At 44.2% G+C, this 63,998-nt stretch overlaps 2 protein-coding genes across 3 annotated transcripts; both read left to right on the top strand.

The window, feature by feature from the left end:
- The first annotated feature begins 7,566 nt into the window (after positions 1–7,566).
- On the top strand, positions 7,567–25,903 carry PIGT (phosphatidylinositol glycan anchor biosynthesis class T). Its single transcript, XM_053245612.1, has 12 exons — positions 7,567–7,810; positions 9,031–9,208; positions 11,780–11,907; positions 13,284–13,384; positions 14,984–15,070; positions 15,268–15,355; positions 15,445–15,542; positions 17,166–17,331; positions 18,096–18,296; positions 19,466–19,631; positions 19,767–19,850; positions 24,335–25,903. Exons 1-12 carry the CDS (start codon positions 7,627–7,629, stop codon positions 24,585–24,587), a joined length of 1,734 nt encoding a protein of 577 aa, XP_053101587.1. The 5' UTR covers positions 7,567–7,626; the 3' UTR covers positions 24,588–25,903.
- A 4,018-nt stretch (positions 25,904–29,921) lies between these two features.
- On the top strand, positions 29,922–49,756 carry BLCAP (BLCAP apoptosis inducing factor). Of its 2 annotated transcripts, none has more exons than XM_053245614.1 (2): positions 29,922–30,495; positions 47,924–49,756. In XM_053245614.1, exon 2 carries the CDS (start codon positions 48,061–48,063, stop codon positions 48,322–48,324), a length of 264 nt encoding a protein of 87 aa, XP_053101589.1. In that variant the 5' UTR covers positions 29,922–30,495; positions 47,924–48,060; the 3' UTR covers positions 48,325–49,756. The 2 variants fall into 2 exon arrangements, with proteins under 2 accessions (XP_053101589.1, XP_053101588.1); XM_053245613.1 differs by having other exon boundaries at positions 29,924–30,393.
- The last annotated feature ends 14,242 nt before the right edge of the window (positions 49,757–63,998 follow it).

Below are 63,998 nucleotides of genomic sequence, written 5' to 3' on the forward strand. Positions count from 1 at the left end.
TAAGCTTTCTTTAGAGGGTGCCAACCCTCCTGATATCTTATAAGGCAGTCACTCCACAGAGGTAAACACAGGGTGAGGCAGTTAACCTATTGTGCTGTCTGCGCTGAACATGTGACTTCCCAGCATGAGCATGTGAAATCACTCTGCCTAACTTCACTTGATTGATTATATGTTTGCTCCCCTGCAAGCGATACACCATTTATCCTCTTTTAAACCCCCTGGCCACAGGGTACCAGTGGTTCAGCACCTCCCCCAGCTCAGTAGTCAGCCTGCTAGTACAGAACTAGAGTTCTGCTCCTCTGGTTCTGCTTCTCTGGTTCGCACAGAAATTAATTCAACTAACACAGAGGGCCGCTTCAGACGCTACCCATTTTCTACACAGAAAACCAAAAAACCCACGTAGATAGGGCAGGCAGAAAGTCAATTGGGATCTACTGGTGGATCGGGGTAGTTTGCACTGAATCAAGACAGGTTTCTGAATCCCATAGGTTAGCAGTAGCTAGTGAACAAGCAAGTGCAGCGTTGCTGGTCAGTTTTAGAGCTTTTGTATTAGAGACTCTTTGATCTGTAGCAACCCAGTTGTAGCATTGTACTTGTACATGCCTATTATGTAACACTGTATGTGCATGTTATCCCCATGAGGGGATGTTGTGGGATGCTGTGGGTTTCATACCCTTAGCCACAAGGGTATGTGGGTTTCATACCCTTGCGTCTGGCTCCATTCCCCTGAGCCACTAGGGGAGGACAGCTGGTCTTATGGCAGCAAGCATGAATTATCCCCTTAGCTAAGCAGGACCTGCATTTAAGATATTTTCCTTGGGGGATGGGGCCACAGCTCAGTGGAAGAGCATCATCAAACTTGCATGCAGAAGCCAGGTCCCGGGTTCACTCCCTGGCATCTCCAAGTAGAACTGGGAGAGGTACCTGCCTCTTCAAGGGAGGAGAGCTGGTCTTGTGGTAGCAAGCATTAATTGGCCGCTTTGCTAAGCAGGGTGTGCCCTGATTGGCATTTGAACGGGAGACTGTATGCGAGCACTACAAGATATGGGGCCGCTCTGGGAAGAATATTTGCAGAAGGTCCCAGATTCCTTCCCTGGCATCTCCAAGATAGGGCTGAGAGAGACTCCTACCTGCAACCTTGGAAAAACCGCTGCCAGTCTGTGTAGACAATACTGAGCTAGATGGACCTATGGCCTGACTCGGTAGAAGGCAGCTTCCTAAGGGGTTCCAGTAGAAAATAAAGTAGACTGTGCAAGTCTGAAGTCTGCCTACCTTTAATGTGGAGAATCGTATGTGGTGTCCACACACCTATCTTGCTGTGTTGGCATGCAGTGGGAAGCTGTGGCCAACGACAACTTCCTTGCGTGTCTGCATGCAGCAAAAATAGATGTGTATGCAAGTCACACATGTATTTTTTAACATTTTATATCCTGCTCTTCCACATGATAACAATATTGTTTGAATACTTTCTCCTACATGAAATCAACATGGGGAAATTAACAGGGAAAACAGTAATGTTGGAAGCAGTCCCCGAGGTGTTTGAAAACCTCTGTTTGCATTAACACAGGCAAGTGGCAGCCCTCATATAAAGAGAAAATAAAATCACCCATCCACTTGTGAAAGTGGAAGCGCCCCAGGGCGAAAAGGGTCTGCTGTATAAATAACCTGAGGCCAAGCCAGTTCCTGGGAAGCTCCCAGTAGCTGCTTGGCAGAGGCTGGGACTCATAACCTCAGCCAACCCTGTTGCTTCTTGGCTGCAAGATTTAGCACTAGAACTTCCATCCAGGTGCAAATGAGTCATGCAACTCTAGCTCTGCCTTTCCAGAGGCAGGCTGAATAGAGAAGGGAGGTCTGAAAGGAGGAAGTGACTCAGGGAACGAACAGGTGGGTGGGGAGGGAGCCCGATGATATAGATCTGGCAGCCAAAGACAACCCATCCTAAGCAATGGTGGTGGTGGTGGTGGGGAACAGTGGAAAAATACAAGCAGTAAAAGGCTCAGTCAAACTAGAGCTGCTTCCACAGAAACAGCTTTTCAAAAAAGCTGTGACAGGAACAAAGGAACCTGCCTTCTACAGAGTCAAACCATTGGCCCACTGAGCTCAGTATTGTCTGCACAGACTGGCAGCGGCTCCTGCTCCTCCAAGGTTGCAGGCAGGAATCTCTCTCAGCCACATCTTGGAGATGCCAGGGAGGGAACTGGGAACATTCTGCATGCAGACAGATGCTCTTCTCAGAGTGGCCCCCATCCCCTAAGAGCCTTACAGCGCTCACATGGTAGTCTCTCATTTGAATGCAAACCAGGATGGACCCTGCTTAGCCAAGAGGACAATTGATGCTTGCTACCACAAGACCAGCTCTCTCTTGCTACTCACAAGACCAGGAGCCTTGTTGAAGCATCTAGCATACAGACAGAAAGCAGTACAACAGAGCCCTAGTTACCCAATGGCCCACATCTTCATAGGCTCGGGCAAAGAGGTTCCACAGGTGAAGTCCCTGTTCCCTTCTATGTACATAAACTTTGTGATCATTTTCAGGAGCCCCAGAAATGTCCAATGCTTTGGAATGTGAGTGGTGACGTAGTCACAGTGACGTAGCCATAGGGCCAGGGCTGCAACCGCTGCTGACTGCACTTTATGAGAAAAGACCCAGAATCTTGTAACGTAGTACCTTGCAGGCTACCCATTTTATTGTAGGATGAGCTCTCAGAGAGATCAAGAGCCTACTTTTGAGTTGCATAAAATGGACTAGAGATGTGATGGATACATATACACCTTGGCTGAATGGAGGGGAAAAGTGGGAGGACAGCCAAACTGATAAGGCAAGACAAAGGGTTAAACAAGTCTTTATCCTAAACAAATAGTTCCCATCAAAAAAGGCAGCTGCTCCTCTGTTCTTCTCTCCTCTTCTCCATAATATCTAGCAGAACTTATGTGCATTCTGACAGCACAACATTCTGCATTTCTGCACCTTATGCCCACTATCAAAAATCAACTATGTAGAGTATCATCATGCAAAACGTGATGATATAAGAACATGGTTAAATTTTACTGGGGGTGGGAGGATTAGATGAACGGCTGTTTTTGCTGGTAAATTCAGGGTAAACTCTAGTTTGGTCCAAAGGCAAGAATGCAAGGACCACCTCCTGACAGCTGAGAGAAAATAATCTAAGCAATCTGCATTTGCAAAACCGGTGAAGTATTAATATTGAACACAAGCTGTTTTGTTTATTTATTTTTGCATCTATATCCTTCCTCCAAGGAGCCAAGAGTGGTGTACATAGTTATGTTTCTCCTCACAACAACCTTGTGAGGTAGGTTAGGCTGATAGAGAAGTGACTGGCCCAGAGTCACCTAGCGAGTTTCATGGCTGAACAGTGATTTGAACTCAGTTCTCCCTGGTCCTAATCCAAACACTATACCACGCTGGCTCTTAACACATGGGAGAAAATTACTATTTGTTGTGATATGACCACCATAATCCTTATTTAAACCAAGAACTACAATATCAGATTTGTGAACAGAAACTTATTTATCAGCTTCTAGTTCTGTCTTGTATGTGTTTTTTAATTTATGTATAGCAATCTTATGGTCAGAGTTAGAATGTCCAGAGATATTATAGCATAACACCTAGATATCTGGAGAAACAACTAGTAATGAGTCAATATGGCAACATAAATATTTCCTAGTGCTGTATATCGTGCTTCCTAATCCATCAGGCATTTTTCGGCATTTAGAGTTCTGTTACCGCCAAATACTTAGACTCTCTGGGTGAAAGTCTCCAACTGATGGGCTATGATTCCAAACCATCCTGATTTTATTGCTGCAGAATCCTTCAAGTCCTTTATTTATTCATCAGGCCTCCAAGCAGGGCCTGACCCAAACTGGTCTGTTAACAGTTCACATTGTTTATGGAGCAAGTCTTTGGTTCTGCAAGGTGGAGGCAACTAATGCAAATCAGTGGGACTATTTGGACATTTTAAGTGGCTGTGCTTAAGTTAAGCATGTGATTTAATCATGAGTTAAAAGGATGGAGGGTGAGGATGGAACCTGTATTAAGAAGTTTCAAGAAGATGACTGAGATTTTAAAAAGATCCTGCTTGCCCTCTAGTGGGGAAACCTATTTAATCATGAGAAACAGGTTCTAGTAGTAACTACAGTCTCACGTGCATTCTTTGGTTCTCCATTGACTTTGTACCTAGAGTGCTTACTTCTTAGTAGTTAACTCTGTCCTTCATATCTAAAAATGACAATTTTCTTGGACCATTCCATAAAAACAGCCATAGCATTTGTCTTTTCTGCCTTCCAAGGGATCGAGTTCCAAATGTAGCTAATTACAGGTATGTCTTCTTATCTGGTTTATTAAAATAATAATAATAATTGAAAGAGAGTGTTGCCATTCCTGCCTTCTCTTAGGAAACCTCTATGTAACTTCAAATCTCAGCACATCATGGAGCTTTGACCTAATTAAGCTTGCAATCTTAAGAGATCCCACCAAAATCAACGGGATTGGAGAAAACATAATAAAGACTGGGGTGTGAGTCATTTTTATCTAGCCATTTAGACGGGGGGGGGGATAAAATCTGCAGACAAGGATAATCTGGACATAACATCATAAATATGTCCAGAAACATGTTTCTTTTAAAAAATATTATTTTTAATCACGCAGCTGGAGTAAATGGTCTGTGTAACTCAAAAATTTGTATATTGCATTTTGAACACTTCTTGGTTTAATAAAAGCTATTATTTCACTAACACTGCCATTGTATATTGATCTGCTGGAATAGCCTAGGTACCCAACTTCCCTCAATCACCTGGAACACTCACCTATTTTATTTCCCATATTATTTCTACTTCTTTCAGTCATTCACTTGCCAGCCTGGTTCCATCAGAGAACCATTTTCATCGTCATAAAAAATACCAATTGCAAAACTACTGACTACCATATAAATTTGAGCCTGGAAATATTTGAGAAGTTTAGGCAGGAACTACAGATGAATTGTTCAGAAACCGCCTGTTGCTCTCAAGCCACTGCAGGCACTCTAAGAGTTAATGCATTTTCTTGGCAGATCTGCTGAGATGCTATTTCATGCTGGCACAGAAATGCCTCTGACACCAAAATAAAGTGCTGATGAAGAAGCACTTCCAACTTGGCCCAGACACAGATGCCAAGATTGCAAAGCCTTTTCTTCAAGTCAAGAAATATTTGCCAGGGTCAAAGTTGGCTTTAGGCACCAGCTAGGTGCCTAAAGGAAACTCTTTTACAAAGAGAACTGCTTCTCAGCTACATTGTTATCACCATGAAAATATCCACAGACCTCCAATTCTTTTGTCATTTTGGCTATACATATCTAACTTCTCCCTTGTTCCACTGACATCTTGTGCTAGTTTGTCTCTGGACAGATTGTCAGGCATTACAAAAAGCCTGCCAATGTCACTGGAGAGACTTGAGCCAAATGCAGTCTCCAGCTTACAATGAATATGCTTTTTTGTTTGTGGTTTGATTAAATTACACGTTGTGCATATATGCAAGACAGCAGTTGATCAGGAAGGTCTGTCATCTTTGCAGTATATGATCTTCCAGTGAAGTCAAACCTTAGATGGTTGACTAACATTTTGTCTGCTGAACTCTTTCACTGCATATGCAGTCATTCTCTTTGCCATCCCCAGCACTTTCCCTGATTCCTGTTTGTTTTGGCCTTTGTCTGATGTAAACCTTATAGGAAGATCTGTGGCAGTATGCTTCAGTAGCAACTCTTTCACGTGCAGTAAGGGCTAAAATTCATTTAAACAACCGTAATCTGTTTTGCAGTCAACTTGCTTAACAACATTCTAGCAGCTGCATCAGACAGTGTCATTTGCACACATTCACACACTGGATGAGTTCTGCAGAAATGTGGGCTTCTTTCACATATTCACTGTATGTGTCACAGAATATGCACTTCACAGGAGGCAAATTTAGATGTCATTCCAATGAGATGATGCACCCAGATACCATGTCTCAAATGGGGTTAAAAGTCCCGCCCAGGCCCTGTCACACAAACCCATACCTGCCACTCACTCTTACCAGTGACATGTGCCTGAACAGCCCTGCTGGATCAGGCCCAAGGCCCATCTAGTCCAGCATCCTGTTTCACACAGTGGCCCACCAGATTCCTCTGGGGAGCCCAAAGGCAAGAGGTATGTGCATGACCTCTCTCCTGCTATTGCTCCCCTGCAACTGGTATTGAGAGGCATTGTGCCTCTGAGGCTGGAGGTGGCCCACAGCCACCAGACTAGTAGCCATTGACAGACCCGTCCTCCATGAATCTAAGTCCTTTTTAAAGCCATCCAAGCTGGTGGCCATCACCACATCTCATGGCAAGGAATTCCATAGATTAATTATGCTCTGTGTGAAAAAGTACTTCCTCTTGTTAGTCCTAAATTTCCCGACCTTGTTTCCTGGGGTGATCCCTGGTTCTAGTGTGAGAGAGGGAGAAAAATTTCTCTGTGTCCACCCTCTCCACTCCATGCATAATTTTATACACATTGATCATGCCTCCCCTTAGTTGCTTCTTTTGCAAGGTAAAGAGCCCTAGATGCTGTAGCTTAGCCCCATAAGGAAGGTGCTCCAGGCCCCTGATCATTTTGGTTGCCATCTTCTGCACCTTTTCCAGTTCTGCAATATCTTTTTTAAGATACAGTGGCCAAAGCTGTACGCAGTACTCCAGATGTGGCCGCACCATAGATTTGGATAAGGGCATTATAATATTAGCATTTTTATTGTCAACCCCCCTCCAAATGATTCCTAGCATGGAATTAGCTTTTTTCACAGCTACTGAGACAACACTTTCAATGAGCTGTCCACCACGACCCCAAGATCTCTCTCCTGGTCAGTCACCGACAGCTCAGATTTCATCAGCCTATATGTGAAGGTGGTGTTTTTTGCCCCAGTGTGCATCACTTGACACTGCATGCAGGTGTACACTGGTGAAGCTACTCCTCTGGGATGTCCAGCATCAGACACAATCCTAATTCAGAGGCATAGCCAGCTTCCCCATTTTACTACCACCGACCTTACTGGCCCAGGGACAACATGATCCTCAGCCAAACGTACCCCAACCTTTCCCGACAGACCTTGCGCGGCCTGGGCTGCTGTGTTTGACTGCCCCAGAGATCATATACCAGAGTGACAGAGTGATAGAGCTTCATCTTCTCTATTTCCGAGTTCAAACCGACAAACGTGTATCGGTATTTCCTGGGGTAGCAGAGTCGCCTCTGGAATCCAGGCTTTTCGCGTAGCTCTGAGCGAGCAGCAGCGCCGTGTACACTCAACAATAAAAGTCAGCAGAAACTCTTGCTGTTATTTATTTTTAACTCATAGCTGAGTACGTGTGTGTGGGGGGGGGGGACGAACTAGGAGCCCACGCGAGGTCTTCAAGGTTTAACCGGAAAGTCTGTGTGCCACTCCCTCAGATTTCTAGGTCTATGGACTCTCATTGCTTAAGCCGGAGCTGTCACCTGCGTCTCAGGAAAGGCTCCCATTGGCTAGCGGGAGAATGAAGGCGGTACCAGAAGTGTTCCCCGTTTCCCATTGGTTAGGAAGAGCGGAGCAAGGGGTAGAGCTTCCCCTGAAGGAACGCGATAAGAATGGAGCTCGTCGAGGCGCTGCTGGGGCTCCTGGTCCTGATCCCTGGGCTTGCGGAGAGCACAACCGAGCCCCCGCGGGATTCCATGCGCGAGGAGCTGCTGCTGAGCCCCCTCCCTTCCGGCGATGTGGCCGCTACCTTCCAGTTCCGGACGCGCTGGGACTCGGACCTGCAACGGGAAGGCGGTAAGGGGCGGGGCTGGTCTCCACGGTCCTGGAGCGGGCGCAGCCATTGGACGGCAGCCGTATTGGGGGCGGGGCATCTTGGCCAGTTCGCCTTGCATTGGACGGGGGTCTCTAGTCTATGGCAAGAGTGGCCCACCTGAGGCTCGCGAGCTTTTGTTGGACTACAACTCCCATAGGAATATAGGAAGCTGCCATATACTGAGTCAGGACTAAGTCCATCTGGCTCAGTATTGTCTACACAGGCTGGCAGCGGCTTCTCCAAGGTTGCAGGCAGGACTCTCTCAGGGCCCCATCTGTTGGGGAGGGAACTTGGAACCTAGATGCTCTTCCCAGAGCAGCTCCATTCCTTGAGGGGAATATCTTACTGTGCTTACACATCAGGTCTCCCATTCATATGCAATCAGGGTGGACCCTGCTTAGCTAAGGAGACAAGTCATGTTTGCTACCACAAGACTAGCTCTCTTCTCCAGCCCATCATCCCCCAGCTCCCAATCATCCCCCTGCTGCATTTCCCCCCCTTAAATTTCAGGAATATGAACATGCCCCATACATGGGGCACCCCACCAAACATGCCCCAAACAAGACACCACCTGTGGGCAGCTCCTCAAATCGGAGGCCCTTGACACACAGCTCTTGTTCCCTCCTCAATATTCTATGAGCTCTCCCTGGAGCAAATGATGGGAATGACTCTGCCACGCCTGGACAGTTCATAAAATGTAGGCCCAGGAGAGCAATAAACAGGCCTGTGTGCCCCAGGAAGAGCATGTCTCCAAGATACCAGGGATACATGCCAGTCTTTCTGAGGAATGTAACATAGCGGGGAGAGGAAGCAAATTGAGAATGAAGCCTGGATCAGTGTTGAGAAATCATGCACAGATTGAAAGAGAAGATGGAATCTAGCTGGGTTGGAAAGTCAGATTGATATATGTGTACAAGCAGAAATGCAGCAGTGGTCATCTTAGCTGGAGCACAGGATTGCTCTGCAAGGTTAGAATGGGTTAGGGCAGGGATTCCCAACCATGGGCTTCCAGATATAGACAGAATACACCGTCTCCAGTCTGGCTCGCCATTGTGACTGAAGATGATGGAGAGTTGTGGTCCAGCAACATCTGGGGACCATGGTTGGGAACCTGGGGTTGGAATATAGGGAAGGCGAAGTCAAAGAGAAAGTGTGTTGTCCTGACTTTGCCTCTGTTCTCCTCTTTTTCTGCTCCCTACAGTTTCTCACTACCGCCTGTTCCCTAAAGCTCTGGGGCAGCTCATTTCCAAATATTCGGTGCGTGAGTTGCACCTCTCCTTCACTCAGGGCTTCTGGCGAACGCGGAGCTGGGGACAGCCTTACTTGCAGGCTCCTGCTGGTGCTGAGCTCTGGGTCTGGTTCCAGGACTCTGTCATTGAGTAAGTGTTTGACCTGGTGCTTTTTAGTTGGCTGATTAACTCCCTAACAAAAAGGCATATATAGGCTGTTGTGTTATTCCTTCCTCTTCTGCTCTCCAATAATATACAGTTTAATAGATTTGACATACTTTCCCCCAAACAATTAACTTGTGCATTACCCTTTGCATGTCTGTCTTACATTACACAGTGTTGCTTGTGATAGGATCAGAGCCACCATAAAATCATGCCCCCAAGTCCCAACCCAAAGAAATATAGGAACATGTAGGGACATCATCATGACTAACTTAGTTTGGATCCAGCTTGATATATTTATTTTATGAACAGCCTGCTAGTTTTCTCCTTCCTCCCTGTTGCCATCGCCTACATCAGCAGCAAGTTTTATCCATCCTCCTGCCATCCAGCTTATTTGCATGACAAGATGCCATTCAAAAGCCTGTTACATAAAGATGGTGTAGTGACCAGCCACTCCTCCCCCTAAAGAGTTAACTGGAAGTGAACCATGTCCTGACTGACAGGCTGGTGAACTCCAGGGCTCAGCCAATCAGCACACCAGCTGGGTGGGACCTAGAGAGCTGTTGGCAGGAAGAAAGGAGTTATTTGTTAGAGGAGAGCGAGGCTGGAGTTGCTCAGAGCAGGACATGTGGCTATGGAGGCTGGCTGCAGCTCTTGGAAGACAGAAGTACAGGGGCTGGATTCTCAACCAGAGTTTGGTGAGTTTCAAGGAAAAGGGAAGTTTGGTCTAGGGAAAAGTTTTAGTCAGACTTTGCATTAGAATTTCTATTTCTCTGGTGTGTGTTTTTGCATCTTCCTGATACAGTTTTTACTGTTCACTGGCAACATAATTAAACTAAGAAACAGTAGCCTACGCCCAACCACAACTAGGGTGTTGTAAAAGACTTTATAAACATGTAAAAGACTTTATAAACATATAAGTGTGCCTAAGACAACCTATTTTTCTAATCTACTAAGTATTTTTTAGAGTAACTAACAAAGCTAAAAAGCCTCAGATGGAAGCAGTTTGTGTAACTGAAAAAGGCGGGGGGGTGGGGTGGGGAAGGGTTTTTTCCCCTCTGGTGCAAACACGTCCTCAGGCATTCAGCAGCTATCAGTTTTCTCACTATGTGTTGGCTTTCACGTGGAAGATTGTTGTACTTGTCCAAGAGTCAAATTAAGAGAATTTCTGTTCTTTCTGGGTTATTCCAGACAGTTTCTGTAGACCCGGGGTGGTGGCAGCCTTTGAACCTACCAACAATACAGAAGAGTTTTAGGAGAAGCCTAGGCAGGCTAGTGATGTGCATGGATCCGCAGAGGCACAGTTTGATGCCGGCAGGGGTCTCCCTTTAAGGGTGGGGGGTTGCACTTATTCCTCCTGCCGCTTTCCCCCCGCCGGCGCTCCATTTAAAAAAAAGGTTTTTGGGGAGGCAGTGTTCCTCCCTGCCGCCCCTGCCCTCGTTGTTGCCTGGAACTACAGGAACTACGGGCTGTTCGTGTGTATGCTGCTATGCACATTGTATGTTGCATGCACATGTAATATGCGGTGGGCGCACGCAGGCGGCAGCAAACACACAGCTCATACTTCCTGTATTTCTGGGCAACGACAGGGGTGGGGGTGGGGCCACAGGGAGGAACACTGCCGCCCCGAAAACCTTTTTTTAAAATGGAGTGCTGGCGGAGGAAAAGCGGCGGGAGGCGTAGGTGCAGGGCCCCCCTTAAAAAGGAGACCCCTCGCCGACGTTGAACTTCGAACTGGTTTGCGGGCCTCTTGCATGGCCTTCAGACCGGTTCATGCAAATCCCTAAGGCAGGCAGCTCAGCAGGGATGATTCAGCATTTCTTTCCCTCATGTGAGCTTGCTCTGAGACAAAGCTGTAATCCACCACAAATGGCATGTTTATAATTTAGTTTCATTGGTCTGTTCATCTTCATTTCTAAACCTCCAATCTTCCCCTTTTGTAGTCAGCTACTTGGCCCAAGGCTTCTAAGGCCCATTGTGACATTCAAGTATCTAAGTCATGGGTTCCCAACTTTGGGTCCCTAGTTGTTGTTAGACTATAACTTCTCTCATCCTCAACTACAATGGCCTTTGGACAACACTATCAGGGGATGCAAGGTTGGGAACCTCGACCTAAGTTAATGGCAGCCTCCAAAAGGGCCATAGAAGCTCTGCTGTATGGTCTTTCGTGACAAGAGACTATCAGCTATTAACTGCTGAATAATACTTGTAGCCTATTGGCAGTGAACATGTTGTTCTTATATATATACTGGTGCTGTGGACTTTGTGATTGCTCTGTAGTACTGAAATTAGAGTGAAGCCCAAGCTTCCAGTTTGTTTATATGCTGCATTCTCTGCCATCAAAATGACACCCAAAACAGTATGCAACGACAAACATGCTGTAAAAGCCAAGGACAAATGCAGTTTTAAGCCTTTTGGTAGAATGCATCTTGTAAATTTCAGGCAGGCCTGAGATGTTTAGATTCAGTATTTTATCCCTGCTATCAGAAAGTGGTCCTTGCAGATCTGTGTAACTTCTTTTTTATGTGTTTGTTTATATACTCCCCACTCTTCTTCCAGTGTTGACAAAGCTTGGAAAGATCTCAGTAATATCCTCTCAGGGATATTTTGTGCCTCTCTGAACTTCATTGATTCCACCAACACTGTCATTCCGACAGCATCCTTCAAACCTCTGGGATTGGCTAATGGTGAGATAAGTGTATATCTTTTGCTGGCAAGAAAGGATTTGTCTTGCAGTGAAGGCGTTCACGTTATTTATGCAGTCTCTGTTCTCATAGTGCTAATGCAGCATTATGTGTAGTGGAGGAAAAGCATCCCTTGGCAAATGCTCAATGTCATGATGCCCTGTGTATGCCCATAATGTAGGCCCAGTTTTGAGCAGAGGTGATGCTTGCGTACTTTGAACATAAGAAGAACCGTGCAGAATCAGGCCCCAGTCCTGTCTAGTCGAGCATCCTGTTTCCCACACTGGCCTACCAGATGCCTTTTGGGAAGCCCACAGCCAGGAGATGCCTTGTCTCTTGCTGCTGATCCTCTGCAACTGGTATTCAGAAGCATCCCACCACCACTGAACATGGAGGTAGCCTATAGCCATCAAGTCTAGTAGCCATTGATAGACTTGTCCTCCATGAATTTGTCTAAGGCCCTTTTAAAGCCATCCAAGCTGGCACTGTGTCACCTGAAAAAGTAGTGCCTTTTGTTAGTTCTAAACGTCCTGGCAGTCAGCTTCATGGGATGACCCCTGGTTTTAATATTGCTTCTGCCTTAAGGGCTTATTTCAAATTGGATCTCTTTAGGGCCACTTTTTAAATGTAGTGTGATGATGATGTAAATATTACTTTCAACAAGAAAGTTCTCAAAGTGGGTTACATAGAAAAAAGAGTGTTGGTTCCCTGTTCCAACATTGATTGACTGAATTTTTATACCGCCCCTCCCAGTTTGGCCCAGGATGTGAGGAATATCTGCTTATATGAGCAATACGAAGTATATGAGCTGGAAGTGCTCCCACAGCTCAACTTCAGCAACTTCTGTGATATCCAAAGTACACTTCTGAAGTGATAAAAATGGTGAAAGTCAATGGAGCTACAATCTACACACTCCCAGCTTTCCTACTGCATTCTTCACATGAACATAGGTGTTGGGAGTACTCTACAAATGTAAAAAGGAGTCCTGGTGTAACTGCTGAACTAGCCATTCAGAAGCTGCCTCCAGGAGCAAGTGCGGTCCAGTTCAGCCCACCCCAGCACCAGCTGTTCTCTCAGGTTGCCAGTGAACATCGGGAGTGACACTGATATTGGCTGGCAATGTGTGATAAGCATATTCATTCACTAAGAGCAAATGTCCCGTGCTAATACCTCCCCGTCTTCATTACTGGGCTACATCTGGATGGGTGGTGCTTTGATACCACCTCCTCTCTTTCTTTCTAGAAATGGAGGGAGCTGTCCTCTGCTTTCCTACAAGTTTGGCCAATTCCTTCAGGGAGTAGTTAGCATCTTGAAGGCTTAGAGAGCTGATCCAATGTACGTGGTTCTGTGGCTACAAACCCCTATGTTCCCTTGTTTAGTTACAGATCATCGTTTTTTACGATACGCTGTCCTGCCCCGTGAAGTTGTGTGCACTGAGAATCTCACACCCTGGAAGAAGCTGTTGCCATGCAGCTCAAAGGTGAGGGCAAGTTTGAGATCATGCATGTGGAGCCTGTAACTTGATATATTCTACTTCCTGAACCAGCACACTCCGTGACTTACTCATTCTACAGGGGGCCGGGGGGCCGGGATATCTACTACTTCTGTGGTCGTCCTGTCTCCTCTTTTATTGGAGCAAGTAGTTTTCAGGGGTGAGAACAAGTGTTGGAACCCTCTCCCCTCAAATCATCCCCATGGTTGCCTTCAAGGATCCATAAATTTAGGCTAGCTCACTAGCCAGCCATTATTTCTTGATATCCACCAATCCTTTCTCTTCTCTCAGATGCTTTTCTGGCACACAGGCAGAGGGCTTAAGAGAGAAGCAGGACTTCTGTCATGGGGTTGCCTTTGAAGACCAGTTGGAAGATTCAGCTGGTGCAGATTGTGGCAGCCTGCCTTCCAATAGCCACTATTCTCATATTACATGAATTCTGAAACATCTGCATTATTTATTTACTTACTTATATACCACCTGATATGTGCATCTCTAGGTGGTGTACACAATTTAAAACACAACAAATATAAAACAGTAAAAACAATTTCACAGAATAAAAAGTTAAAACAATCTCATGAGACAAACAGTTTAAACAATTTAAAATTAATTTCAGTTAAAAGCCTGAGAAAACAGGTGTGTCTTGAGGGTCTTCCTAAAAACAAACAGAGAAGGAGATTTTGACAGGCAGCATATTCCAAAGCCTTGGGGCACCCACAGAAAAGGCGTGGTCCTGAGTTGCCACCAAATGAGCTGGTGGCAATGTAACCAGAGCTCCCCAGATGATCTTAATAGGCGACAGAGTTCATGACAAAGGAGGCACTCTCTTAAGTACGCTGGACCCAAGCCATTGAGTGCTTTATAGGTAATAACCAGCACTTTGTATTTTGCTTGGAAACATATCGGCAGCCAGTGCAGTTCTTTCAAAATTGGTGTTAGATGGTCTCTCTGGGTTGTCCCAGAGACCAGTCTGGCTGCCGCATTCTGTACCAATTGTAGTTTCTGAACTATGTACAAAGGCAGCCCCACATAGAGTGCATTGCAGTAGTCAAGCCTGAAGGTTATCAGCATGTGCACTACAGTTAGCTACCAACTAGCTTCTGGGTCCAATTCAAAGTGCTGGCTTTGATGTTTAAAGACACAAATATCTTGAGTGCTGATTATCTCAGGCCACTTTTCCTCTCATATGAGTCTCCCTGACACTTGAGATCTTCTGATGGAGACCTGCTCTCACTTTGATCACACATGAAGGCCAGAGCCTTCTCCTTAGCATCCCCAATGCTTTGAAACTCCCTTTTGAGAGAGATCTTGGTTGCCTCCTCCCTGCTGACTTCCCAGAAACCTTTACATCCCACGTTATTCCAGAAGGCCTTTAGTAATTGCTGATGTTCAAACCGAGTTCATTTTCCTTGCTGTGGTGTTGCTTGGAGGATCTATCTATTTTTTAATTTTGTGGTTGTATGTTTTTAACTGCGTTCCTGAGGTATCCTGGATAAACAGCAATATATAATTTTGTGGGTTTTTTAAAAATTCCACGGGGTGGAAGTTCAGCTTTTTTCCTTTCTGTTAACTTTGCTTTTCCCCCAGGCAGGCCTGGCTGTTCTGTTGAAAGCTGAACGCTTATTCCACAGCAGTTATCACTCCCAGGCTGTGCACATCCGTCCTATCTGCAGGGTAAGTCCAGCTGTATCTATTATTATTGCTGCTACTACTTTTTTATATACCACTTTTCAACAAAAGTTTCCTAAGCAGTTTACATACAAAAAGTGTGGATTAGAATGAAAAATGTGTTCTCATATTGTTAATGCACTATAGCTCTATGTTTTTGTAATTTCTGCAACAGAAACTACTTTCTTTTGGCCTTCTTTCAGGATGCCTCTTGTCTGAGCATGTCCTGGGAACTCAGACAAGTCCTCACTGTTGTCTTTGATAGTTTTGTCAGTGGCCATGGAAAGAAAGGTAACTCGAGCTTCCCTGAGTGTATTGCTGCTCTGTGCGCAGTTCCTTACACATCTCTTAGCTGACATTTTGTGTCTGTCTTTCACCAGATTGGTCCCTCTTTAAGATTTTCTCTCGAACTCTTACTGAAGCGTGTCCTCTGGCATCTCAAAGCAAGGTCTATGTTGACATCTCCAGTAAAGGCCAGGTAACCTTTCCTTTCAGTAGACCTGGAATATAATGCCATTAGAGAAGGCGCCTAGATCTAGATTTTGCCAGTGGTGTGGGATGGAAAACTTTCCATAGCTGTATTTTTCCACAGAAAATTTTCCACCTCTAAAATTGCATTGTTTCATAAATTTAATTAGTAACCTAACAAATGGGTAAAATAGCAGCCAAATTGGGCAGATTAAAAGTTGCAGTTAACTTTTTCCTGATAATGATAACCCTTTTCTCATGTTCTAGCCACATATTTAGTCACTGTATGGAAGGGAAGCAGGATGATAGCCGCTGTCTCCACACACATGTAATGCCAGTTCTCATTTTCTGCTGGATGTATGGGGATTAGAGGCAGAGCCAGAGGATGTGATCCTGTTCCCCCTCTGTATGTTGATTGAATGTGTGCATAGAACTCAGGAAGTGGGTCTGTACCTAATATGCAGCTCTGCCTACAGGTCAGAGGTAGAATGCCTCTGAACATGAGTTGCAGGGAAGCAACAGCGGGATAAGGAACATGCCTTCAGCACCTTCTTGTGGGTTTTCTGGGGCATCTGGTTGGCCACAGTGATATACGCAATGCTGGACTAGATAGGCCTTGGGCCTGATCCAGTAAAGCTGTTTGTATGTTCTTATTGGTGTGCTAAAATTCGTATAAGTTTTCAAGACCTTTGTTCCCCCCTCCCACGCCCCCACTTACATTTTAAGTAATCTAAGGGTAGTGCACGGCACTGAATTGTCATGTCCTAAAGTATTTACAAGTGTTGCAACAAACACAATTTCTAAGTAAAGCTTTGAATTTGCTTGAATATATCTTTTTATTGATCTCCCCACACCCTGCCCCATCAAATATTTCAGTTCAAATACTTCAGGCTATTGTGGGGGGGCGGAATTAGACATTTTGTTCAGCATGAGTGTATAGTTTCATTTACTAAACAGAGGTCAAATAGCAATAGCAATAGCACTTACATTTATATACCACTCTATAGCCGGAGCTCTCTAAGCGGTTTACAATGATTTAGCATATTGCCCCCAACATTCTGGGTACTCATTTTACCGACCTCGGAAGGATGGAAGGCTGAGTCAACCTTGAGCCCCTGGTCAGGATCGAACTTGTAACCTTCTGGTTACAGGGCGTCAGTTTTACCACTGCACCACCAGGGGCTCTAGAAATAAACATTCTAAATTGGATCCCAATCACTTTAGGCTTTTGGAAAATTAGAACACTTCTGATTCAATTTGCGGGCGTGGCGGGGGGGGAAGATGGATGGACCCAGAACACTGATATGATCTGCTGTTTCCATTATGTATCTCTGTCCTCATCTATGTTAACAAATTTGTTCAATAAATATCCTGAAATGGCTGTTTTTATGGATGAAAGATCCTGGATGGGATCTCCCAGATGTAACTAGGCTGAACATGTGTAATGGATGGGGTGGGGGATGTATTTAGGCAGATATCTACCATTGTCCTGGGTCTTCCTGTTTTCAGTAGCATTTCAGTACAAACCCTTGAGAGTAGTTATTCATGGATGGGCTGTGAATGGCATATTAAGGGATTGGCTATCTTGGTGATGACTAATGAAGAAGTTGCTTTCCTTTCTTTGTGTTCTCAGGAGAAAGAATTACTAGAAGTTTCCCCAGCTCCACTATCTATACATGAAGCATCTGTCCAAGGGGACAGGAGAACCTATGCAGTCTATGACCTCCGGGACCCAGCACTTTTTAATGCATCCCGCAGCCTCAATGTGCAGCTGAAATGGAAACGGCCTCAGGATGGCTGTGAGTGATGAATGGCTTTCCTATTTCTAATGCTGTCATCTTCTCTCAGCCCAGTTGCAGATGATCAAATAGTGTTGTGCATCTTGTTCATAACTCCTCCCCACCCCCACCACCGCGCAGCCACCCCCTTGCTGGGACTACCACTGTAGCAATTCAGAGCTCAAATTGTCCCAGTGATAGGTATGCTAAATCTCATTTGGTTACTATTAAATGCCCCTGCAGTAGTTCCAAGCATCTCAAGAGAAGCTGCATTCAAGAAGCAGTATGGGAAGTCTAATAATTCAAAGTGGCTACTGTTGTTCTTCCAAATACACATTGCATAGAACATCCAGATCAGCAAGTGACATCTGGCTTGCTTGCTTGCTACACAGGAGTGTAGGACAACAGCCATTCCCATCACAAACGCAGAAAGGGAGAACCAGTGCCGATGGAGAAGCAGTGGAAGGACCTTCTACAAAGAAGGACCTGCAGCTTCATTCTGCATTCTGATCTGGGGAGAAATGACTAGAAATGGTCCCCTTCCCACAAAATATATGACAGATGCTGTTAGGCGGGGTTCCTAGGCTTGGGTTCCCAAATGCTGTTGGGACTACAGCGTCCATCATCTCCAGCCACAATGGCTGGTGATGGCAGCTGTAGATGAATAACACATGGGGATTCAGAGTTAGGAACTCCTGATGCAAGGGATGGGGAGCAATATTCGTGCATTTGATTCTGCTGTTGGAAGTGGGATTCCCAACTCCTGTTCTATTTCCTTTCTGCAGCGGATCTAGCAGTTCCTGTGCTCCATGCTCAGCGCTGTGTGAGTGGCTACGGCCTACAGAAAGGAGAAATCAGTACCCTCATCTATAACACTCACCCATACCGGGCTTTCCCTGTGCTACTGCTGGAGACGGTGCCCTGGTATCTGCGACTCTACATTCACACGCTGACCATTATCACTAAGGGAAAGGAAAACAAACCAAGTAAGAATGAGCCTCCCTTGGTCCTCCAGTGAGCTTCATGGCTAGTGTGGAGATTCATACCCAGGTCGCCCAATTTCAACTATTGTACCACATTACAGTTCAAAAAAGCTTAATCTATATCATTCAGGCAACATATATTCCTTTTGCTGTGGAATTTTGTCTTGAGTTGATAGAAAGTGACCTGAAGAGGCATCAAAGGGATGGACTTGGTTTGAGTCAAGAGGCTGCAGTTGTTCCTAGCTCATTCTCAGTCATAAAGGCGGATGTTGGCTTCCAGAGGGGTGTGGCAGGAGGTGGCCAATGGATCTTAGCATTTGACACTGCATTATAACATATCCAGTTCATGGGAATCCTGTGACAACATTCACATTAAGCCTGAGTTAAGAATTTTGGGACCTTTGCAATAAAAGGGACCTGATAATGCTAAAAAGTGCTATAGAAATGTGTTATTAACCATTCGTATAGTTCTTTGAATGCCCATGAGCTTTACAATGACTGACATACTGTGCAATGTCCCGTGTGTGTTAACAAAACATGTGCACATTTGTGCATGTACGCATGTTTTGTACAAGACATTGCTCTTGTATTTGTGCAAGAGCAGTTACATATACGTTTCATTAAAACACATGGGACATTGCACAGTATGTCAGCCCGTCTTTCTAATTAGTCTTCAAAACTTGTCCCTGCTCATTATCATTCCCTATTTTAAGGAATGGGAATTGAAGCTGGATGATGTTGCTTTCCCCAAGGCCATTTAGCAAGTTCTTATATGAACATTTGAAACCAGTCCCAGCAGTTGGTTTACTGACTGCACTGTCTTGAACATTTGACATACTCATTCTGTGCATTTTTCCTCAGAAGAAAGTCCTGTTTTAATTCAGTGGAACTTGCTACTGAGTAGGGGCAGGTAGGATTGCCTTCTCAGTGATTCTGCAGAATCACTGAGTATACTTACCCACAAGCGTTTGTATTCCAAACAGGGGAAATGTGTCTTGATGGAGAAATGTGTTGTGATCAAAGTTGTTTTCCCTCTTCAAAGCTTCTGTAGAGGTGGTGCAGAGCTCAGCCGGGCCTAGTAGGAATGTCATCATGTGAATGTCCAAGGAAAGGATTTTATTTATGTATGTTTGACAAAATGTTGTGCAATAAGAGCATGTGTCTGGTGCTAGGTTACATCCACTATCAGCCAGCTCAGGACCGACAGCGGCCCCATCTCCTGGAGATGCTGATCCAGCTGCCAGCCAATTCTGTCACAAAGATAACCATCCAGTTTGAGCGAGCCTTACTGAAATGGACAGAATACACGCCTGACCCCAACCATGGCTTTTATGTGAGGTAAGGCTGCAGCCGTTTTTGGCTGGACACCACCAGGGCTTGTTTGGCTGTGCTGTATCCCTTGGGGTCATGTCCACTTATCTCCATGGAGGCTAAAGCTTATGTAACTCCTCTGTTTTGGTTTTTGGTCTGCAGCCCATCTGTCCTGAGTGCCCTGGTGCCAAGTGTCATTGCGATGAAAGAGGAAGATGAAGATCTAAGCCCACTCTTTGCTTCGCTGTGAGTGCACTGGAGGTCTGGGAAGAGAGGTGGAGAGGGGAAATGATTTCTATGCAATTGGCATAGTTAAAGCTTGCATTAGTTTGGCCTTGGAGCAGGATCATTCTCGCCCGGATTCACTGTGGAATGTTTTCTTAGGTATGGGAAGTGCTGGTAGCATGCCCGGAACATCGTTTGTACACCCAGCTTTAACCTACTAGAGTTCTTGCAGCAAATAAGAGAAGATTTGCTTCCTGGGTGACTGGCCCACTTGGCCGAAGTGTATTAGTGGAGCTACAGGGCATATAAAGATTCACCATGAAACTACAGATTCCTGTGAATCTCATGCTCATGCTGACTCTTGAGTGTGGATCCTGTCTCCACAAGCACAAAGAATCATTCTTCCAGGCCCTGAAAAATGTCTCATTTGACTTATAGTTTGTGTGATAGCAACAGGGATGAGGAGATGGCAGTCTACAAAGGCCCACTATTGATGCCATCTCTTAAACATGGGCTTGTGTCTTCCCTCTTCCCTTCTCATGCACAAACTGCCTCCATCCCATTTCAGAGCTGAGCGTGCTGTAGAAGATTACATCTGCACTGATCTTAAGAACATAAGAACAGCCTTGCTGGATCAGGCCCAAGGCCTATCTAGTCCAGTATCCCATTTTCCCACAATGGCCCACCAGATGCCTCTGAGAAGCTCCCAAGCAGGAGATGAAGGCATGCCTCCTCTCCTGCTATTGCTCCCTGCAACTGGTATTTGGAAGCATCCTGCCTCTGAGCCTGGGTAGCCTATTGCCATAAAGACTAGAAGCCATTGATAGACCTGTCCTCCATGAATTTGTCTAAGCCCTGTTTAAAGCTATCCAAGATGGTGGCCATCCTGCGGCAGAGAATTCCACAGATTAACTATAAGGGTAAGTCCACGGGCATAAGCTCCATCTTTCACTGGCTGCCAGCCGTGCCCATAACCAAACACTGTTGCCTCATGTTTCGTATCAGGTTTTTGCCAGAAGGGCTGTGGTTATGCCAACTAGTGTTGGCTTGCCCACTTTTAGCAGAAGTTGGATGAGACTCTCCCTTGTCTCATCCAACTGCATTATACTACATCACAGGCAAGGCTATAGCTAGGCCACCATGGCAGAAGTCCATGCATTTGCCAGTGTTAGAAGCCCTATTCAAGTGTTATTCCTCTGTTGCGCTTGGGGAAAGGGGGAACAGGAACACACTGGCTAGCCATGCCTCCCATACTGCTTGGATGCCTGATATTATGTGAATTTTGAAAGAACTTGGAATGTTTTGACAGAGCATTGTATTGACAGGATAGGTGTGGATAAGTGAAAGGCTAGAAAATTGTGTGCATAAATGTCACTGGTGTTTGTGAAGGTAGATGTACAGCATACTACAGGAAGTGTGTCCTATTGCAAAGATGTTTTCAAACCTCTCTTCACAAGTATGAGGGGCAAATCTATTTGTTTGATTTAAAATGAAAGCTAAGATTCTTAAGAACTTGCGTTCTGGGTCACATTCTAGATATTTTGTGGAATTCTGCATGGATGGAATTGCACAATACTTCACCTTCTTCCTCTTCCTCTTATTTATTTACACAGTCAGACAGGTGTTATTGACTGGTTTGTTTTATCCAGACATCGAGTCCTTCCCAAGGACCTGGGATGCCAGAATTTTATTGTCAATGTTGTTGCTGTTATAGATATTGTCGCAGAATATAGGCTGTTCCCGGTAAAGTTGCTTTTTGTAATTGGCTGATGGTGATTTCTGTGACCCCTATAGTGTTGAGGTGCTCTTCAAGTTGTTTTGGAACTGCACCCAGGGCGCCAATTACCACTGGGATTATTTTGGACTTTTTCTGCCACAGCCTTTCAATTTTGTGATTTTTTTCTATTTCTTTTTCTTCTATTCTGCTGTCCCCTGGTATTGTTTTGTCGATTATTTTGACTTGTTTTTCTTTCTTCTCAACTACAGTTATATCTGGTGTATTGTGTGGCAGATGTTTGTCTGTTTGTAGTCGGAAGTCCCATAATATTTTTACATCTTCATTTTCTTCAACTTTTTCAGTGTTATGGTCCCACCAATTTTTGGCTACAGGTAGCTTGTATTTTTTGCAGATGTTCCAGTGTATCATCCCTGCTACCTTGTCATGCCTTTGTTTGTAGTCAGTCTGTGCGATCTTTTTACAACAGCTGATTAGGTGGTCCACAGTTTCATCTGCTTCTTTACAAAGGCGGCACTTGCTGTTTGTGGTTGATTTTTTGGCTTTTGCTCTTATTGCGTTTGTTCTTAGTGCCTGTTCTTGTGCAGCCAGTATTAAACCCTCTGTTTCTTTCTTCAAGTAGCCATTCTTAAGCCATTGCCAGGTCTTGGTGATATCTGATTTTCTACTTATATTGTGCAAATATTGACCATGCAGGGGCTTATTTCTCCATTGTTCTGCTCTGTTCTTGACTTGTTCGTTCTTGTAGGCCTGCTTTGTTTCATTGGTGTTGAATAGTTTCTCGTTCTTGACCATTTGAAGTGCATCTTCTTCACTGTCCTTTATGTATTCTTCAAGGCCTCTTTTCTCCCCCTCTACTGTTTGATGGACTTGCAGCATTCCTCTTCCACCTGAGCTGCGAGGGAGGTATAGCCTATCTACATCACTGCGGGGGTGCAGAGCATGATTGATGGTCATGATTTTCCTGGTCTTCCGATCTAGCGTCTCTAGCTCTGCCTGGGTCCAGTCTATTATTCCTGCAGTGTATAACAGGTATAGCCCAGGTGTTTATGGCTTGTATGGTGTTCCCGCCATTGAGTTTGGACTTGAGGATTTTTCTAACTCTCCTGATGTATTCACTTCCAATTTTTCTTTTAACTTCAGTGTGTGCAATGTTATCAGCCTGGAGAATGCCCAAGTATTTGTAAGGTTCTTTCTCTTCCAGGTTCTTGATCTTGCTTCCATTGGGCAGTTCTGTTCCTTCTGTTTTTCTTATTTTTCCTCTGTTCATTATTAATGCAGCACACCTGTCTAGTCCAAACTCCATTGCTATATCGCTATTGAATATACGGACAGTGTTTAGCAGTGATTCGATTTCTGACTGGGACTTTCCATACAACTTCAGATCGTCCACGTACAGCAGATGGTTGATTTGACTTGATTTTTGGTATCCGAGGCCTGTTTTGTTTAGTATTTGTGAAAGTGGGGTCATGGCGATTACAAACAACAGAGGGGATAGTGAGTCCACTTGGAAAATGCCTCTTCTAATTCTAACCTGTCCAAGTGTTTCGCCATTGATTGTTAACTGTGTACTCCACATGCTCATTGCTTTTTTAAATAAATATCTGAATGTTTTTGCTGACACCAGTTGTTTCTAAACATTTTAGTATCCATGTGTGAGGCAATGAATCGAAGGCATTCTTGTAGTCAATCCATGCAACACTTAGATTGGTTTTTCTTCTCTTGCAATTCTCTAAAATCATTTTGTCAATCAGCAGCTGGTCTTTTGTGCCTCTGGTGTTCGGGCAATTTCCTTTCTGTTCAACTGGAAGCTGTTTGTTAGTTAATAAGTGTTGCATGACTTCATCTGCTATTATTCCAGTTAATAATTTGAACATGGTTGGCAGGCAGGTTATCGGTCTATAATTACTTGGAACTGCACCTTTTTCTGGGTCTTTCATGATGAGATGAGTTTTCCCAGTTGTTAGCCATTGTTCAATATCACCTCCTTGCAAAATGTGATTGAACTGTTTTGATAGTTGTTTATGAAGGCTTGTTGGGTGTTTAAGCCAAAAGCCATGCAGTTCATCGTCGCCTGGCGCAGTCCAATTTTTAATTTTCTCTGCTCTTTCACTTATTTATTCTGGTGTTATTATTAGATCTTGCATTTGTTGGTTACATTTTTGACCTCTTTCATCCAGCCTGCTTTTTTATTATAATCTATTGGAGTGTCCCATAATTTCCCCCAGAATTGCACTGTTTCTTTTACTATTATTATTATTACATTTATATCCCACTCTTCCTTCAAGGAGCCCAGAGCAGTGTACTACATACTTGTTTCAACATACTTGTTGTGAGTTTCTCCTCACAACAGCCCTGTGAAGCAGGTTAGGCTGAGAGAGAAGTGACTGTCCCAGAGTCACCCAGCTAGTATTATGGCTGAATGGGGATTTGAACTCGGGTCTCCCCAGTCCTAGTCCAGCACTCTAACCACTACACCACTCTCGATCCCTCAGTTTATCAGTTTAATTACTGACATAGTAAAGTTCTGTAAGATTACTGCTGTGCGTGTGCACATTTGTCCATTGTAAAATGCTTTCACATCAAAATTTTCTGCACAAAAATACAGCTTGTGGTTTTAATTTGGGACTGCTTTCAAACAAATGCCCCCACCCCGATGTTCAAACTCAAGTGGTTCAGCAGTTGCTTGAGAGGGTTGTGCCACATCCATACCTATCTGAATTGGCTCTAACTCTTTGGTTGACCTTCCCCTTCTCTTTTCTATCTCCAGGTTTCCTTCCTTGGATGGCTCCAGCTACTTTGTGCGTCTCTACACAGAACCACTGCTGGTGAACCTGCCAACACCTGACTTCAGTATGCCATATAACGTCATCTGCCTGACCTGCACGGTGGTGGCAGTGTGCTATGGCTCTTTTTATAACCTGCTTACCAGAACCTTCCATGTAGAGGAACCCAGCAGGGGAGGCCTAGCCAAGTGGCTGGCGAATATAATCCGTAAAGTGAGGGGGGTCGCTCCTCTTTAAGAGCTGCTCGGTGCTTAGGAATTCTGCAGCCAGGACTTGAAGGGATGGATCTGTGAGGGAACAGATGAGCTGCTTTTGCTGCCTGTTCAAAGCACGATTGTGATTGCATCCATTTTGCTCTCTAGTTCCTTCTCAGCTGTGAGAGCCGCTGTTGTGTTCCTTGCTAGTGGAAGATGTTGGGACTTGTGCACAATCACGGATCCTGAGAGTACAAGTGTAAAGCAATTGGGAGATAAAATCGTGCCCCTCTCCCCTCTTATGGGAAGGGGTAACTTATATTCTCTGGGAAGACACTGGAAACAAACCTGACCTGTTCCTGAACTTTTGTCTCCTTGGCCATGTTAAGCTGGATTCACTACACTTCAGTGGCCAACCTGTTTTTGTTTCCTTGGCAACCACTGTCAGTATATTGTTCATTCTTAGCAGCCATGTGGCTGAATACAGAACCTGGGTGTGGGGAGACCAGAGGCAAAAAAGGCTTCACAAAAACAGTTTTAGTGGAAACAAAGGACTAGACAGCTACCAAAGAGAGAGATTGAATAGCATTTATGCTGAAGCATAATATTATAACAATAGCATAATAAAATTATGTTGTTATGCTCAATAGCCACCTAATTGTAGTATGTTGCCTCATTGCTTGGGACAAGGCTATGAAAAGAAGAGGATACCTGAGAAATAAGAGGTGGCAGATGCGAACAGGGAAGGGAAATTGGTAGGTGGGCTGATTGGAGTTTGAAGGATGGTCATGCTGGGCTGGGGACACTGAGTACTGGAAGAGAAACTATAGCCTCATTCAGACGTTATAAAATTGCCCCAGTATAGCCATATAGCTGGGGTGAAGGGGGAGGAAGTCCTGCCCCCACCTCTAGAAATCAGCAGAGGACAAGCTCACATTTACAGCAGGGCTTGTCTGAAGAGGGAAGAGCCCGACACATGATGGAGGGTGCTTCTGTAATTGTGCGGCTGGGTTGATCCAGCTTCACAATCACAGAAGTGTCTGCCATCGTGTTTAGGGCCTTTCCTGCTTCAGACAAGCCCTGCTGTAAGCATGAGTGGCAGGGAGAGGCAGTAAGTGACATGGGAGGGGGTGGACTTCCTCTGCCTTCATCCGGTTGTACACTCAAGTGGGGGTGATTTTACAATGTCTAAATGAAGCTCGTCTTGAGAGTTGGAGCCAGTTAGGTTTACTAAGGCCATATTTGGGAGTTGGGGAAAGAAAAGTGTTTGTCTGCTATGAAAGGAAATGGGAAGGGGAAAAAATAAAATCCTACATGAAATGGTAACAGTTTGAAGAAATAAATGCTGTGTGATGCTGATATCTTCAGAAATGCCATGGTTTTTATACATTGTGATCCTAGGCCTCTTAACACTCACCCTGTTTAGGCATTATGTTGTGTGTACATACAGGGATCTATACACATGTACATGTGTTCATTTTAAAAAATGAATCTGCGTAGAGGACCTCCCAAAGCAGGGGACAGATAGGAAGTGTACTGTATGTGTAGGGTGATCTGTACATGTGTACACTGTATGCAGACTGTATTTGTGTTGAACATAATGTGTGAATAGGGCTACCTTTCTCTATGCAGTTTGCAGAACTGAGCTACAGTTTGAGATTCTTGCTGAGCAGACGACCTGTAGGAGAGAATGGATTTTTGAAGTGCAATTGTAATCTGTCAATATGGATAACGTGGAGCATGGTTAGTGTTTAACAACCAGAGCCAGACCATCCATTTGACAAACGAAATCGTGCTCCGGTGTGGCAACTCTGTTTCAAATCAGGCCATTTGGCTGGAGCAGGGAAAGGAGTAGGCTGGGTTGAATCTGCTTGGTAATTCTGTGATGTGCTCTCCAACAGTATCTACTTACTTTCCACCCTGTGTTTGACAAACTGCTTGGCCAGGTTACTAGAGGAGAGCTGGTCTTGTGGTAGTAAGCATGACTTGTCCCCATAGCTAAGCAGGGTCTGCCCTGGTTGCATATGAATGGGAGACTTGATGTGTGAGCAGTGCAAGATATTCCCCTCAGGGGATGAAGCCGCTCTGGGAAGAGCAGAAGGTTTCAAGTTCCCTCCCTGGCTTCTCCAAGATAGGGCTGAGAGAGATTCCTGCCTGCAACCTTGGAGAAGCCATTGCCAGTCTGTGAAGACAATACTGAGCTAGATAGACCAATGGTCTGACTCAGTATATGGCAGTTTCCTATGTTCCTAGTGAAACCTTGCTGCTGTGACAAGGTGGGGTATTAGGGTAAGTAAGTATAAAAGGAATTGAAAGGTGAAAGAAAAGAGTATAGAGGCAGGACAGTGTCGCATTGGACAACCATACATGTGGACAAATGTGTTGGTACCCCTCCACGAAAAAGGAAGAACCCACAGTTGTCTCTGAAATAACTTGAAACTGACAAAAGTAATTGGCACCCATCATTGTTTATTCCGCATTTAACAAAAATCAGACTTTGCTTTAGAGTTTTGATGCAACAGGATATTTCAAATAATAACACAAATGAAAATGGCATGGACAAAAATGATGGGACACTTAACCTAATATTTTGTTGCACAACCCTTAGAGGCAATCACTGCAAACAAGAGATTCCTGTAGCTCTCAGTGAGATTTCTGCACCTGTCAACAGGTAGTTTGGCCCACTCTTCCTGAGCAAACTGCTCCCGCTATGTCAGGTTTGAAGGGTGCCTTCTCCAAACTGCATGTTTCAGTTCTTTCCATAGATGTTTGATAGGATTCAAATCAGGGCTCATAGAAGGCCACTTCAGAATAGTCCAATGTTTTGTTCTTAGCCATTCTTGGGTGCTTTTACCTGTGTGTTTTGGGTCATTATCCTGGTGGAGGATCCATGACCTGTGACTGAGACAGAGCTTTCTGATACTGGGCAGTACGTTTTGCTCCAGAATGTCTTGATAGTCTTGAGATTTCATTGTTCCCTGCACAGACTCAAGGCACCCCGTGCCAAATGCAGCAAAGCAGTCCAAAAAAATAACCAAGCCTCCTCCATGTTTCACAGCAGGTATGGTGTTTTTTTCTTGGAAAGCTTCATTTTTTTGTCCGTGGACATAGAGCTGATGTGACTTGCCAAAAAGCTCCAGTTTTGTCTCATCTGTCCAAAGGAGCATTGTGGCTTGTCAGTATGCATTTTAGCAAATTCCAGTCTGCCTCTTTTATGTTTTTCTTTGAACACTGGAGTCCTCCTGGGTCTTCTTCCATTGAGCCCACTGTCACTCAAAATGATGGATGGTGCAATCAGACACTGATGGACCTTGACCTTGGAGTTCTGCTTGTATCTTTTTGGAAGTTGTCCTTGGCTTTTTGTCTACCATTCTCACTATCCTTCTGCCCATTCTGGGGTCGATTTTCCTCTTGCAGCCACGTCCAGGGAGGTTGGCTACAGTCCCATGGACCTTGAACTTCTTAATAATATTTGCAACTGTTGTCACAGGGACATCATACTACTTGGAGATAGTCTTATAGCCTTTCCCTTTAACATGCTTGTCTATAATTTTCTTTCTGATCTCCTTAGACAACTCTCTCCTTTGCTTTCTCTGGTCTATGTTCATTTTGGGACACACAATGATACCAAACAGCAGACTACTTTTCTCCATTTAAATAGGCTGAATGACTGATTGCATGATTGGAGACATGTGTGATACTAATTAAAGAAAACAGCTAATTTGAAAAATCATTCTAATCCAATTATTATCTTTTCTAGGGGTACCAACAAATGTGTCCAGGCTACTTGAGAATATCTTTGTTGAATAAGCAATACTTTATCTCTTTTCACACTTGCTTTGCTTAATCAATGACATATCAAAGGCATACAGGTATACACCTTCTCAAAAGTAGCCACATAAAGAGTGTTTTGCAATAATCTAATGGGTGTAACTAAACCATGTCACTGGTTATGAGAGACAACTTTGCAGTTGACAAGTTGTACAGCTTAACCAGTTACCAATAACTGGTAAACACACAGATCCGCATACTTAGAAGACAAGCATCAGAAGTGGGATCAATTTTGATAACCAGCAATTTTTCTTAGAAGCCTGTTACCATTGGGATGGCTAATCAGTTCACCTTCCTCCTCATTTATTTCCTCTGGTTCTGTCTAATGAAGAGCAGGACACAAGGAGAGTAATCATATTTTACATTGCACCACATGTTTTACAGTGCTGCATGTGGAAATTTTGGGTTAGGCAGTTTCTCACAAGGGGTTTCTGGTCACAGAGAATTATGAGTCCACATACAGTAGCCTGCTGGAGGCGAGAGCATAATCTGCATCACTTTGGTCTGCAGGCTGGGGATATTTTGCAGTCTTCCCCTTTGTCAAAACCAACCCAAAAACAGCCAACACCTCAACTAAAGACTTGACTAGAATTGATCTCTTGGATGTGCTAGCTTTCTAGTTGCATGGAACTAGCTTTCTTTCTATTTCTTTCATGGGGTAGTATAGAAATTATTCATTCATTCATTCAATTTCTATACCGCCCTTTCAAAAATGGCTTGGGGCAGTTTTACACAGAGAAATAATTCCTGTCCCCAAAAGACTCACAATCTAAAAGGAAACATAAGATAGACACCAGCAGCAGTCACTGGAGGTACTGTGCTGGGGGTGGATAGGGCCAGTTACTCTCCTCCTGCGAAATAAAGAGAATCACCACGGTAAAAGGTGCCTCTTTGTCAAGTTAGCAGGGGATTATTACCTTCCATCTGTGGTCTAATCTATTCTACCATCTAATTCCCTGGCATCTGTGGAGCCAGCCAGACTCTCATGAGGGCAGAAGTGCACTTAGGTAATTTTGGAGCCTGGATCTAATGGCCTTTGGACCCCGCTCCCACTGCAAGTTAAGCAGCAGCATCCCCACCACCACACACACCGTGACACCTGCAGTATTTTTAACACATGGGTTCTTGAGGGCACAAACAGCAACTGAACTCACAAGAATATAGAACAGGTGTATTTATGCAAATATAGAAATATTTCAACACGCAACTTAACCTATTCCCATCCCACCTATTTCTTTACCCACTCCTCCCCACTCTGTCTCTAAGCATCCGGCTCAGGTCACAAACACACTTGCCTGCCTGGTGCACTGCGGGCCAGCGTCGACCACAGCACCCAGGAGGATTGCGGGGGGGGCGGGGGCAGAGGGTGTGGAGGTCCGGGGCTTTGGTCCCGAAACCCATGGGGATGAGCATCACTGCGGGGGCGGCTTGCAAAACCTATTCAGAGAACAGGGAGAAGCAAACGTCAGACACTTAAGGGTGCAGAAGCTGCCTGCTGCATCACGTGCACTGGGAACCGACTTCAACCTCGTCAGCACTTAACAGCAGATGAGCGGGGAGGGACTGGAACCACTGCAACGAGGGCGACCGCTCCAGCAACACCAGCCGTAACGCGAGGACGTCTCTCCCCGCCCATCTGTTGCATATGCATATGCATAAGCCTGCAATCCTCTTCTAGGCCGCGGCAGGACCTTCCCCCATGCTTAGATTTATTGGGGGGTTGTCCTCGGCGGTGCCTGATAAAAATTCGACCGAATTCTGGCGCGCCGACGTGGCATTTCCAGAGGGGCGAAGACAGGCCGAATCAGATCTGTGTTGGCCGTAAGGGAATGTTCCATACTGTGAGAGGGATAGCATCAGATGCACCGTGACAGCAGGCAAGGAGAGGGGTAACCTGCCTCGGGTCCTACGTGGGCAGTTGGTGGGTCCTACGACAAGTGACAGACGCAGAGAGGGAGCCCGAGCGCCACGGAGAGTCGCCCGAAGGAGGCCGCGGAGCGCCATGGCGATGAGCGCAGGTAACGAGGCAAGGCGGGGGCTGCGAGAGTGAGGGGGCGAGCCGTATCCAGGGCAAGCCAAGGGGAGAAGACGCTCCTCTGTCTCCCCCGTCAAACCGGAAGGTAGCAACCTCTGGGGAGGGAGAGGCTCCTTCTTGCCCGCTTACCTTCTCCCAACGAAGGGGGTGTTCGGATTCTCTCTAGGGATGCGGGGGGAGGGAGGGGCTTGGGCGCCCCGCTGCCCCGTTGAAGGGGCTGGGCAGCTTTCTGTGTTCACTCTCTGACTCCCACCCCAGCCCCTCTTTTTGGTCTTCCAAACCAGTGGAGTTTCCCCAGTAGGTGGTGATCAGTGTTCCCTCTAACAGGGATCCCCAGATGTGATTGGTTGGTTAAGTGCCCTCAAGTCGGTGTCGGACTATGTGGACTATCTACCAGATAGATTCTTTCCAGGATGATCTGTCTTCAACTTGGCCTTTTAGGTCTCTCAGTGGTGCATTCATTGCTGTCATAATCGAGTCCATCCATCTTGCTGCTGGTCGTCCACTTCTTCTTTTCCCTTCAACTTTTCCAGCATTGTGGACTTCTCAAGGGAGCCAGGTGTTTGCATAATGTTCCCGAAGTATGTTAGTTTGAGCCTGGTCATTTGTGCCTCAAGTGAAAATTCTGGATTGATTTGCTCTTTGATCCATTTGTTTGTTTTCCTGGCTGTCCATGGTACTCTCAAAAGTCTTCTCCAGCACCAACGTTCAAAAGTGTCAGTACTCTTTCTCTCTTGATTCTTCAAAGTCCAGCTTTCTTATCCATAGCGTGTCAGGGAAAAACCATTGTCTGAACTATTCTAATCTTTGTAGGTATAGGCGTGTCACGGCATCTAAATATCCTTTCCAAGGCCTTCATTGCAACCCTATCAAGTGCTAGTCTGTGGCATATTTCTTGACTGCTGGATCCTTTACTGTTGATGGTTGATCCTAAAAGGCAGATGCTATCCACCACTTCAGTATCTTTATTATCCCTTCTGAGGCTGGTAGTTGTACCCGTAGTCATTAGTTTAGTCTTCTTTACACTTAGGCTACATTCCCATAATCCTCAAGCAAAGGCAATTGCATCTGGGGATTCTGGGAGTTGTAGTCAACATCTCGGAATCCCTGTCAGAGGGAATACTGGTGGTAACTACATTGGGTACTCTTTTAGGCTCTCTGAGGTGTGAGATTCCTCTCATGTACCTCCACCCTGTCCTTGGGTGCTGGAAGTCTGAGTAGAGTTGCTTCTCTCTCTCTCACTCTCTCTCTCCTGTTAATATTATAATGCACGTATACAAAACTACGGTGCGGCCATATTTGGAGTACTGCCCAGTAATGGTCACCATATCTTAAGAACTGGAACTGTAGAACTGGAACAAGTGCAGAAGAGGGCAACCAAGATGATCAGGAGCCTAAAGCACCTTCTTTACGAGGCAAGGCTACAACACCTGGAGCTTTTTAGTTTAGAAAAAAGACGACTGAGAGGAGACATGATAGAGGTCTATAAAATAATGCGTGATGTGGAGAAAGTTGATAGAGAGGAATTTTTCTCCGCCTCTCACAACACTAAACAAGGGGTCATGCTATGAAACTAACTGCCAAAAAATTTAGGGCCAACAAAAGGAAGTACTTTTTCACACAATGCATACAGTGAATACATATGGAATTCTCTGCCACAAGATGTGGTGACAGCCAACAGCCTGGATGGGTTTAAGAGGGGTTTAGATAAATTCATGGAGGAGAGCTCTATCAATGGTCTACTAGTCTCAGGGCTGTAGGCCATCTCTAGCCTCAGAGGCAAGATGCCTCTAAATACCAGTTGCAGAGGAGTAACAGTAGGAGAGAGGACATGCCCTCAGCTCTTGCCTGTGGGCTTTCCAGAGGCATCTAGTTGGCCACTGTGTGAAACAGGATGCTAGACTAGATAGGCCTTGGGCCTGATCCAGCAGGGCTTTTATTATGTTCTACCCCGCCCCCTAGAATTCTTGTATAATACTAACATTTGGGGTCATGTGGTGAAGTGGCTTCTGATGTATTTTAGAAGTGGCCAAACGAAAGTGCTTCTTTGAACAAAATGTGATCAACATATGGAACTTGCTGCCAAGAGATGGCCAGTGGCCACTTAAAGAGGTTGGACAGATTCATAGATCCCATCAATGGTCATTAGCCAAGGTACCTAATTAGAACTTCCAAGTACTAGATGCTGGTGAAGGACAATATGAGAGGGTGCTTGTCTTCATGCCCTGCTTGTGAGCTTTCCAAAGGCACCTAGAGGGCCATTGTTGGAAGTGGAGGGATGGTCTATCAGGGCTGCTCAGCTTCAGCCCTCCTGAAGATGTTGGCCTACAACTCCCTAGTTACTGGCAACTATTGCTGGGGATTATGGGAGTTGTAGTCCAAAAACAGCTGGGGGGCCTAAGTTGAGCAGGCCTGGCAGATGAAACTTGGTTCAATCCTTCAAGGCAGCTCTTATACTGTACTGAGGTTTGTAGTAAAACTTTTCAGCTGTACCTCATCTTGTCAATTTTACTCTCTCCTTTATCCTGTCCTTATTACTCATAAATCATTCCCCGACTAATGCCTGCTGCAGCAGTGTTCTGCACAACAAAGTCCTGTGCACTCTTGGCACCAAATATTACCAAGTTGTAATAGTATTTCAGAACCATGTAGGAGCAGAGGAATCCATTTGGTGATGTTTTCCTGGCTGTTCTGAAGTTGGAGCTATAGCCTTGTGGTAAATAGTGAGTGCCTGTCAATCTAGTTTAAGAACTCAGTGAGCTTTAAGTTGGTTTCTGTCTAGTGTTAAGGAACTGTGCCCCATCTCTGAATTCTGTGCTATAACTTATCAGCATATATACATATACATATATTTTACTAGGTATAGAACAGATTAGGAATGTGGGTGAACTTCAGCTTTCTAACTATGTAAACTTAAAACAAAGCACTGAAGATCTTGAAAGGAAGACATCTTGCTTCAAAATAGTGTGGAATTATGAATTTCCCTAGCCACAGATGTTCTGGTGTGTGTTTTCAGCTTTTGTAGTGCCTCAGTTTGTTGCCTTATTTTGGGATGTGCAAGAAGATTATCACTATTACCACGTTAACTCATGTTGATTCACTTTCTGGTGTCAGTGTTTGAACCTGTTCCTTGAACAGTGTAAAGTTAGTTTCAAGCATGAAGAAGTTTGATAAATAGAGTGACGTCTATTTATAGGAACTGCATATGTGAATTCAGATTAGGCTTAAAGTTCAAAATGTCACTGTAGTGAGCCAGTGGAAAGTATCAAGGACCACCAGGCTGATAGCTTGTTCCCTTGGATTGTGTACTGAACATGGGAGAAATAAAATGAATTCAAATCACTACCACTATTCACTTGCTTGATAGGCTGCTGTCGGTTCTGTTAAAAAAAAAAAAAAAGTAATAGCCCTCATATCACATGTGCTGTAACAAAGACTGTAGTGCATTCTCAAACCAACTCAATACACTTCCAGAGAATATCTCTATCACAATTATTGTGCTCATAATTCACTGTGGAAAACATGCTAGGCATATTTGCTGTCATCTGTAATGTATAATCAACCTTAGAAATTGATGTATTTTAACCAAATCAGCCTAATAAGTAGGGTAGCTTGTACTTTTAGTCCATTTGTGTCATATCCTTTTTTTATTCCATTCATACTGTAGCTTAGCTTGGCTTACATGAGAAGCAAAGTGTCAACAGTGTTGCTAATGATTTCACAAGATTGTTAATCTAGTTTTCTTGAGGCAAGAGAATGTCTCTGGTCATTTGAGCTTGCAGAACACCAACCTTGCATAAGGCTTGAAAGATCTCCCTCAGCAGAAGTGTACTGTGATGAGGTAGTCTTTTGTTAACTAACATTGTTAACTAAAAAATACTGGGTCTGGGCACAGCACAGCATTGTAATACTTTCACTTGCTGCTTCATTAGTGAGAGATATGTAATGCCACAAGCAGTAGAGATAAAGGACAAGAAAACAGTTTAGCTTGTCTGGAAAACACTGAAGCCAACAAAGCACCCGGATTCTAACCATTTCCCCACTGTTGTCTTGGAGGTGGTTCATGGGAAGGAAAGTCACTCAGGATAAGCAAGTTAATAAAGGTTCTCATTTTCATCTATCCTAAGGGTTCCATTTTACTATAGACCAACAACTCATTGGCCTTTGCCAGAAAGGAATGTGGAATCAACCTGATTCACTTATCTTTCCTCTGTGCACAGTGCTGGTGATCAATTGGTTTGTGAGAACCTGATCATAATGGCTTTATTGATGAAAACTGAGCTATTGGTCATCTTAAGTATTTCCTTTTCACCCTTGTTTCCACAGTTCAGAAGGTATGTTAGAAAAACCCAGTTAATCAGCTCTGTTATTGCCCAAACACTTAGTCAAAATATTCTTTCTAGTTTGGAGAAGATGAAGATCAGTTATCCATGGCTTGTACCCATGGTAGTTGACTCTTCCCACTTAAGTCTAAAATCTGGTTTTGTTTTCTCTGTAAATGCTGTAGTTAGACAATTCAGCTTGCGTCAGACTTTTGATGTCCAGTTTTCTAAAGGAAAATGATTGCAACTCTTGAAACTGAATGTTTTATTTTGCTGATTGTCATGTCAGTAGAGTTCAATCTGTAGACAAAATCTGGTGAAGGCTATTGAACAAAAACACCTTAAAGAGAGAGGTCTCCAAGCATTTTTCTTAAGTGAGGAAAAAGAGAAAGATGTCTCCCAGAAGTCTTGTCCAAGAGAGGTGGGAAGGAGAGGATGCATCATCTTTGATGGAGCTGAGCCTGGCTGGCTATTTCATCTGTACTCCCCACTGCTAGTACGGAAGTATCCACCCCTTAAAAAAAAAGAAACAGTGGAAACACCACCTCTTTTTTCACTCTACGTTATAGTAAAAGTAGTCCTACTGTGGGGGGTTATGGAGGCTTCCCCCCCTTTTTTTGGAGGATATTGCTATTGAAATGGCCTTCAGTTGCATACAGTGAACACCTTATTTTACAGCTACATGAAAGCAAGGCTCCAGGCAAATACTTTGAAGTAGAGACTTATATTGAAGATATTTGCACAGCTGATCATTTCTGGAGCAACAGGAATGCCTTGTTCTGTACTAGTAGTGTGGTAAATGTGCAGCATTCATGGAGGGGATATTTACTGTAGTAAATTGTAGTGGTTTGTGTGAGTTGCTGTTCACCCTTTTATCTTAAAAGAAGAGATATGCACACAGTAATGCTGGGCAGGGGGAGTGCTCACACTTAGAGGGAAGGATGCAACCTTGCACTATGTTGTTCGTTTAAACATTTATATCCCACCTCTTCATGAAGGACTCTCAAGGTGGCTCATAGTAACATCAGTTAAGCAAAAACAGCTGACAAAAGGACAAATAATGTATTTACTTATTAAACCTTTTTAAGGGTTTCAAGCAGGGAAGCAGCTTGCCTAGGCAGCAAGAGGCTGTTAGTTTCAATCCCCGCTAGTATGCTTCCCAGACTGTGCCTAATAAATATATATTTGTAGTCACCTATATTGGACAGCAGCGATATAGGAAGGTGCTGCAGGCGGATGCTCACTCTGACAACAGCAAAGGCATCATCTCATACTGTGTGGGAGGGAGGCATTGGTAAACCAATCCTGTATTCTACCAAGACAACCACATGGCTCCGTGGTCGCCAGGAGTCAACACCAACTTGATGGCACAATCTTTCCTTTCTTATATGTATGTATATCTCTATCTAGCCTTATATACATATAGTAGAGGAATGAAACTGGGAATGTGGAAGAAGAATTGTGTCTTGTCATGGGCACTATCCAAGAGAGGAATATATGGTTTTTATGCAACTATTGCTTTAGCCCTGGTTGTACTTTTTGAGTAGCAGAAGAATTATGTTTCATATTCCAGCTGGTAGCTTTTACAAGACTTGTTAACATGGCTGATATGATGCTTAATTAACTGCCCTGAGCCTTTTGGAAGGGCGGTATAAAAGTTTTAATAAAATAAATAAATAAATAAATAATTTTCACAATATATGATGTCGACATGAATGTGCTGTGTTGTCAGTAAGTGTGAATGACTTCAGGCTCTTTTGTTGCATTACATGCAAAATTTCATTCATTCATTATGGGAAGATCTAGAGGTTTTTATAGAATACTTTTGTTGTGGGGATATCACATATTATTAGCATTCAAACTGCAGTTATATTCTTTATATTCTATAAAGAGAAAGTAGCAGTCCTCATCCACCCCACTTTGTTGCATTCATTGCAGTTGTGAATGTGGAATCTGGTGGGGTCCTAGGTGGCCAGATTTGGCTTTTAAAAAGCCAAATTACGGCCCATTTGACTCACGAGTATACCCCTTAGGTTCTGGCCCCGGTCCTTTAGGATTGTTGCTGTGAAATAACTCATCTCTATTTTTATGACTCTGAAAGGTTTTCTCCCTGCCCTTCCCTGCTTCTTAGAAGCTAGGTGCACCATTAATTGTGCTGTTCAAGTGTGCTGGAGATGCTCATGCTCATTATCACCTATTTAAATGTAATAAATGCCAGAAAAACTACCCCTTCCTCACAGCAATATCAGCTTTTTATTTTCTGCATGGCACCTCTTCAGTTGTAGGCTCCAGATCTGCATTAATTTTTTTAAAATGGCAAATGCCATTGTGCATGGGCAGGATATAACACTGCTAGCACTGGCTCTGTAGTAGTGCACTAAAGTGATACTTCAGGGTTTTAAAAAATTGTTTAGTAAGACCAACTGAATTTGAAATCATCATCTAATCTAATTCCCTGCTATGTCAGGAATCCATAGACTAAAACATTTTTTATTTTGCTTGCTCTCCTCCTCTGGGGTGGGGGTGGTGAGGTTCTCCAGGGAAGATGGCTAGTCTTGTTACACAGCCCACTGTATGGATAGGGAGCACTTGCAAAGTTCTTCTTAAATCTGTGCAACTGTACCTTTTAAATTCTTAGCATCTTGGTAGATGCTTATTTGCGCTCTTTGTAGCAGTATTTCTTCCCAGGGATTTGATAACTGCAATTAGGTGTTATCTTAATCTTCTCTTAAACTATGAACATATCTACCTCCATGCTTTTCTTATGTTACAAATTATTTCTTTGTATCCAAAGTAATATTTCAAGGAGCCCTTGCATTTTCTGAGTTCTCTGTATTGAGTGGCTGCTTGTCTGAGTTCATTTATCAAATATACCTTGGTGGGTTGATCATAATGATTCTTTTGAATAACTGGGATGTTGTCACTCTCTTTTACTCCACTAAAGGATACTTGTTTCCCTTTTAACCTTTAGCCTTTAAAGGTAAAGATACCCATCCAAAAGGGGAGCGGGGGAGAGACAAGAGCAAAATAATTTCTTCCCACCTTTCTGCCAGAAAATAAAATGCTTTAATAATCCAGTGGAGGGAGTCGGGCAGGGGGAGGGCAGGAGAGAGGAGGAGCGGGGAGGGCAGGAGAGACTGGGGCAGGAGGGTGAGAGAGGGCAAGAGAGAGTGGGGGAGAAGGGAGAGGGAGGGAGGGCAAGAGAGAGTGGGGTGGGAGGGAGGGGAAGAGAGGCAAGAGTGTGGGGCAGAATGGAGGGAGGGAGAGTGGGGCAGGAGGGAGAAGGGAACAGCCAGCCCCAAAGAGCGCACAGATGCTCTGTGCAGGTTGGCTAGTGATCAATAAAACAGTGATCTTTTGCTATGTATGGCTTGCTTATCAAAGACAGGTGCTGAACTCTCTCTTTCTCTCTCTCATTAAATAAAGCCAGACGGATGCTCCCCCCACCAAAAAAAAAGACTCCTAGCTGCTGATGGCTTTTGTTTGGGAGCTGGTGTCTATGAGAACAAAGAACAATGTGATATTCAGGGAACAGTGGGATATCTTACAATCAATTAATCTTCATTACTGTCAGTGACCAGTAAACTCAACAGTTATATTTTACATGATTCCTCTTGCCCAAATAATATGGATGCAATGAATGTTTTGTAATCCTCATTTGCTTGCTGTGTGTGAGAAGTGAGTGGGATTTGGCCTTGTGGGAAAGAGGTGGCCGTGACTTGTTTCTTTTTACTTCTGGATGGTGCTTTGCAGCTAGAATGTAAATGCTTCCGGTTGACTAGAGAGATGGGCATTAGGCTATGCCACAATGGAGAAGAGGTCCTGAAGTAAGGGAGGAAGGCAGAAACTGAAAAATTCATCCTCTCTTAATTTCTTGTATTCTGAAGTTATTGCTGCGGAGAGCTTGAACATATGCGTGCAAATGTAAAATTACTTCTCCTCAGTGACTGTAATGCAAAAGTGGGATTAAATTGCAAGTCATGGCCAATATGTCTTGGCCATTATAGCAAAGGCAAGATCAAGAGTTTCATTATGACACCTAAGATCTGGACCCTGGCATCAGTTTGATCTTGACTTTTCCAGGATATGTGCTTTTGTTTGAAGCCTATTAAATTATGCCAGTTACTGAGGCAAATAACTCAGCCTGACTGACGTGCAGTATTTAATGTACGAAGAACATTCCTTAAAGAGTGCACTACAGAAACCATCAAGATGTTGTTGTGTAAACCAGTGCTGGATCAGCAGCTAAGAGTACAAGCTGATTCTGATGTCATGTATGACAGGATTTTAGAAGTTGCTTGTCTCCTCTACCATCACTATGATACTGGAGTCCAAAGTGATCACCAACAGGAACAAGCAGATATCTATCTTAGTGGAACAAGCTTTATTAAGACAAATATGCATCTCAGACAGCACTCAGTGCACTGTCAGAGATACCTGGTATGGATCTATTTACAAGGAGAGGAGTCCTTTGCAAGTAGGATGGTATTTGGAAAGAATGACATCTAAGCTAAGCTGCATCAGTGTGGAAACCCTAGCCTATTGTATATCCATTATGAGCGGTTTTGCTGGAGGAAGGGAGTAGCTACACAGGACTTGTTTGATGCTATCATCTTTTTAAGCACAAGGTAGACACAGACCTTAAGGACGTAAGAACAACTCTGCTGGATCTGGCCCAAGATCTATTTGTCCAACATCCTGTTTTACACAGTGGCCCACCAGATGCCTCTGAGAAGAGGTGAGGGCATGCCCTCTCTCTTGCTGGTTCTCCCCTGCAGCTGGTATTTAGAGAGGCATCTTGCCTCTGAGGCTGGAGGTGGCCTACACCTCTGACCCTCACCCTTGGCAACTATAGTGGAATGTCTTTAATCGGCATCACTGAGAAAGCATTTGCCAGAATGATTTTTGAGGATACTCCCAATAACTTACTGACTGGGTGTTTCCTCAGGCATAGTGCAGCTTCAGAGGAAGAAAATAAACTGCAGCTATGATCTTCTCTTTGCCTCAACTACCAGAGAAATGTAGAGGGCAATGTAAGCTGCTCTGCCCTGCTTCCCTTGATCTCACCAAGGTATTTGATGCAGTCGGCAGAATGGGCCTCTGTAAGATCCTTGGATGTCCCCAAGTTGCTTAGTCTTATCTGATGTTTCCATGGCAATATGCATAATACTGTGCAGCTCAACAGAGCTATGACTGATAGCATTTCAGTCAAGAGCAGAGTAAAACAGGACCGCATCTCCTTGCTAGCTCTTTGTCACCTCTCTCTCTTGCTTCCATACTTTCTCTATTGCTACAGATAATAAATAATATGCACAAATTATCATAATTGGCTTAAAAAAAAACCAAACCCATTGTCATGGGACCTACTATTCCTTGTGAAGTTGTTAATCTTGCTTCTTCAAATTCTTAGCTGCAACTTAGCGGTTGAAGATACTCTGAACATATATGTGGGAGGGGGAGTAGAGAGAGCGTGGCTGTAGTATGGTCACATACCGCAGGAAATTTTCTCTGGTGAGTCCAGATAGTGCCCAGAGTTCTGGTATAAGTGGAATTTGGTGCAGCAGTTACTTTGATACTGATATCTAATATGAAGGCAACTGGTGCCATTGTGGACTGGCACACAAAACAACAAATGTCTGCTTCACCTCCAGAAAAAGGATGAGTGTATGAAGCAGAAGGTTGATGATAACCTGTTGGCTGACGATGACCGTTGTGACACCTGTGGTGGGAATTGCTGCTGCTCCACGATAGACCACTGTAGCCACCACAAAAATAGTAATCCACGAGAATACAGTACTGCAAATCTATCATCTTTCAAAGATGGACTCCTGCCACTGATATCTTGTCCTAACTTAGAATGTTGTCTTCGATTTGTGTATTTTTACAATCATTTAATAACTAAACCTAGTATGAGTGGTCTGTATGAAGGCAAGTATCTATCTTTATTTCTCTTTTTAAAAACACTAATTGCAAGTCTTTTTCTTTTTCTTTTTTAGTCTCTAAGATAGTCATTTCTCAAGAAAAAATACAAAAGAAATTTCCATCTGTTATTTTGAGACTCATTGCATTAATTTTCAGTTCTCATGGAAAACATGACACTGTTCTGTGCCCCCAAAATATTAGATTTCTACCTATCAACAGCAAATCAGTTACTTTTCCAGCTATGCTTGTTGCATATTGTTTAGTCCTGCTTTGTTTGTTTGTTTCCCCAGGTCTGTACTTTCTAACTTGTTTGCTGTGTGCTACAATGTCCCTTTGTCCAGTGTTTCCCATCTGGTATGCTGCAGGACACCGGCTGATGTGCTGTGCTGACTCACTGAGTCAGCTCCAAGAGTGGTGTGTTTAAATGTCCTATTTTTGGAACTGGCTAGTTCCCTAATGCCCTGGGAGGGACATGCCCTTCCTGGCACCTTGTGGGGCAAGTAGGCTTCCAAAGCAGTGAGCGTATGCCCCAACTCACCCCTGGGAAGAGAACATTCCTCCTGGTGTGTATGTGAGTGAGCTGGTTCCAAAAGTGAGACATTTAAGCTCCCCACTTGCCACATAATGTACCGGGAAGGGCACATCCCTCTTGATACACAAGGGAACTAGCCAGCTTCTAAACAAAAATAGAGCAGCAGCTTTGCAGCCACAAAAAATGAACAGAGGGGGGGGCTGTTTGTGGGGGCCAGTGTGCTGCAATTTGTGGGAGTTTAATTTTGCCTCCAGAAAGAGTTGAAAAATGCAGCTTTAGTCCAACACACTTTGTGATTCAGCTTGTTAACTGCACTGTATGCCGCTGACCTTCACATTTAATATGTTTGCTACCAGAAGCAATGGAATACTGCCTGCTATTGCTGCAGTGGTCATGTTTGCTCTGGGAACATCAAATTGTGGAGTAGGCCCCAAAAGGCAGATATTCAACAGTGCTCTTGGCATGTCAACAGAAGGTATTGTTGATGTCTCGTAGAGAACTTGCATAGCATCCAGCTTAAGTTAGTTTTGACCAAGCACTTTTGAAATCAATGGGACTTAAGTTGGTCAGGGCAAACTTGTCTCATTGATTTCATTAGTGTTTAGTAATGACTGATTTAGTTTGGAAGCTACCTGCTGTGCATATAATATGATATGAAGAGGGCTTGGAGTAAATTCTTCAGCCCCAGGGCAAGCCAACTTGCTCCCACCTTCATAATTTGAATGACTGGTAAACGTGCCAGTGAATTGCATGCTGAATGCAGCCATCAGTCTTGTCTTTTTCTCACATACTTCATTGGGTTTCTCATTTAAATTTTAAAATACCACACAACACTTATATGTTTATCTGTTGCCTTATTTTGAAAAATGTCAGACACTTTACTGCTTTAAAAGTGCAGTATAACTGTTGGGTGGGGAGTCATGACAACACAGACATCAGCCAATCAGTGCCACCCACAGCTGGTTTCTACTGAAAACGTGCAGAACTGTATTCTTGAGAGCTAAGCCCTCGAGGAAAAGGCGTACTTGAACAGAATATGATGACATCACTTCCCAACAAGACCAGTCTCTATAGACACACTAGATCTATTACTCTTAGCTAGTATACATCCTGACAAAGCAGGATAGAAGTGCAATGAACAAGATCTTTTTTTTTAATCTTTTTTTTTAATGTTTTTCCTCTAGGAGTTCTGGCTAGAGACTAAGGATTTGAACCACAAGACACAGAGAGAGTTTGTTGGGAAGAGCCATTCTTGTGTTTGGTGTCCTTTTAAATGCATTCATTCCAGGTCCTGGGGGACTACAGCTGGGATTATATTGCTCAGTAGCTCAAAAGCATCTCAACAGCAGAAAAATCAGATGAGGATAGTGGTGCTTCACTAGAGTCCAAAACAATGGTCTTCAAGTTTTTGTCCACAGTAGCTTTATTTCCATTTACTTTTGCAGAGAAACTGCATTAATTCATTGGCCCACAAATTGTATGTTAAATGGATAGAGCAAAAGGACATGCTCAGAATATGAATTAAAGCATAACTAATCTGTTGTGTTTCAGATCACGGCTCCAGTTGAACATGGGGTGTGGATGCAAATGCCCCCTGAGGGAGGGGGCCCCTGGTGTCTGGTTACTCTTTGCTCTCCTCCTTGTGCCTCTCTGAAGAAGAAGTCAAGTGTAGCCGGGGCCCACTTTTTTCCCATGGCAGGGTCCACTCCAACCTTGCTGTGTTCCTGGTTATGTTATCTGAGTGTACATTCTTTCTTAACATAAGTGCCTTGCTGGATCAGAGCAAGATACATCTAGTCTAGGACTCTGCATAATCCTGTCAATCAGCATGTTCTAACCCATCAGAAATTAGCCAGTGGTCAACTGCTGGTGCACAGTGTACCTTCTGCCCACCTTTTGGTTTAGACTGCTCTCCTTACTAGCAGGAGCTCTCTAACTGAATCACTATCAGCCCTCCAGAATAATACATCAGTTCAACGATGAGTCAGCAGCAGTTTTATTCATCCCAAGAGAGAGAGATTGGGAAGAAAGGAGATAGATTTTATTGTATATTGTGTTCCCAAAGGATGGGGTTACAGAGAAGCCAAAAATCCAAAACTTCTCTCTGCTTGCCAGCATCCGCAATCAGTGCAATAAGTGTAGTGACACACAACTGCAGTATGGAAGAGGGAGCAGCAATTGGCACTGTTTCTTAGTCTAATCAAGAAATTCAGTCAAACTGCATACGTTGCCAAGGAATTGTGCCTCCTTGAATAATGTTGTATCTCCTTAGAGTGTGCCTATGCTGTTTTACTACATGTCATATATCCCAGGACATAATCAGAAATGCTTAGTGCAGTTGTTGTTGTTTCATGAGAGTTCTGTTTTTGGAAGAAGTGCAAAAATGCTCCATTCAGTGTCTATCCAGACATGAGAAATGTTGTTCCTTCTAAGCCTGATCCTTGAAATGGTAGGGAAAAGCGACTTGCAAGTTGATGCTCTACCTGCTGTCTTGTAATGCAGTAGCAAAGAATCCAATTTTTAGTATCTATTCATGTCCATGTCTAGCCAAATGCATCATTGTTAACTTTCCTGATAGAGAATGCTACAGTGGTGATAAGAATGCAACTTGTATAGTCGTGGAGATTAAAAGCAGAAATTTCCAATGCACAGGTAGCATGGGTGCCAAGCACCTGTAAGCTTTAACCTGAGTTAAAGATTCATTTAGCTGTGGTAATGCTTTGTACATATGTTGTGATAAGGCAATGCATTGAGGACACACAGATCAAACTGTTGTGTCTCCTGCTGTCATACCACGTATTTGATTAAGGAAAATTGAAGCCAGGGAAAGATTTCACTGGCCAACCCCTAAAGACGTTCTGCAGCTGAATTCCCCCTTGAAAACATTTGTGATAGGAACCAATGCTTTGCTCTTAAGCCGAGTGCAAAACATTTTGGAAGTAAGTTTAACTCATAATCAAACTCTGCTACTTCAAGTATGGTTTGTGAGGAGCATCTTCTGTGCAAGCCACAATGAAACCAAAGGGAGTTGACACACTCTTTAGTGAAGCTGGTTCTAGTTGGACTGAGCCTTCAGGTCTTTGCTTTCCTTTGGCTGGAAAGGAAAATAAGTTCAGCTTTATGCTAAGCTATTTGCTGGAATTGCGCTACTGGATCTTTTCTTCTCAGTCGCTGTATGTGCATAATGCAAGAACATCATTGCATTCCTCTTGTCCAAAGCCACAATGGTGGAAGGGCAGGAGTGCCAGGTCTTCCTTCTCAGTACAATCTGCAGCAGTCATAGCTTTGGGGTTCTTGCCTATTCTGTAGGTAGAGTAATATTTGGGAGAGCTGTGTGTGTGTTTGTTACATCACTTGTGTGATGGTTCTTCCTTTCTGCTCTTGCTGCATTGAGCAATGAGGGTGTGAAGACCTGATAAGAATGGGGAAGATAGCAGTGGCTTATGTGGATAGGATGTTCCTGTGAATGCAGATTACCAAAAATGGGATGCAATAATGGCACTACCCCTCTCTGCTTTATCTACTGAGTGAATTGCAGTTTTGACAGGTAATGACTCTCTTGTGCTATTAAAAATATCTCCTTTGCTGGGAACGCAATAAAAATGATGGATAGATACATCTGAGGAAAGGACAGGTGACTGCTTTAAGTTTTGGCTGAAATCTCTCTCTCCTACATGCTTTTTCATATAAAGATCTCCTCTCAACCAGTACCTACTCCCCCAGTCTGTGAAAGAGTGAGCAGGACATACTTAGGAATTAAATTAATGATGGCATGGATTTGAAAGCAGCAAGGATCTGAAAAGCTTTGTTAGAAAAGAGTCTGATGATTTCATTGCTGTTTTCCCCCCTGCTAGCTCGGGTCCTGCTCCTAAAATATTCAGCTTACTATGGTCATGTAGTTGATAGTCTGGAAAGTTCCCCAAAGTGTAGAAAAATGCCAGTATCATAGGGTGCCAGTATCGGATACTTAGGTACCAGGCCTGCATAGTACTGGCTCTTCTAATTTCTAGATGCTTGGATGATTACACACCAGAGATTTTCTCCAGTCCTATCCATTAGCATGTTTTATTTGCATGGAACTATTTGAAAACCATTCACAGTGAGATTGTTTTCCCTCTGTCCTGCAGTGGGATAACACCTGAGGCCTAAGTCCTTGGTTCTTGGGTAGGTTTTCCAAATGTCAAAAGTACCCAAGGTATCAATAAGTTTTGTTCACTTATAGAAGAACTATAGTTTAGTTTTTAGCTATCCCAAATATTATTGTTAGGGATATTTCCCATTTTTTCAACAACAAAGTGTTCTCAAAGCAGTTTACATAGAGAAGGGAAAGATGGTTCCCTGACCCCAAAGGGCTTACATTCCTTTAAAAGGATTTGTGCTGAGGAAAACTGACTTACCAGCATTTCTGCCTTTGACACTCCCCTTTGCTCCCTCCTTTAAAAAAAAACCACTTGATATTACCAGCAGATGGGTGAGAAGTAGCTCTGTTATTTATTGATCTTGCTTTGCTGATTATTTAAGCAATATGCAAGATCTCAGCTGAGTGTTCTCTGCAGGGTTATCTCACTTCTGTTTGACAACCTGAGGTAGAGAAGAGGTTTCCTCAGTCATCCTCCATTGCTTTGAATGGAAGCTCTCATCAGTCGAAAGAATTTGCATGGCACAGCCAGCCTTTGTGTAAAATTCCAGGTGTGTATATACTAGGCAGGCAGAATCCTCTTTTGGAAGCAGAATTCAGTTATATCATCCATTTCTTTCTATGTCCTTTTTATGCAACAGCTGTGAGTTCACCTCTCTAATCTGTGCTTATTCATGTAGCTTCTCCAAATCTAGTGCAGGTCTTCCCAATTTATGACCCATGAGCTAAATGCAGCCCGTCAGCCATGTATAGCTCAACATACTTCCTGCTTTTGTTGCCTGCCTGGGATTGGGCCAGGAAGAGTGGGGGAAGCACTGGTGGCCTATGTTCTGCTCGGTGAATCATGAATTGTTGGCCTGATGCAATGGATGTCTGCCTCTTTGTTTCAGTTCGACAGAACCATAAATGGTTCTGTTTCTGTTCAACAGAACCATAAATAGAAAACCTCCCGGTTCACTGTACAGGTGGCCCTCATTATTCGCAGAGCTCCATTCTCGCCTATAGGTGCCAATACAGAAACAGCAAATAATGAAGAGTCAATGGGAATTTGTGGGGAGTGTGAGGTTCCTAACAAAAAATACTGGGGGGAGCAAGGAATAAGAGAACAGTTCCTTATTCTCCAGGTCTCCAATAGTGCCCCACAAAACAGTAGAATATTCGCCTAAAATAATATTTATTTTAAAAGCCACAAAATGGCTCTCTGCTGGAAAATGGCAGCCGGAAATGACATCGGAATTCATTTTCAGCCACACAAAACTGTGGATAGGCTAATTTCAGCTATTTTTCTACTTCCGGATCATGAAACTGGGTCTCTAAGATGCAATCGCGGATATGCAAAAGTGTAAATACGATGTCTGCAGATAACACGGGCAACCTGCATTCTTTCAAGGCTTTGTTTACAGTTCTGTACCAGCCGGTTTGAATCCCTGCTGGTATGTTTCCCAGACTATGGGAAACTCCTATATCGGGCAGCAGCAATATAGGAAGATACTGAAAAGCATCATCTCAGACTGTGCGGAAGGAGGCAATGGTAAACCCCTCCTGTATTCTACCAAAGACAACCACAGAGTTCTGTTGTCGCCAGGAGTCAGCACCAACTCGATGGCACACTTCACTTCTGTGGAACAATCTCTCAAAACTTCAAGTAAATCATCCCATTTTTTTTGCTAAAGCAGGATTATCCTCCAAAATACTCTGGTCGCATGTTCTAACCCATTCATTTCCTCATGCTTCATTTTGGAATTTTTGGGTCATGGGGTTGGGATCTGTCTCTAAATCTGGATTGCTTCTGCCAAAAGCCCAGAAACCAGAGAAATGGTTATTTCATTTGTGGAATAAGAATGTGACCTCTTTCTGTCTTATAGCACCCTTTGTAGCACCTTCGTAGAGATGTAGAATTCTGTTGTAATCTGTTATTGCTGAGTAAATGAGACGTTCTCGAGTAGTAGTATTATGTTTTAGTATTATATATTAGTATTATGTAGAATGAAATTAGCCGTGGCCTTGATTGGGTTATGCTAAATTAGTGTTTCCTAATCAGTGGGACAATACATGCAAAACCTCCAGGGGAAACTGTGATGATACCTTTCACGTTCAGTATTAACAGAGTGCAGTGTTTCAGTAGAAACAGAGTCCTGTCCGTTCTCTTGTAAGTCAGAAGAAGCAACAGCTAGAGCTTTGGGTTGTGCAGGCCCAGCAATTGTAGTGGCACAACCTTACGCGTGTGATGGGATATAACATTTGTATAGTTGAGCAAAGAGCTGTTTAAGTGCAAAAATTGTGCAACCGAAGTTGCAAGGCAGTGTAGCCATTATATATAATGGCTTCACCATTGTGCAACTCTTGCTGCATACATGTTACATTCCACGTGCATAATCTTGTACAGTGTGTCAGCCAGTGACCATTGAGGAAATGAAGCTTTTGGGTCCTCTGGGAACTACTGTATTGGCCCTGGGTGGGGTGGGGAGTGTGGGCGTGTGTGTGTGCATGATGGATGCATGTTGGGTTGGATTTTTAGGGAGTTCCAAGCTAAAGTAGTTGAGAACCCAATTTGCTGACCTATCTTCTCTTCTCTCCCCCCCCTTCCCTTTCTGTGAAGACTTCCTCGTACACTGCCACCCAGTCTTATGAAGCCTGCTCATCTGATTTCTGAAGCATTGAATGCAGAGAGGAGGAGTTCCACGCTGTCGCTTTGGGTCTACTGCCATCACTGTGACGCCCTGATAGCCAGACACCATGTACTGCCTCCAGTGGTTACTGCCTGTTCTCCTCATCCCAAAGCCCCTCAACCCAGCCTTGTGGTTCAGTCACTCGATGTTCATGGGCTTCTACCTACTGAGTTTCCTGCTGGAGCGGAAACCTTGCACAATCTGTGCCTTGGTCTTCTTGGCCGCCTTGTTCCTCATCTGCTACAGCTGCTGGGGGAATTGCTTCTTGTATCACTGCTCTGGCTCCCAACTGCCTGACTCTGCTCATGATCCCAACATAGTTGGCACCTAAAACCTTCACCTTGGTTGCAAGCTCCTTGTTTGGTTTTCTTTCTTTCTAAGGGACGGTTTTATGGGAAGGAGGGATTAGGAGGCATGTGATTGGAGTACAAGCAACCTGTTTTGTATGTCTACATTAAAGTGTTTCCTTCATGAGCACCTGACCTCCCACAATCTGCCTGTAAAATTTGACAAAAGCGGTTTATGGTGATAACTCTGGTGTTGCTGTCTGATTCGGAGTTTGAAGCAGAGCCAGAGTGGCACACTCTCCCCTCCCCCCCCCCTTCCCTTGGCCTTCTGTATTATCTGAAGTTGGTCCTTCCATTTGTGACTTTCTGGTGAAGAGACCTGTTGTATGGAGTATTGCCCAATGCTGGAGCTGCAATTGCCTGAACGCTTGTCTTGATGAGGCTGCGGCCATAAGCCCTCTGGAACTTGTGTCCTCTGGTCTTGTCAAAACAGCTGGAAAGCCTTCTCTCCATCTTGCTTTTGATGAGTGTGGTCCCGAACATCTGAAGGGGAAGTTACAAATGGTGAATAAGCTTGACAGCTGCTGGAGCCAGATTCCTCTCAGCAGGACAAACTAGACTGCGCACACTGCTTGAGTGCTTTCCAAACTACTTATCCGCCTAGATCATCGTTCAAAAATCCCGAAGTCGTCATGATGCCACTTTTACAGCACAGATGCTGAAAATTGTCTTGCCTCTCCTTCTCCCCCCTCCCCTGCCCTCAGCCAAAGACCCACTGTTTACAAAGGTCTTAGTTGGGAAGAAAGCATGCTCTGCTGTAATGTTTGGGGATCCCTTTCATTATTTTATTTGTTGTTGAATTTTAAACTCTCAGTGTTTCTAACTTGGAAACAAGCATACAGAGTGTGGGTAGTGGAGATGGAATATGCTAGGCCTGACATGGGAGGCAGAGGTTGCTTTTGCATACAAAATTGGAGCTGTCTCTTGAGTGATGTGGTATGCTGCTTTTCTTTTTCTTTTCTTTTCTTCTCCTTTTGAGGCCAAGTATTATTATTGTCTCATCAGAAGTAAATGAGGAAGGAAACAAGCAACAAATAGTTGGGAAGCCTTTTTCTGGCATCTGGACTGTAGCATTATTATTCCCACCCCCATTTTAGCTTTCACTTGCTTGCACATCAGTAACTTCTAGAGATCTCTCTAGTCTTCGTTCCCTTTCAGAAGTTTACTTCTATGAAACATAAGCAAGTCCTTTGGGGGTGACAGGCACACTTTTTTCTGTAGGTTACCTCCCCACCACCACCACCACCCATTCAGCTCTGCACAATCTTCCCCTGGAGGACCATCGCAGAAAAGGCTCTTCTCTCACAAGGGAGCTGAAACTGAGAAACCATTCGTGAGACCTCCACTGAGAATTTTTATTTTTTGTTGGTTCATTGCACAGCTGTTCAAAAGGTTTAATAAAGCTTTATAAAGTTTGATCTGTGCCAGTTATGATGCCTTCACTCACGCTAGACTAAGGCCTCTGAATCTGCAACATGTTTTATCGCCTTCTCCTTTCTTCCCCTGCCCCTCTTCTGTCCCTTTCTTCCCCTGCCCTTCTTCTGTTCCTAGGGTGCAGTTGGCTTGCAGGCCAAAGCAAAGAATACCATTAGATGGAAATAAAACACTCTGTTGCAGCCGTCCAGAACTGACCTGACGCTTCTTACTTAAGTGGTCTGATGGGCATCTTTCTGAGTGGAGTGAGCACTAGGATTTCCTGGGCAGTATTGCATAGCCTAGGCTGTTGTGGCTTCAAAGTGAAAGGCCAGCTTTCCCTGGAAGCTCCTGTTACTGGCTTTCTCAGACTTGTGATACAGTACTAAATAATAGACCAACAGAAAACCAGCGGAGGACAAGTATTGCAAAGTGCAGTAATCCAGTTATATGGCAGTACTTGTATTGCAGGGGGCTGTTACCTTTGGAGAATTGTGAGAATTGGTTGATTGGGGCTCATGGAGTTCCTTAAGGGTGTTCCTACCTTTCCCCTATAATTTGAGCATGGCTAGCTGAAAGACTTGGGTTGCTACCTGAGGGAAGAAAACAATCTTCAGTCTGTTTCAGTTCTCCCAGTTTAGTAAGAGAAAGTGGGGTGGCCAAGGGACTTCTCCCCTGCCCCGCTCCCATTTCAGCTTTGTATAGCAAGAGCAGTTCACTCCCCTGTCCTGGGGCTCGTCACCCACTTTTCTCACCACTTTCAAAAACAATAAAACAGTACTTTAACTGCAGCTTTTCTCCATCCTTTCAAATGCAATACACTCAGGATGCAAATTTGATATTTCCACAAGTGTGTGTGTTCACAGCTTGCATTAGGAAGATGCAGCAGCACCCACATTGTGCAGCTAAACATACACACAGTATTATGTAGTATGTCAGCCATTGTTGCTAATTTGCACAACAAACAGAATTTGAAATTTCATAGTGGTATAATTGTTAATATGGAAATCAAGAAACCCTGCCCATAAATTAAAGTTTGGTGCATTTGCTGTTTTAATCTATCTTTGTTGATCCTTTCTTGAGAGGTCAATTAGCCGGAAACTCCCAAATGTGTTTTGTTACCTTGTATTCCCTGTCACCTCCAGAATAGCTCTCAAGGAAAGGTGGTTGCCAGTAGGGGTGTACACGAACCGGCTGGCCTGGTTTGGTTTGAGTCCAAACCCGACTTGAACTGGACTGGGCCAGTTTGGTCTGGCACCCCCTCAAACACCCCCCCGGGGAAAAAATTGTTAGTTACCCCCTTCAGGGGAGTTGTTGGAGGTGGGTGTGTGTGTCTGCAGAGGTTCCCCTCACCCTGTCCCCACCGGCCTCCCTTACAGCCCAAACCAGGCCGTTCGGCCAGCTCTTTGGCCCATTTGGGCCTTCCCTCTCCAGCACGGTGGCCATTTTGGAAGCTACCACACCTGCAATTGGCCTCCAAAATGGACGCCACGGCAGAGAGGGAAGGCCCAAATGGGTTGAAGAGCCGTCCGAACAGGCCGGTTTAGGCTGTAAGGGAGGCCAGCAGGGGGAGGGGAACCTCTGCAGAGCCCCCCCCCCACTGCCTCCAGCAACTCCCCCGAAGGGGGTAAGTAACAAAAATAAATAAATCCACAACCAGTTGGGGGGTGTTCGGTCTGGGGTCAGACCCAACGGGATGGTTCAGTTCGACCCCAAACTGTCAAACCAAATAGGTTCGATGTCGAACACATTCAATGTCAAACCTTGGGCAAGGAGCCCAAAGAACGTACATGGTTATGTATGTTCTCACGACAACCCTGTGAGGTAGGTTAGGTTAAGAGAGAAGTGACTGGCCCAGAGACATCCAGTTAGTTTCATGGCTGAGTAGAGATTTGAACTCTGATTTCCCCAGTCCTAATCCAACCCTCTAACTGCTACACTATGCTGGAAATTATTAGAAGGCAACTTGCTTCCTTCCTTTCACTTATATAGTTATGTATGCAAATACTCTCTGGGCTGAGTTTTCAGTTTTCATTTATTGTCCATTCACATGCCTGGGCTGAGGGCTATGAGTCATTTTATTTTATTTATATACTGTGCTGGATTGATTTGCTCTATGATCCATTTGTTTGGTTTCCTGTTTGTCCATGGTATCATCAAAAGTCTTCTCCAGCACCAAAGTTCAGAAGCGCCAATGCTTTTTCTATCTTGATTCTTCAAAGTCCAGCTTTCGCATCCCTAGAGTGTCACAGGAAAAAACATTGTGCGGTCCTGGATACCAGATTTAGGCTGCTAGGTAGCATATTGAAGTCCAGGACCCGCAGGTAGCATTCTCTGAAGTGCTACCTGTTCCACACACAGGGCCTGCAGGGCAGGTGGAGCTGACGGGTCTCAATGTGTGGATGAGATGGTAGTGCCAGGAGGAGGGATTTAGATTTGTTAGGTACTGGGCTACATTTTGGGGCAATCAAAGCCTGTACAAAAGGGATGTTCTCCACTTGAACCAGACTGCTGATACTTAAAATCAAAAAGGTCACAGAGCAGCTTTAAAAATGATGCCTGTGGGATTGCTGACAGGAAATGGGTGGTATCTGGTTCGGCAAGCAAAATTCCCTAAGGTGTGAGGTGCAAACGTTTCAGATAAACCAGAAGGGGACAGAGTAAAACCGGGAGTAGAGCAGATGGAAACACATGACAGCTGGTTAAAGAGATCAAATGACAGTAAGGGAGAGAGCACACACCAGGTAAGAGACATGGCATACAGGTGTTTATATACCAATGCCAGAAGTCTTTGAGCCAAGATGGGTGAGCTGGAATGCTTGCTTGTTAATGAAAACCTAAGAGAGAGTGGGCATAATGAACACTTGGTGGAATGGTGAGAACCACTGCGACACTGTTATTCCTGGACACAAACTCTACAGAAAGGTCATGGAGGAGTGGATTGTGGGTGGAGTAGCACTGAGTATTAAAGAAGGGGTAGAATCCAACAAGCTAGAAAACCTAGGAGGACTGGAGTCCTTCACAGAATCATGATGGGTGACAATATGAGGACTGAAAGGAAAATGTGTTACTAAAGACATGCTATTGCCCTCTGGGTCAAAATGCTGCGAGTGACCTGGAGTAGGAGAAGCAAATCAGAGGCGTCAAAGAGAGAGAACTGTAATAATGGGTGACTTCGATTATCCTCACATAGACTGGGCAAATTCACATGTGGGTATTGACAGAGAGGTCAGATTTCTAGACATGCTAAATGACTGTGCCTTAGAACTGTTGGTTGTGCAACCAACCAAAGAGAAGGTGACCTTGGACTTAATCTTGAGTGGTGCCCAGGACCTGTTGTGAGATGTCAGAGTTGTAGAACCATTGGGGAACAGTGACCATAGTGTGATCCAGTTCAGGTTTCATGCAAGTGAAGTACTGCCGAGGAAGGCCAACACAGATGTGTTGGATTTCAGAAGGGGAAACTTCTAAAAAATGAGGGGACTGGTAAAAAGGAAACTGAAAGGGAAAGTCAGGAGGGTACAATCACTCCAGAAAGCATGAAACGTATTTAAAACCACAATAATAGAAGCTCAGTTGGAATGTATACTAAGAAGGAGGAAAGGTACCACCAAGTTCAGGAGGACGCCAGCGTAGCAAACAAGTAGAGTCAAGGAAACTATGAAAGGGAAGACTTCCTTCAGAAAATGGAAGTCTTGCCCAAATGAAGAGAACAGAAAGTAACATAAACTCTGGCAAAAGAAATACATGGGGAGAATAAGGGATGCAAAAAGAGATTTGAGGAGCATATAGCTAGAAGTGTCAAGGGGAATAACTACTATTTTAAATATATCAGAAATGGAAAACCTGCCAGTGCCAGGGAGGGAGTTGGACCCTTAGATGATGAGGGTGTAAAAGGGATTATTAAGAAGGATAAGGAGATTGCAGAGAAGCTGAATGAATTGTTTGCATCTGTCTTCGCGGTGGAGGATACTGGCCATATACCTGCTCCGGAACTGAGCTTCTCAGGCTTGGAGGTTGAAGAACTAGGCCAATTTGAGGTGATGATAGAGGATGTTCTAAACCATCTTGAAAAACAAAAAATTAGAAAAATCCCCATGGCTAGATGGCATCCACCCAAGAGTTCCAAAGGAACTCAAATGTGAAATTTTTATTTTAATTATATAAATTTTTTTTTACATTTTATATCCCGCTCTTCCTCCAAGGAGCCCTGACTACATACTTAAGTTTCTCCTCACAACAACCCTGTAAAGTAGGTTAGGCTGAGAGAGAAGTGACTGGCCCAGAGTCACCCAGCTAGTATCATGGCTGAATGGGAATTTGAACCCGGGTCTCCTCAGTCCTAGTCCAGCACTCTAACCACTACACCATGCTGGCTCATTTGCTGATCTCGTAGCAAAAAATATTTAACTTGTCCCTATGATCAGGTTCTGTACCAGAGGACTGGAAAGTAGCTACTGTAACTCCATTTTCAAAAAGGGATCCAAGGAGAATCTGGGAAACTACAGGCTGTTAGTTTTAAGTTCTGTGCCAGGAAAATTGATGGAAAGTTTACTTAAGGACAAAATTGTTTGCCTGTATAGAATTGTTTGTTTGTTTGGCCTGTATAGAAGAACAGGCCAAATTGTTTGGCCTGTATAGAAGAACAGGCCTTGCTGAAGGAGAACCAGCATGGCTTCTGCAAGAGCATGTCTTGCTTTGCTAACCTTCTTGAGTTCTCTGAGAGTGCCAACAGGCATGTGGATACTTGGACTTCCAACAAGCTTTTGACAAAGTTCCCCACCAAAGGCTGCTTGATTTAGCAGACAAGCAATAAGGGGACAGGTTCAGGTGTGGATTGGTAACTGTTTGAAGGACAAGAAACAGAGGGTAGGAATAAATGGACAGTTTCCACAATGGAGGGAAGTCAGAAGTGGGGTCCCTCAGGGATCTGTACTGGGGCCAGTGCTCTTTAATGTTCATAAATGATGTAGAAGCTGGGGTAAGCAGTGAAGTGGCCAAATTTGCAGATGACTCTAACACTATTTGGGGTAGTGAAATCCAAAGCAAATTGTGAGGAGCTCCAAAAGGATCTCTCCAAACTGTGTGAGTGGGTGACAAAATGGCATATGCAGTTCAGTGTAAGCAAGTGTAAAGTGATGCATATTGGGGCAACCCCCCGCCCCAACTTTACATATACAGTGGTGGGATCTGAGCTGTCAGTGACTGACCAGGAGACAGATCTTGGGGTCATGCTGGACAGCTCATTGAAAGTGTCATCTCAGTGCGCAGCAGCTGTGAAAATGGCAAATTCCATGCTAGGAATCATTAGAAAGAGGATTTAAAACAAAAATGTTAATAATGCCCTTATAGATATCTATGGTGTGGCCATAATATCTATGGAGTGCTGCATACAGTTCTGGTCACTGTATCTGAAGGACATTGTAGCACAGGAAAAGGTACAGAAAAGGGCAGCCAAGATGATCAGGGGCCTGGAGTACCTTCCTAGGCAAGGCTACAGCGTCTGGGGGTTTTTAATTTGGAAAAGAGGAGACTATGGGGAGACATGATAGTGGTGTATAAAATTATGCATGGAGTAGAGAGAATGGACAGAGGTAAACTGTTCTTACACACACGAATCGGGTCATCCTATGAAATTGAAGGCCAGGAAATTTAAGACCAACAAAAGGAAGTTCTCTTTCACACAGCACATAATTAATCTATGGAATTCTTTGCCATGGGATGTGGTGATGACCACAAGCTTGGATGGCTTTAAAAGTGGCTTAGACAAATTCAGGGAGGACAGATCAATCAATGCCTATTAGTCTTGTGGCTATTGGCCTCCAGCAGCTGCAGAGGCAAATAACCACTGAATACCAGTTGCAGGGGAGTGGCAGCAGGAGAGAGGGCATGCCCTCACCTCTTGCCTGTGGGTTTCTCAAAGGCACTTGGTGGATCACTGTGTGAAATAAGATGCTGTACTGGGTGGGCCTTCGGCCTGATCCAGCAGGGCTGTTCTTATGGGTCTTTAAGGCTCTCCTGAAGGCCTTCAAGGAAGATAATCCTTTTAATATTCATGAGGAGCTGACATCACTTGATATTAGCTTCATTGAATGAAGCATAAGCAGGGAAACCATTAATTTGCAATCATGAACTGATTTTGGCATCCAGGTAATGAACAGTCTTTGGATCTATTTGGGTCAATTCGCCCTTTTGTAGCTTCTTTTCAGTTTTTCTCTGTCCTTTTACACCGCACCAAAAATAGAGTTCCAGGCAGCTGATCCTCTGACCTTATTGCAACTGAAGCCCTCTAAGAACTAGTATATACCATTCTGGATTCTTTAATCTAGAACAGAGCTACTCAACTTTGACCCTCCTGCAGATGTTGGCCAACAACTCCCATCATCCCTATTGGCCAGTGTGGCAGGGGATGCCTGGAGCTATAGTCCAAAAATCACTAGAGGGCCAAAGTTGAGTAGCCTCAATCGAGAATAAATGGTAATCAGAATGTCTGGGGTGGGGGAATCTGTGTGTTGAATCCATGACCAATTTCCCCCCAGCACAGTATCTCCAGTGACTGTTGCTGGTGTCTATCTTATGATTCGTTTTAGATTGTGAGCCATTTAGGGACAGGGATCCACCTTATTCATTTATTTATTTCTCTTTGTAAACCGCTTTGGAAACTTTTGTTGAAAAGCGGTATATAAATATTTGTTGTTCATTTGACAGGAACAGGTCTTTTTACCCCAGAAAAATAAAAGATGATGGACAGCGCCTTGGAGAATCATGACAGCTGTGATCATGTAACATTATTATAATGTATGTATGGTATGGAGAAAATTTATATAATCCCACCCCTACCCCCCATGTCCCCATAATACTAGAATGGGAGGTGACCAATGAAAAACATTTGTAGTCAGTTCAGGACAGACATGAAGGATAGGTCTATTAACAGCTAGAAGGAATCTCTAGGTTTGGAGGCCCCTTGCCACTGAATATGGGAGGAGCAACAGCAAGAGAGGGCTATTGCCAGGGGTGACTCTTGGACGAGACAGTTGCCCCAGGTATGGGCACCAGGAGGAGTGCAGGGGGCAGCAAGAAGTGCCAGCCCCCACCACCATCACTGGTGCTAGTGCACAGGCCTCCCTGCTGTCCACTGCCCACACCCTTCCACATCCCATTGAGACATGCTGTAAATGTTCCATGCTGAGGTGTGCCTCTTGCTTCTCTCCCCCCCACCCCCTGCCACCATGGAAGCTAGGGATGCTCCTGCTGCCATTGCCTGATTTGGTGGCATAGTCCAAGAGTGCTTGTGTGCTGTTACTACCTCAGCATCACGGCCTGAGAATGCTGAGCGGCTCCTGCAGATGTGGAAGGTTGGAGGTGTGATTCCATGCCATCGTTGGAATGTAGGTTTAACATGGGTGACTGACACTAGCATGATTGGTTCACACCAAGATGTACCTGAGATTACTACCTTGGTGTGGGTTCACACAATCACATGGATGTTAGTCACCCACATTAAACCTAGATTTGGATGATTGTGTAAACCAGGCCAGTATCTTGTAAAATAAGCCCCAGGCTATTTTTCTCTCTCACCAGTTTGTGGGCTTCCTGGAAGTGTAGCTGACCGTGCTGGAAAGCAGAATGCTGAGCTGGATGGTCTGGTCCAGCAAGGCTCTTCGAATGAAAAGGGAAACCACCAGCTAGCTTACTCAGAGCTCACAAAATGAAGGGGTGCACCATTTTAACACCCTTTCCTTTTTACACCCATTTAGTTTTGGCTGACCCTCCCAAATTAAACCTTGATTGCAGTGGGGGCTGAGAAGATCCCAGCCTCAATACAGCAAAAGGATGTTATTCACATGGAACAGCCAAGCGCTGCCCTGTGCATGGTCCTACCTCGTTCTCTCCCCCACCTGTTTTTTTTTTAAATCTGGCTTGTCACTTGTACTTTGTATTGGGAAACACTCCACTTGATGGCACAAGTTTGCCTGCTATGCAATTACGTTGACAAGCTAATGTGCCCTTTGACTCTGCCTGCGGAGGACTCCCGTGAGGGCAATGGCAGGCAGGCAGCTATGCTGATTTGCAGCCAAAAGCACATCAGACACTTCAAGCAAAGATTTAAAAGCCTTTTAATATGGCATGGGGAGGGGCACACATCTTCTGCTCTGTTGCACTAGTCTGCTTCCTCGAACCATTCAATTAAGATGCAACCCAGCCAAGTGAAACCATCTACAGACATTGAGCAGGGTGCAAGGAAGCGTTAAAATGGTGCCCAGAGCCCAAGGGGGCTTTACATTTTGCTTTTATCATTCAGCAGCAGCAGCAGCAGCAGCAGCAAACTGCTTTTAAGCCAAAGTGAGTTTCAGAAGCAGTTTGTGAGACAGCATGAGAGTCAGTTGTTCAAAGTGAAGAAAAGGTCAGAATAATTTCCCAGGCTAGTGCAACCCCCTTGCAACAGAGTTTCTTGGACTTGGGTCCCCAGATGTTGGACTACAACTCCCATCATTGTCAACCATAAGAACAGCCTTGCTGGATCGGGCCCAAGGCCTATCTAGTCTAGCATCTTGTTTCACAGAGTGGCCCACCAGATGCCACATCCTTATGAGCCTAGGCTACAGCATCTGGGGCTTGGAAAAGAGGCGACTAAGGGGAGATGTGATTGAGGTGTATAAAATTATGCATGGAGTGGAGAGGGTGGACCGGATAATTTTCTCCCTCTCTCATAACACTACAATCAGGGGTCACCCCATGATACTGAAGGTCAGGAAATTTAGGACTGATAAAGTACTTTTTCACACCACGCATAATTAATCTATGGAATTCTTTGCCGTGGGAAGTGGTGATGGCTACCAGCTTGGATGACTTTAAAAGGGGCTTAGACAGATTCATGGAGGACAGGCCTATCAGTGGCTACTAGTGTGGTGGCTGTGGGCCACCTCCAGCCTCAGAGGCACGATGCCTCTCAATACAAGTTGCAGGAGAGCAACAGCAGGAGAGGAGGCATGTCCTCACCTCTTGCCTGTGGGCTTCTCAGAGGTATCTGGTAGGCCATTGTGTGAAACAGGATGCTGGCCTATATAGGCCTTGGACCTGATCCAGCAGGACTGTTCTTATGTTTTTATGCCTCTGACAAACCCACAGGCAAGAGGTGAGGGTGTTCCATTTCTCTTGCTGCTGCTCCCCTGCAACTGATATTTAGAGGCACCTTGCCTCTGAAGCTGGAGGTGGCCTATAGCCCCCAGACTAGTAGCCACTGATAGGCCTGTCCTCCATGAATCTGTCTATGTCTGTTTTAAAGCCATCCAAGCTAGTGGCCATCACCACAACCCATGACAAAGAATTCCATAGATTAATTATAAGCTGTGTGAAAAAGTACTTCCTTTTGTTGTCCTAAATTTCCTGGTCATCACTTTAATCCAATGACATGTAATAAAACATAATTATAATATAATATAATATAAGTAGGCTTGCAACGTCAAGCCTATGAGCATGAATCTGTGGAAAGGTGGGCCAGAATCCAAAGAGCTATTTAAGATCATGTAAGGCCCTTGGCAATTGTGGCTGGGAATGATGGGAGTTGTAGTCCAATATCTGGAGACCCAAAGAACCCTGTACTGCATGTTGGGCAAGGTATAAAAATACTAGCCCAAGTGATAGTTGCTAGATAAAGGGGTTGTAAGACATGTACAGAGGCCCCAAAATGGCCCGATCTGTTATTTGGAGGCAGGTGGGCTCAGAGAAGGAGCTCTTGCTGCCGCCTGTCTCCCCCGAGTGCCCGCACACCTGCTGGCCGTCCCCGTCCCCGCCATGCAGCGGCGCTTTAAGAAAAGTTAAAAAGAAAGATTTGACTTGCCTGGCAGGCATGGGGCAGTGCTGGGGCTCTGGGGAGGCCCCCCAGAAGACAGGAGGCCACGGACCAAATCCCCATGGTTCATGGCTGCTCTCAAGACACACCTGCTTTCTCAGGCTTTTAACTGAAATTAATTTTAAATTGTTTGTTTTTATCCTATGAGTTTGTTTTAACTTTTTATTCTGTGGAATTGTTTTAACTGTTTTTACTCTGTTTTATATTTGTTGTGTTTTAAATTGTGTACACCACCTAGCGATGCATATAATATATCCGGTGGTATATAAATATGAATTAATCCATTAATTAATGTATGGAGATTTGATCCACTAATTTGATCCACACTGCTCTGGGCTCCTTGGAGGAAGAGCGGGATATAAAATGTAAACATAAATAAATAAATTTTGCTAAGTTTTCCTTAACTGGGTGACAGCTTTACTGATCCACTTCTTAAACTGATCAATCTCTGGGATCTTCCAATGCTTGATTGGGCTAGGAGGACAGACTGTCTAATTAACCCCTAAACCTTTCCCCTCACTGTCCCCTGAATAGGTGGTTGTTCTACTTTGCTGTACTCTGTCAATCTGCTCTTGCAGCAGACTTTCCAAGGCAACACGCAAGCTCTAAAAACCCCTGGGTTTCTCAGGGTTATTCTCTTTGAATCAATCTAATCTGTCTCCTATTCTGGCAGTTCCAAATACTTGGTTAGCTGTTCTGCATTCTAAATGTTTCTCCGCCTGTATTGGATTGGCTGGAAGAAGCATGTTTGCTGAGTAATGTGCTGCTGTTAGATTTATGCCCCCTGCTGGCCACTTGCAGACAAAGTAGCTGCATTTGAAAAACATGGCTTATCTACATGTCACTGTCATCTTAAGTGGCGCAGCGGGGAAATGCTTGACTAACAAACAGAAGGTTGCTGGTTTGAATAACCTCTGCTGCTATATCAGGCAGCAGCAATATAGGAAGATGCTGAAAGGCATCATGTCATACTGTGCAGGAGGAGGCAATGGTAAATCCCTCTTGTATTCTACCAAAGAAAACCACAGGGCTCTGTGGGTGCCAGGAGATGAAATTGACTTGACGGCACACTTTCCCTTACATGTCACTATCACATTTTCAGTAGTTTATCTGCAATCATACTAATAGAGCATGTTACTTTTTTCTTTTTTTTTAGAAAAAGAGTTCACTGAATCAGAGAGCAGATTTGCATACTTCATCATGTGGTTCTTCATCATGAGGTTAAAATTTCCGTGTTAACCCCATCTAACTAAAGATACCTCCTACGACTCCTTAGAGTAATTTATTTTCGTTTTGCATGTTGTTTTTAAAATGTTCTACTTGTTTGAGTAGAATACATGTAATCTGCCTCCCCACCCCGGGAACTGGAGAAGTTTGTCTTGTTTTGCTATAGTTAATGAAGATCTGGTGATTTTCAGGGGACAGCCTTTTGCTCAATGAGGCAATGGTACTCTTCCATCATCAAGTGACTTTATAAGGGCAGCACTACATGTTACGATTGCTGCAGGAAACATGAATAGCATGTTGGTGTTTTCTACAAATGCATAAAATATGTACTGTATTTATTCACATCTTTCAACACCCATGTACACAAGGGTGTTGCTTTAACTGAACAAGATGGGACAAGTGTTTTTTTCTTGGGCTCTAGAGGCGATGGTGCTGGCTGCACTGCACAACAACATGTTCCTCTCTCCTGCTGCCCGCTGTTGGCTTCTGAGTTCTGATTGGAGGACTTGACTCTGCTTCAAGCAAGATCAATCCTCCCCAGGAGGGGGGAGGGAAAGAGTGTCAGGCAGCATCCCTCCCTCCCTCCCTCCCTCATCCTGGCTGACAGGCTCAACAGTGAGAGAACTGCTGCTGAGCATTAGCCAACTAGTCACGAGGAGAGGAGGGAGGGACGCTGCTTAGCACTCATCCATATCCGCCTCCCCTTCTGAAGCTGAGGCAGAGCTGAAAATATCTTCCGTTAAAGGAGCTTAGGGACCCTTTTTGAATCCTTTGTTCAGTCAAAAGAACAGAGTAAAACCATAATACTCCTTTTCTCTGCTTTTCCTCATCTCCAGTATACCTTAGCAAACAGGTTCAGTTTACCCCTAAATCATGGGGTGAAATTTGGGACTTCATTTTCTGTGAGATACTTTGTGTGTGTGATGCGGGAGGGGGCCTGGGGGTGATGGGTGTTGTAGTACAACAGCAGCTAGTGCCAAAGTTGCCTACCCCTGCTGTAAAATATCTGCCAGGCAGCTGAATTCTTGCTTTGTTCAGTTTCCTCTGCTTCTGCACAAAATTGTATCAGTTGTTCTGTGGAGTAAGCACACAAATGAAGCAGCCATCTAAGAGTTTAAAGAGGTCATTGCCCTTCTAAGAACTTGGCCTTTGCAGTCACAAGAATGCGAGTGGTTAACTCCTTGAAATACTAGTCTCGCTGAAGCCTTCCACTAATTGGTATGACAGCCTTATGTGTCATGGCTTATTGCCTCATTAAGCAATCTGAATAGTAAGTCTTACATGGGAGGGGGGGTGAAGAGAGAACGTTTTTTTGGAATTGTAAGCCTGTAAATGGGTCAGCAAATGAGAATTAAGTTTAATGCCAGGTTTGCTGCTGTAAGCTGGTCTGAAAAGGTGTAGTCTGCAAGTATGTGATTAGATTGAAGTGGACAGTTTGTGGCCCACATGATGCCTGCAATGGTGGGAGTAGCTTTGTGTTACTTCAGGCAGGATTTTTCCCTCTTAGAAAGTGAAATTTGAGGAACCAGTTCTCAGTGGTCACCCTGCCCCTGTATCTGGGCAGTACCCATGCAAACTGTTGGGAATTCTCTCCGGTAAGAGATACCCTTCTAATACAGCAGAGTGCACAGAGGCACAACACAGCGGAGTCTGCCCAGGCATGTGTGTATGCTGAGAGTAAAATAGCTTGGAGCCAGTTCATCGTTTCAAATCAATATATGGAGTGTTTATTAGTGAACTCCATTCTAGATAGTAAAGTGGAGAGACAGGATCTCTAATCTAGCTAGCTAGCTGGATGCAGACGGATTCTGCATCTCTGCACACATGGTACAGGGAGAGAGGAGCTTGCATGTTGCAAGGGAGAAGAAAGGAAAGAGAAGGAAGAGGAAGTGGCCAGGCAGGAAGGAAGGAGTCCCTAAGAGTAGCAATCTACATACCAAAGGGATAGTGTCAGAGCAGTAGAGAAGGGATGACCAATGTCTTGACCTCTCTAGTCCTCTGACTCACTAATCTGTCCCCCTCTCTCATTGAGACATGAGACAAAGCAAAGTCCTTCACTTCCAAGAGACTAGGGGTGTACAAGAATTGCCCCCGTTTCATTATTAAACACTTCCTTCATTTAGTTATTTGTTTGTTGGAATTACATTTGCTTCCTTTAGGAGGAGTCTTTCTTATAGTGCTGTGTTTAAAAAAATACTTTAAAGCAGGAAGTGGCACAGCTCCTTTCCCAATGGCTGCTATTTTGTTCCTCCCACAGTACCTTGGAGAGTTGGTGGTGGTGCGGGGGGAGGTTATGAAGGATGCCATGTTTTTGTGTTTTCTCCTCCATTTTGGTTTTCCTACAATGCCCCAAAGTTACACTACATCTGGGGCATTGTGGGGGAAACAAAATGGCAGCTGTTCAAAAGATTTAAAGGGTAAAAAGTTTTTAATGACAAGCCTGCTGTTGCTTCTGCACTACAAGGTTAGCTCCCCCTTTTACAAAAAGTGAATAGTATTCCAAACTCAATGAAAGGTATGTGTCTTTTGTTTAATTTCAACTTTTATCTTTGTAGGCATTTGGATTGGTCTGGGTTTTTTTTAATGAACTACAACTACAACAAATATTTATATACCACTTTTCAAGAAAAGCTTCCAAAGTGGTTTACATAGAGAAATAATACATAAATAAATAAGACGGCTCCCTGTCCCCAAAGGGCTCACAATCTAAAAAGAAACATTAGATAGGCCCCAGCAACAGTCACTGGAAGGGTACTGTGCTGGGGGTAGATAGGTTCAGTCGCTCTCCCCCTACTAAATGAAGAGAATCACCACATTTAAAAGATGCCTCTTTGCCCAGTTAGTTAGGGGTTGACCAATTGACTCTGGATTTGGTTGGCATTTTCATGTGTTTTGAACTAAATGAACACTTCTACTTCCTCACAGAGGAGGGTTCAAAACCTAACCTGCATTCTGACAAATAGTTGTTCCATGTGTATAATTTTTTTAGTTACTAAGTATTCAGTCGAAACCACCTAATGGCACAGCGGGGAAATGACTTGATTAGCAAGCCAGAGGTCACCTGTTTGAATCCCCGCTGGTATGTTTCCCAGACTATGGGAAATACCTATATCATGCAGCAGCAAGATAAGAAGATGCTGAAAGGCATCGTCTCATACTGTGTGG

The sequence above is a fragment of the Hemicordylus capensis genome, chromosome 4 (assembly GCF_027244095.1).
Source record: "Hemicordylus capensis ecotype Gifberg chromosome 4, rHemCap1.1.pri, whole genome shotgun sequence".
Lineage (NCBI taxonomy): Eukaryota > Metazoa > Chordata > Lepidosauria > Squamata > Cordylidae > Hemicordylus > Hemicordylus capensis.

Coding starts and splice junctions, on each gene's coding strand:
- PIGT (XM_053245612.1), top strand. CDS start 7,627: ATGGAGCTCGTCGAGGCGCTGCTGGGGCTCCTGGTCCTGATCCCTGGG. Junction 15,356..15,444: donor CAGTGGCCATGGAAAGAAAG/GTAACTCGAGCT, acceptor GTCTTTCACCAG/ATTGGTCCCTCTTTAAGATT. Junction 15,543..17,165: donor ACATCTCCAGTAAAGGCCAG/GTAACCTTTCCT, acceptor TTGTGTTCTCAG/GAGAAAGAATTACTAGAAGT.
- BLCAP (XM_053245614.1), top strand. CDS start 48,061: ATGTACTGCCTCCAGTGGTTACTGCCTGTTCTCCTCATCCCAAAGCCC.